This window comes from Camarhynchus parvulus, chromosome 24, assembly GCF_901933205.1.
Source record: "Camarhynchus parvulus chromosome 24, STF_HiC, whole genome shotgun sequence".
NCBI lineage: Eukaryota > Metazoa > Chordata > Aves > Passeriformes > Thraupidae > Camarhynchus > Camarhynchus parvulus.
The window spans coordinates 1,492,447-1,553,394 of record NC_044594.1 but is presented as its reverse complement, the minus strand read 5'-3'; the positions used below and the strand labels follow the sequence as shown (position 1 = coordinate 1,553,394).

The 60,948-nt window shown below is 49.0% G+C and overlaps 2 protein-coding genes across 2 annotated transcripts; both read left to right on the top strand.

The window, feature by feature from the left end:
- Positions 1-2,991: 2,991 nt before the first annotated feature.
- Positions 2,992-18,075, top strand: BCO2 (beta-carotene oxygenase 2). The gene is given in 13 exon segments (XM_030964877.1): positions 2,992-3,185; positions 7,477-7,681; positions 8,659-8,870; positions 9,798-9,913; positions 11,424-11,526; positions 12,577-12,705; positions 12,824-12,984; positions 14,126-14,293; positions 16,143-16,280; positions 16,451-16,633; positions 16,993-17,103; positions 17,401-17,433; positions 17,435-18,075. Coding segments are annotated over 13 exon segments (1,749 nt in total). The 5' UTR covers positions 2,992-3,076; the 3' UTR covers positions 17,516-18,075.
- Positions 18,076-19,450: 1,375 nt separating this feature from the next.
- PTS (6-pyruvoyltetrahydropterin synthase) lies at positions 19,451-23,160 on the top strand. The gene is made up of 6 exons (XM_030964878.1): positions 19,451-19,578; positions 20,520-20,599; positions 21,251-21,273; positions 21,680-21,736; positions 22,034-22,104; positions 22,677-23,160. The coding sequence occupies exons 1-6, from the start codon at positions 19,505-19,507 to the stop codon at positions 22,813-22,815; spliced, it is 444 nt and encodes a 147-aa protein (XP_030820738.1). The 5' UTR covers positions 19,451-19,504; the 3' UTR covers positions 22,816-23,160.
- Positions 23,161-60,948: the final 37,788 nt, after the last annotated feature.

The following is a 60,948-nucleotide window of genomic DNA, read 5'->3' as shown; positions in this document are numbered from 1 at the left end:
GACTAAAGTTCCACTTTTAAAACAATGAAGGACTCCTTAGTGCAGTTCAATCCAAGATATATTTTTAGAATCATGACTCTAGGTTTTTTACAGTGATTTCTTATACAGTTGGTTGTCATTCCAATTAATAACCTTTAGTAGAGTGGGATCTCTGGGATAATAAGAGGAATTTAGAATCTGAGGAGTAAAGTCAGTGAGTATGCCCATAGTAACCTAGGTCAGCTTATGTGTGGTTATAATTATTAAATTTTTTAATTACTAAGAGCAACAAAGCTACTGGTTTTGCTGCACGAATATAGGTGACAAGATATATATATATATATATTCAATATATATATATTCATTTTACTTACTATATATATATCTAGTAAGTAAAATTAATTCAATATCTATTTTAGAGAGTTTAGGCTTGAAATAGTGAGTTCAGAAATTTTAAAACATCCATTGAAAATAAGTCAGCCTCTCCTCTTGTGAAGTTAAATAATATTTCAGTAATGGAAATAATTCCTACATTGGAAATTGTAATTGAAAATGAAAATGGAAATCAATCATACATTTATCTCTCCCTGTTTAAAGGGAACTTTCTATAATTGTTGTGCTGGTCAGAAATACAGAGCACTTTTCTGCTGGCTGCTCTTTAGTGTTCCACTCAGTATCTTGATGTATAAACACACTCATTACACACTATTTTCCTTCTAAACCATTAAAAATAAAAATTTATTGCTTTCCTATTTGACTAAAACTCATCCACCCTGCTGATTGCCCCCCTTATGGATTTCAGTGTTTATTGGGAGAAACAAAAGAACGTTTCTCTTCTGATCTGACACTAAGGGCTCCTTCCTGCTCTGCCTTGCAAAACCCACCTAGCACCCATCCCATCCCTGTCTGCTTTCCAGTTTTACTGCAGGAGGTTTGGACAGAAAATTAATTGGCTTTGAAGCTGCTAAACCTGATCAGCAAAGCTCAGCTGGTAACTACGTTTTCTTTTAAGCTTCTCCCCTCCTTGTTTAAGCTCCAGCCTATAAATTAACAAGAACGTCTAAGATGACAGATCAGTAACAGAATATAAATGGATTTTTTTTTTTAATCTGGAAGCATTTTAGATGAAGTTCTGACCCCTCTTGGAGTCAAGGGGATCTTGACACTGAGCCTTTGCATTTCTGAGCTTGCTGTGAATTTCTTCACAGGCTGGAAAGTGTAAGTGATGAAAAACTCAATTTCTCTCATTGCTCTTCTATTATCTAAAAGTTAAAAATGGGAAATAACAGATAATGCAGAGAGTTTAGATAATCAGTGATGCGAATTCTTTCCTGAGAAAAGGCTAATCTTGATTGTTTACTTAAAATGAAACTGCCTTTTAGCATAAATATGGATCAGAATAGAAAAAAACCCCCAAATCTAGTGGGGACTAGAGGTGTTTTAGACTCAGGACATTCTGTCCAGAACTAATCAAAATTCAGTTTTGCTAATGGTAGAATGCTTGACCTTTGAATTGTCTTTGAAGGTGGCACTGGAAAAGAACGAAGTGGGCATTTTGCATCAACAGGGGAACAGCCAGGAAAAAAGGAGGGCAAAGATCCATAGCTCAGTCAGCCTAAATCCCATCCTGGAGAGAGGCTGGAGGAAACTTCTTAACTATGACTTGGATAACAATAAACTAAAAATAAAAATTCCTTTATGAGAATAGCTGGCTTAATATGGAAAAATTACCAGTGGGTACAGCTTGGTGTAAGGTCATTGACAACATCGTGTATGATGATCTAGAAAATAAGAGCAATCAGTTAGTCAGGGCAAACAAATGAGTTTAAAAGTAAACGAATACTCTTCTTCGTTTTCATCATAGATCAGCCTATGTGGTATTGCATAGTGATCTGCTTCCAGCTTTGCTAATTCCACATTATCCCAAATGATTTAGAAAAAAAACCCCCAGAATTAATATAAAGATAGAAATAAAAATAATATAAAAACAGAAAAAACAGAATTAATATAATTAATTTTTTTTAAAGAGCAGCAAACTAGAAGTCACAAATGCATCACTAACATACATTAAAAATTCGTGGTCATCTCAAAAACATGAAAGGTTGAGTGGAAATCAAGATTTCCAGAAACCAGAAATAATAAGGAGCTGAGAAAAGATGATCTGTGGGAAAAGGTTGAAGCAGATGGATTTGTTGAGAGAAAGCAGAACTCAAGGGAGGGAGTAATAAGAGAGGAGTTTTAAAAGTGCAGGAAGGACAGGAAGAAATCAGCTTAATTCTCAGCAGGTTTTGGATGAGATTTAATCTGTCTGTGGAATGGGGTCCCTGGCGTGCTGTGCCTGCTGCCCAGCTCCCTCTCCAGGCACAGCACAGCCTTTAAGAGCAGATTAATGACATGAAACCAATGTTCCATCACAAATCCAAAGCCCTGGCAGCTCGCTCCTGGCATCCCCAAGGGAAGGCTCTGTCCCAGGTGCAGCTCAGCAGAGCACAGCCCATCCTGCTGGGTTTGGTGGGGGAATCTGGCGTGGCAACCAATATTCCCAAAGAGATTCATTAAGGTGCAAAATGGCTCCTCAGGTTTTGAAACAAAACTATTTTGCATCCCAAGTATTTCTGGGAAGCTGAACACGAAAGCGAGGTGGGGGGAATTTCCTGGAATTACCTAGAAGCCTGGCTGCTCTGATACACAGATCCACGTCCTGTTCTTGCCTGTCTTTCCATCTCTCCGGCTGGCACACAGCGCTGGTGCATTTTTCCCAGGTGCCACAGTGCCCTGGCAGCGGCAGCAATGCCCTGGCAGTGGTCGCAGTACCCTGGCAGTGCTTGCAGTGCCCTGGCAGCGGCGGCAATGCCCTGGCAGCGGCATCAGTGCCCGGGCAGTCGCAGCTCACCTGGCCCAGGTGCACGGAGCGCTCGGGGCCGGCGAGCGCCGCGCTGGCGGCAGGACCCGCCCCGGCCCGCGGGACGCGGCGCTGCTGCGGGCACGGCTCTTATTGTGAAAGGATGATGAGAGGCAGCGCTCGCCTCTCCCGACCATCACTGCCTCCCTGCTCGCTGCCCTGGCACCGCTACCTCCGCCCGGCCGCTCCGAGCCGATGCCTTCTGCCCGCCGGAATATGTTCGCCAAAATCCTTTTGTCCGCCGCCAGCCTCCTGCTCGCTCACCTGCTGCATGTCCTCTGCTCTTTGATGCAATTCGTTCCAGGTAAAACGCGTTAAAACCCCTTTCATCCCCTGCCCTCGGAAAGGGGCTGCTGCTGCTGACACGGGTCGGGAGAACAATTCCTATTGTCAGGCATTCGCGACGGAGCGATTTGAAGTCTTTGTTAGATGGCAGAAAATGCCTGTTATTTGTTGAATGGATAAAGGGCAGAGGCAAGGATTACAGCAGATACAGATGGTCTGGAGCTGGAAAAGCAGCGCACCGCAGATTCTCTGTGCGAGGGAGCCAGCTGGAAGTGGGCAGGAGAGGGTTCTTTGGAGCCGCATCGTTGCCGAGGCTTTAACCCGAACGTGCAAACGGTGAACTGCCCCAAAGGATTTTGTATCAGAGCCCGACTCTGTGCTTTGTGTCATCATTGCAACGCTTGAGCTGCTTTTCTTTGTTTTTCTTTTTTTTTTCCCCGTTTTATTTTGTTTATTTGTTTACTCGTTTTCAGAAATTAGGAACAAATAAAAATCATGGCCAACCTCACGGAAATTTCTGCTTTTTGAGGGTAGTGGTGGTTTTGTGCCCTTTAAATTCAAATCATTGCTTCCGAGGTGTCCAAAGAGCTGAAATAAATCTCAAATCTGCCTTGTTGTGCCACCAGAAGACTCTGAATTGTAAACTCTAATTTTTCTGGGAAATCAACAGCTATTTCACTGTTGCCCTCCTCCTTTCCTTCCTTTCAGCCTTCCCCTGCCCTCCTCCTTTCCTTCCTTTCAGCCTTCCCCTGCTCTTTTTCTCCATTTATTTTTTCCCTGTGTTTTCTGTCGTTTCTTTTCCGTTTTCCTTTGCTCCTCGGGCTGTTAGAGAGGAAGTCGGTGCCTCAGCCCCTGGCCATGGGGAGCCAAGCAGCTGCATGGAACAAGGAGCCCAGCACGGGCACATCCCGGCACTCACAAGGCAAGTGCTGCACCTTCCCTTCAGAAATCCCACTGGGAGCTCAGGGCTCCAACCCTGGGGGGAGTCCAGAGGGCACAAATCCACGGCTCTGGTTCGGGCTGGGGTCGGGGAGAACTGCTTTGCTTCCATGTTGTGCCAGTGTTTTATATGGAACAAAACACAGCCTGTGCCAGAGGAAAATTCCCAGTTTGAATGATCCTCGGGGAAAACAGAATTCTTGCCTCATTCTCCCTACTTGAAGAATATAACGAGCATTCTATTTGCTAAATTTGGCCCTTAATTCTGGAGTCAAACAATTAGACTGTGCGTGGAGAGGTGGACCCTGAGCCTTGGCTTTGAACGTGTAGATTAAAATCAAAATGACATTGCCCTCTCCCATGTGATCCCATGTAGCAAATGGCTCCCATGCTTCTATCATCCACCGTTACAGATACAGATTTCATGTCCCACCCACTGCTGTTGAAATACAATTTAATGTCTGATTCATGGTGGCTGCACCCACAGCAGCTTTCTCTTCAAGAGCCTGGTCCTTCATCCCACCATATCTGCGTATAAGCAATCAATAGATAATCAATGCTGGGCTGTCAGTTTGTATGGGTCAGTGAAATCATGGCACACTGTGCAGGGAAACAGGAGCTGAACAAAGGATAACTCTGCTGTGGTTGCCTGCTATGTTAAGAAAATTTTGGAGGAAAGTTACACCTCTGTGTCTGGCACTGCTTGTGCTTGGATATGCCAAAGACCTTAAGCGTGTTTTTAAAAGTCTGAGGTAGGATGGAAAGAAACTACAGTGGAGAAATGAGGGTTCTGTGGTCTTGTGCTGATTTTCAAGTGTTCCAGCACACACAGAGCCCCACTGGGACTGTAGGGTTTTAATTGTGGATTCAAGTTCGTCCATCTTGGAGCGTGGCCCGAACTGAAGGAATAATTTTATTTACGCATTCTTTAATATTAAAAACCAGCCTATCTTCTACCTTCCTCAGAGAGAGTTTGGTCCATTCTTGGGGAGCTGGATGTTTAAAAAGGGTTTTTTTATGAGTGAGTTTTCCCCTGAAACTGAAATGGCATTTTTGAAATTACTCAGGAACATTGTTGACCAGGAGTTTTCTGTGTTCTGTGCATTCAAAGTTCAGTTAAAGTTAACAGTTATTACTCATATCTCTTTTTGTTTAATACGGAAGATACGTTGGTTTGGTTTTTTTCTTCTTGCGTGCCTTCCCTCCCACTAGCTATTCAGAATTGTCTGCAATGACTTGTCTTGTTTCTGGAAGTTTCTGCTTTGGCTCATTTTGGTGTTGGGATTTGCTCCCATTTTGCCAGGGAGCAAATTTCTGCCAGGATCTTCAGCTCACTTGAGTGATGGCCAGAAGAAAAAAACCAATCCATTCTCTTGCTGTGCCTCTTTCTCCCTTTCTGGCCTGGGTTTGGGGCATTCCCTTAAATATTCTTGCTGTTTATAGTCCATTCTATTGAACTCCAGTTTGTAGGGGATGCCTTGGAATGAATTCTAATGAGATGAGTTCTAACTAGATCAGATTTCAAGGATTACTGAGATGATCACGTGAATGGTTATCACAGGACAGGAAAAACAAAAAGAACTTGGCTTACTTAGCTTAGGAAGTGATATGATTCTTCACCCTAAATACAAGACAAGGAAGGGAAAACTACCTAAACCACACACCAGAGCTGCCAGAAAAACAAGAATAATGTCCTTTGGTAAATTGAAAGCATTTTCCTAATCATCTGGACAAGGAGCAGTTATCCAAAGAGGGAATAAGTACCTGTAGACATAATAATTTTAAAGACAGAATTCTTATATAAGAATTTCTGGGGCAGCAGTTGGGAGGGGTGGACTCAGGAGGTCTTTTTCCAACCCTGGTCAGGCTCTTTTGTGGAATGTATCTTTGCAAAATTTCCATTTACAGTGCTCTCCAGGAACTTTCAATGTAGTGCTGTCCTGAGTCGTGCCAGCTTTGTTTCTGCTTGGATGTGAAATATCTCCTTAGGGATGTGTTCCTCTCATTCTTTAATGCACATTTTGCACCTTTTCAAACGAAATCTTCAAAATATCTCCTTGTGGATGTGTTCCTCTCATTCTTTAATGCACATTTTGCACCTTTTCAAACGAAATGTTCAAAATATCTCCTTGTGGATGTGTTCCTCTCATTCTTTAATGCATATTTTGTATCTTTGCAATTCTCATCTGCATTTCTGCAAACACTTCAGAGATCTAAAGGAGGATTTGGGGATTGGCAGATTGGAGAGCTAGATTGGAACCTTGCATTTTTTCTTTCTTGCCATCCTAACATGCAACCTGTGGGTGTTTTTGTGTAGAGAAACAAGCTCAGCAGAATTCTGCCTGCCAGCTCAGCTCTTTTGCAGATAGTCCAGCTGAAATATCAGATTTCCTCTGGAGATGTTGAGCAAAGGGTTTCAGAGGAGGGAAATTGGGCAGCAGCTACACTTGGTCACCTGGATTAAAGGATGTAGGCCAGAAGCAGCTGTGGTGAAAGAACAGAAAATCAGAGTGAATTCAGTAACAGCCTGGACTCCCTGCAGAGTGTGGTGCCTGAGCAGCCCTGGGTGATGGAGCTCTGCCTGCCATGTGCCCTTTTTGGTCAGTATCTCAGCCCACCTCAGTGCTCAGCAGTTCAGGCTGGCTCCGTGGTCTTGGGGAGAGCACAGAGCAGCTGCACTGAGGGCAGGATGGGCAGGTGCCAACCTGGGCAGGGAGGCACCCCCGGCTAAATCCACCTCTGCAGCTAAATGGATTGCTAAAACAATCCTTGTGTTGATGAGGCTTTGCAAACCAGGCTGTGGGAGCCAATCACTGACATCACTGGTAGCTCACAGCGTTCCAATCACTTCATGCTCTCCTGGAGCTTTTGTTCTCCAGAAGGGGTGGTTGCAGCCAAACCAGAGGCTCCATCAGAAATTATCCTACTGTGCTTATTTCCCTGCCAAATAAAACTCGTAAATCTGTTTTGTGCTGTAAATAGGCTTGGGCTCAGTTTCATTGGTGTTCTTCCATTTTTTGCAGCCTTTTTTTCTTCTCTTAATTATTCATGAAATTAAATCCAAATATGCATTTTTTTGATTAAAAGAAAAGTCATCATCTTTTCTGTCATCCTATATTCTGTTACCTCCTTTGGGTGCAGAACTAGTGTCTCTTGTGGATTAACTAGAGCAGAGTAGAATCCACAGGATTTCCAGCTCCCTGTGGATATGTTGGGTTTTGTGGCTTTACCTTGAGTATCCACCACAACTTGGCTGCTTGCAGATGCTGAATGCTCTTCTCCCTGATATCCAATCTCAAGATCTAGCATTTTTCACTTTAATCCAGTGAAAATCTCAATTCCCTTTGTTTTGTTCTCCCTGCTCTTTGCAGGTTTCAAGAATTACCTGCCCAGCCCATCCAAGGAGCAAATCCCCTGCCACAGACCCCGGGGGCTGCAATGCATCTCCCCCTTGGTGCAGAGTGTGGAGGAGACCCCCGAGCCCATCCCAGCCAAGATCAAAGGACACATTCCCAAGTGGATTAATGGAAATCTGCTGAGGAACGGCCCTGGCAAGTTCGAGTTTGGTAATGACAAGTAAGTCTCCTTCAAATGAATTTTTAAATGGTTCTGACCAGAACTCTGCCTAAACCTAAAGGGGACTCCCCTCATTACTATTTAGAGCATCTCTTAGTTTCTTTTTACGTAAGGGAATGGAGAAATATCGATGTCACTCTTTTCAGAGCAGTTACCCCCTCATTTGGGAACTCCCATTTTCTGCAATGAGGAGCTGGATGGTGAAGTCACCGAGGCTGGGGAAGCTGAGTCACGGAGAGGCTCTCACCCACTCACCGTGGTGGGGTGGGGAATAAAACATGCCCAGCTTTGTCCTCTGTCCTGAACAAAAATCCACCCCTGAGCACTCTGAAATAAATTCAGGGCAGGGATTTGGAGAGTTGGTTGCACCAAATGGTGTGAACTGATTTCGAAGCAAATCCACCCAGTTGTAAGAATAATATATTAAAATATCCCCAGAAGGCACTTACTCCCTGTGGCTTGGAATGTGCCATTCTAGTAACTGGCAGCTCAGCTGATGGCAGTAACTGGCCAAAGCTGATCTCCTCCTTATATTCCTAGAATGAGACCATCAGGTATTCTGGGAGTCTCACAAATCCCTTGGTTTGGAGACAGTAACATCCTGCAAGAAGCTGAGAGCTAAAGGCCTCTGGGTTTGCAGTAATAATTTATATTGTTGTACAGTACAGCACAAACTCCATACCCTCTGCAGAAGTGGGTGGTTTATCTGTATAGGTTATTCCCAAAAAACCTTACAGCATTTGCAAACATCACATCCCACAGCTGTGAATATACTTGTTTCAATTTGTTTCAATTTGTTTTCATTTGTTTGGTTTGATTTGTTTGATTTAGGGGTTTTCCCAAACAAAGCAGTGGTTAATAATTCAGGGGATCTGGGAATCAGCTTTTACAAACATCACTAAACCTAGAAAGAGGGTACTACAGAGCATCATATAATGCCCAACTCTTCTTCATCTCTTTTTTCTCTCTCCTGGAAGGTTTAACCACTGGTTTGATGGCATGGCCCTGCTGCACCAGTTCCAGCTGGCCCATGGCACGGTGACCTACAGGAGCAGGTTCCTGCAGAGCAGCTCCTACCTGAGGAACAGCCAGCACAGCCGCATTGTGGCCTCGGAGTTTGGCACCTTGGCCATGCCAGACCCGTGCAAGAGCCTCTTTGGGCGCTTCCTGTCCCGCTTCGAGCTGCCACGTAAGGATGCTTCTGTAAAACCTGAGGGGCTTCTGAGATTTCCTTGGAGGAACTTGTGGTTAGGTGGAAAGGGAGGGGTGAGGAAGTCTGACAGACTTTCTGTGAGCTCGTGTTTTTCTTAGAATATGGCCCAAATGCCAAAATTATGCAAATTGGTGTCAACCTCAGCGGCGGGAGGCAGAGTTTAATGTTTTGATGCTGCTTCAGCTTGCTCAATCCTGGATCTTTTTGCAAATTTCCCAAAGAAAGCTCTCCCCGAGAGAATATCCTGTGCAGTGCTGATAATGAGCATTACACCCTGATGTTCTACCTGAGACACAGCTTTGCCCTTAGAACACCTTGCCTTGCTAAGCTTGTAGGGTAAGTGGGCTAATCCCTCCCTTCCTGGACTAAGGGGCAGGAGATTATTGAGTAGGGTGAGGGATGGTGCTGCACAGGAATGGAAGTCCCAGTACCTTTAGGATTCTGTGTACGTCAGGGAAGAAAGAGGCTTAAATGCAGGCAAAGTATTCCCCACTAAAACCAGCGCGGGGCTGAAGTTTGCAGCTTGTTGCTGATGCTGTGACCATCTTCCTTTTCTCCTTTCCCCTCCTGCCTCATCATCTGTCCTTCCCCGAGGTGCTCACGCCTTCACTCGTGGTGACACCCCCCAAATCCCCACCCCAGCTCCCTCAAGACATTCCAGACCTCTCCACATCCCTCACCTGCCTTTGCCCAGCTGCCACAGTGATTTCCATCCCTGTCCTTGTCCTTTTAACCCAGCTCCACCTGCACAGTTTCCCTTTGTAGATTAGCAAGATACTTCCAATCAATCTCACAGGGATTAATGTCACTGCAAATGGGTTTATTTGTTTAAACATGCCTAACTTGCCATAATTCAACATGAGCTGCACAGAGCTGTGCACAATGCCAAGATTTCTGTTTCAGAACCCAGTGACAACTGCAATGTGAACTACGTGCTGTACAAAGGGGATTATTATGTCAGCAGCGAGAACATCTGCATGCACAAACTGGACCCAGAGACACTGGAAACAAAGGAGAAGGTATGGACAGGTGGGATGAGGGAGCTGGGGTATGGTGGTACAGAACCACACCTTGCTGGCCTGAGGGGAATTCTACCTCCAAAGGAATTTGTCTGTGTCTGCAGCATCTCCCAGCTGAGTCCCTGGGCAGCTCTCAGGGGTGGAGGTGCAGTCACTGCCTGGCTGGGCACAGCTATCACTTCTCCTCTTCTCTCCTGGCTTGCCTGGGCTTGTCTGCGCCTCTTAGCAGAACAGGAAACAGCTTTTTTCTGTGTACAAGAAAAAGTGAACATTGCTGATCCCACATCTGCCTTTTCCCTGGTGCTTTGCTTTCATATCAATTCTCTTGATCTGCTTCTTACGCCTCAAGCTTTGCACACTCCAAAGCTGCCCTTGATCAAACCCTCCATTGTAAAGGGGTGGTTCAGCTGCCACTTGATTTTCTCCCCCCTACTAGGAAATGACCAAAACATCAGAGAAGTTTTTCCCTGTGGCTGGATGTGACAGAAGAAGGTGACCTGTGACAGGACAGCACAAGCTATGTAGTGCTGTCCTGAGTCATGCCAGCTTTGCTTCTGCTTGGATGTGAAATATTTCCTTATGGATGTGTTCCTCTCATTCTTTAATGCATATTTTGCACCTTTGCAAACGAAATCTTCAAAGTATCTCCTTAGGGATGTGTTCCTCTCATTCTTTAATGCATATTTTGCACCTTTGCAAATGAAATCCCCCCTGCCTGCACCCTTAGAGGGGATTTGGGCTGGACAGCTGTAGGAAGGGCTGAATGAGGATTCTGCCCTTCCTAAGTCAGTATTTACTGCTGGGCCTGTTTGACACCAAAACATGCCAGCTCAGAGCATCCCTCAGGTCGTGAGGGAGCCACTCCAGGAATCCCGGTCTGCAGGATCAGTAGTGAGTCATGAATATGCTGTGTGTAAAGCACAGCCACCAAGCTGGAGCTGTCCTGGGTGGTTTGCCAGCTGATCTGGTTGTAAACCAGACTGCAGTCATGAAAAGACACGTGGGGGTTTTCAGGTTCAGCTCTGTTGAGCCACCTTGTTGTAAAATGAAAAGAATCCCCCTCAAGCATTATTTTTTTAGATGCAGACTGTTATCTTTTTGGCTAAGTGAAGAAATGGAAGGGATGATTTCACATTTAAACTCTCCAGTTTGAGATGCCTTAATGGGACCTGGTTTTCTGAGCTTGCAGTGACAAAACTCTTGGGGATTTTTTGGGGCACTGACCATCTCTTCACACATCTGCCTGTGCTTATTATGGGCATCATTCCCACTGTGCCAGCACTTGTACCATAAGGAACATCTGTGTCTTCCAAGGAATCTCTACTGCTATTAGTCCTGCTTTACTGATAGACAAATATCCTCATTTTCAAGGATTTGCAGGCAGAATGAAGGCTGGAGTCCAGATCCCACATTATTAATAATGAATAAAATCTGCTCTTCTTCCTCAGACTTCCACAAAAGCGACCCTTGGGGAAGTTCTGCACTGACTGAAAATCTCTGGCATTTGCAGGTGGACTGGAGCAAGTTTATTGCAGTGAATGGGGCCACAGCTCATCCCCACTACGAGTCTGATGGGACAACTTACAACATGGGCAATTCCTATGGGAAGCACGGTGAGGAGGGCATGGCCAGGCTGGTTTTTTGGGCGGGGGGTACAGGATTCCTCCTGGTGCTGCTGCAAGGAGCAGCTGCTGAAGAAACACCCAAAGAGACCTGGAAATTGCTGTTCCTCAGTGAAAATGTCAGTGTCAGTCTGTCCCATAAAACTGGCTCCTCTCAGGATTTACTTTCAGATGCTTCTGACTTTGGCCTGTGAATATCCAGCAAATTCTCCTCTTCCTCTCCCAAGCTTTGCTGGAAAACAGGAGAATTATTTTTTTAAAGTCCCCTCCACTGTTGAAGCCTCATCTGAAGAAATTTAGCAATTCATGTTTTTCACTTAGAGTGAATTGGCTTTTGATGAGCACCATAAGGGTTTTTGCAGGAGGGAAGATAGAATTTATTCTGGTCACATGGCTGTCTTCCAGCAAAGCTGAGTTTTGTGGGATATTTTTCTTCTTCTCAGAACTCTGAGCATCTTGATAGGATCCTGTTCCATCCACATGGCTGCTCTGAGCAATCAGTCCCTGTCAGCTGTGTGAAATCCTTCTTTTCCAGAGGCCTCTGAAAACAGCCACTGCCCTTTTTTGTGATCCCTTAGGCAGCTCCACATTTCCCCAGTTTTGGCCATTTTTCATTCTTGCTGCTTTCATTTCCTTTTGGCCTCAGCAAAACCCAGCTCTGTGCCACGTGCTTTTTCCAGCTGGACATACCAAGCTCTAGATCATTATTATTCAGAAGTGCCATCCTTTCCTGCTCATATGCTCAGGTTTATTGAATGAGCATTACTAAGGCTCAGAGTTTTCATTTCCTGTGAGCTCGGTTTTCATCCTGCCCCTGTTATCACAGGAGAGCGCTTCAGGCAGAGCTGCTGTTCTCCCAGACTAAGATCCCTCTGCTTCCTTTCAAGTTTCCTCTTTTTGTTTTTCTTTTGGTAGATAAATCCTCTGTAGAATGCTTTGCTGCCTGTTGGGAGAGGTTTAGGAGACGTTGCTCCAAGTATTCCTGGAGAACAGGAAGGAGCAGAGCCTGAGTTTGGTTTGAACACCTTCTCCCCTTTGCAGGATCCAGCTACAACATCATCAGGGTCCCCCCACAGGAGTCAGGCCACGGGGACACCTTGGAGGGAGCCAAAGTGCTGTGCTCCATCCCTCCCAGGGACAGGGCAAAGCCATCCTACTACCACAGCTTTGGTAAGAGTCCACCCCAAACTCGGGGAATTTGGGAAAATGCGATGCAGAAAGGGCTGGCCAGATCTCTCTGCCCTTGAGATGTTTCAGTTTGGGTGATATTCCTCCCTTCTCTCCTCAGGGATGACTGAAAACTACATCATTTTCATCGAGCAGCCCCTCAAGCTGAACCTGTTGAAGATCATCACCTCCAAGCTCCGTGGGAAGCCCATCTTTGATGGGATCAGCTGGGAGCCTCAGCACAACACCTACTTCCATGTGGTGAACAAGCACACTGGGGAGGTGAGGGGGTCTTTGGCCCCTGCAGCAGCTAATCTGGAACTTCAGTTCCAAATTTCCAATTTTTTTTCCAATTTTTTGGGAACTTTCATTCTACATAGCAGCCATGGGGAGTTTAAGAACCAATCCAGAAGTTACTGCAATAAATATTTTAAAGTTTATTGTAGTGTAGATTTACACTACAGTGCTTATTTGTAGATTTGTTAAAAAATGGGATTTCTTCATGCATTTTCCTCTTTATTCATTCATTTCTTTGCCAGCCCTAAAAGGACAGGCAGAAAGAAGCAGTTTGGAGGGACAGGGACTGAAATGCAGGTCCCAGGTACTACAGGGTATAAAAAGGTCAGAACCTGGGAAAGATGCACAGTAAGGGGCTAATTGATATTTTAGGATTTTCCTTCCAGTTTTGCTGCTTAGTGGCTTAAAGCAGCCCTTTCGAGGTGACACAAGGACAGAAGGCAAAGCCCAAGGAATGAGAGGGGTTACAATGGGAGGCAGAGTGTAGTATTTGCAGGGATCCTCAACAAGGGGAGAGAAAATGCATCTGACTCCATCTTATCAGAAGGCCAGTTGATTATTCTATTATACTATATTGTTCTATACTATATTACACTATGTTACATTGCATCTAAACTGAATCTGCCAAGCACCCAACTCTGCACACAATCTCGTGACTGTCGTGACTCAGACACACACACTTGGCCCTGACAGGCCAAGGAAACAAAACCCCATCACTTTGGGTGAATAATCTCCATATTGCATTCTTCTTTTGCACAAACACAGGCACAGCAAATGATAAGAATATTCTTAGGAAGAATTGTGCCTTGTTTTCTCTGTGAAGGGAAATGTGGGGCTGCACACTTGGCCCTGACAGGCCAAGGAAACAAAACACCATCACTCTGGGTAAACAGTCTCCACATTGCATTCTACTTTTGCACAAACACGGGCACAGCAGATGAGATAAGAGTTGTTTTGATCATTCTCTGAGGTTCAGAGAATGTGAAACCCAGAAATATTCTTGGGAAGAATTGTGCCTTGCTTTTCTCTGAGAAAAGAGAAACGTGGGGCTACAGGAGAGATGAGAAGGAGGAGGTGAGGCAGGGAGCTGTGCACAGGAGCTGCAGCTGTGCCCTGCTCCCTGCAGGTGCTGCCAGGCTCGTGGTGCTCCCGGCCCTTCGTCGCCTTCCACCAGATCAACGCCTTCGAGGAGCGGGGCTGCGTGGTGCTGGACCTGTGCTGCCAGGACGAGGGCACCAGCCTGGCCCTGTACACGCTGCAGAACCTCAGGAGGAGCGGGGAAGGGCTGGACCAGGTGAGATCTCTGCCTCTGCTCCCCCAGCATCTGCTGCAGGAGTTGATTTTCTGCAGCAAAGCTCAGGCTGGGAGAACGGAGAACACCATGGGGACAGCACAAGCACAGTGCCATGAAAACTGAAATGATCATCTCTTGATGCTTTCTCTCCTTTTAAATCTCTCTCCATGGGGCATGCCTATGAAGCTCTTCAAGCCCTATGTGTGACACAGAGCTCCATAGCCTGGCAGAATTTATTTCTGTTTTAAAACCTTGGTTTTAATGACATTCATTTTCCTTATCCTTGTGTAATGCAATTTTCCCCCAAGAAATGATGCAAAATAAGTTGTAGCATAACTTCTAAATGGAAAAAGAAAAAGGAATCCTGTTTTTTAAGACATTACTTCATAAAAGGAGCAGTTTTTATGAAAATCACAGAAACACAAATATCACAGAAACCCCTGCACTGTTCCCCACAGACACCTCACATTCAAATAAATTATTTATTGTGTCCAGCTCTGTGAAAAGCCCCATTTCAGGCTGTGAGAGGGGCATTGTTTTGCATAGGTCACACATGGGAAAAGTGGGGGTACTTTCAGTTTCTCGCCCTGCAGGTGTGTTTGTTGGAAATCCAGCATGCTGGGCGGGCTGCTGCAGGTCCAGACAGGGCTGAACTTCCTCTGTCTGTCCTGAGCTGTCTAGAACCAGCTCAGCTCCGACCTGAAAGGAGCACAGCTGTGTCCCACCAGGTTCTGCTTTCTCTTGCCATTTATTCTGGGGGCTTTTCCAGCATTTTTTGAGCATATTCAAGTACAGCACAGTGTTAATCCCAGCTGTTTTTTTTTTTTTTGTCCTTCTCTGAGGACAGCCCAGGTGGAGTTTGATGTGGCTGAAGGTGTCCTGGTGTCAGCACCGGGCCTGTTTCCAGCAGGCACATTCTTCAGGTGACAAGTGACATCACCAGCACACTTCACCCACCCACACACAGAGGAGTCATTTCAGAACAGAATCTCAAACCTCACTGCATCAAAAGCCTCAGGAGTGTCTGGGCATGGCTTGTCTCTTTTCCCCAAATTTGCTGGCTCACTAACCTTGGCAGAGTATTCTGTCTGGCAGAGTTCCTCAGCCAAATTACATGAACCAGAAAAGTTTTGAAAACAGGGTTAACATGTTATTAAAGTGAAGTTTCACAACTGAACCAGTGAGTTGTGGATTGAAGTAACTGAGAGACACCAGAACAGGGTCCTTATCTATTTTACTTAAATGGGAATGTGATGGGTTGTGAACTTGGCTTGAGCAGAGCTTTAGCGGCAGTGGTGGAATTATCCTCTCCATGTGCTGAGTGTCTGTCACGCTGGGGGCTGCACTTTGCTGCCCAGGTAAATCCACCATCATTCCCCTGGACTTCCAACCATGAATCCACGGGTACCTGAGCATGGAGGAGGGAATCCTGCAGGGGAGCTTCAGGCACTGAAGGCACAGTGCTCTCCTGCTTCTCCTCAGGGTGATGTAAAGCAACATTAGCCTGTTCTAACTAAATAAAACACAGTGTCTGTCCCGCTGCTGAATTTGGAGATAATGGATTTTTATTGGGCTGATTTGCATACCCAGCTCAGCATTAATTACTGTGAGAGCAGTGCTGACCCTTTTAATTCATGTGGTTTTGGTTTCTGCTGTATATTACTGGAACACGCAGGAACTTCTTCTTTCCATTATGTGTTTTACCTTACCAGAACTTGGTCAAACACATAGGAAAAAGAAGAAGAATAATTCAGGGGTGTCTAAAACTTCAGAATTGTTCCCCAAAAGTGCATTTAGGCTGAAATGTCTGTTCTCTCTCCATCACCATCACTCTCTGTCTCTCTAACAGGTTTATGCCTCCGTCCCCAGAGCTTTCCCTCGCCGCTTTGTTCTCCCTCTGGACGTGGATTCAGACACACCCGTGGGGAAAAACCTGAACCCACTGCCTTACACGCAGGCAAAGGCTGTGAAAGGTGCAGATGGCAAGGTGTGTACCAAACCATAAATGCATTTATGCAGCACCTGTACCTCAGAGCTTTAACCACCTTTGGTTGTGCAGTGGTTGGTGGGACCAGCCAGTGCTCCTGCCCTGCCCAAGCTGAACCAACCCTGCACGTTTTCTGTAGAAATTACTCTGTGATTTTCTTTTTCTCCCAGGTCTGGTGCACACACGAAAATCTCCACCCTGAGGGCTTTGAGAAAGTCGGGGGCCTGGAGTTCCCCCAGATCAATTACTCTGGGTACAACGGCCGCAGGTACCGCTACTTCTACGGCTGCGGCTTCGGGCACCTGCTCGGAGACTCCTTGGTCAAGGTTGATGTGGAGACCAAGAATTTCAAGGTGAGGTGAAGTCACCTCATCGGTTCCTTCCCCTGAGCTGGATTTGAAGGTGTGACATTTACTGGGGGTTTTAGGGTTTTGCACAGATGGGTCTGGGATGAGATTCCCAATTTCATGCCTCACCTGGCACCTTATGACGTGGCACAGTCACCAAACAGGAGAGGATGGCACCAGCACACTCCTGGAATGAAAAAAAGTTAACAAAAAGTTGAACTCTTAAGTTTCTTGCAGCACAGAGTATTTCCAGATGCCTTTGTGGGGAGCATTGTAACTCTGCTCACTGTAGCAGACAAGTATGAATGCAATGAAACTCATCCATAGGTCCCTGAGGCTCATCCATATGTTCCTGTGCTTGCTAGGTTTGGCAGGAGGAGGGATGCTACCCGTCAGAGCCCGTGTTTGTGCCAGTGCCTAATGCCACGGCAGAGGACAGCGGAGTCATCTTGTCTGTGGTGGTCTCCCCTGCTGAGGTAACTTGCTGGCAGTAGTTTGTCAAAGTCACACGGCATTAATTCACTTTTTAAGCCTCAGAGCCGAGCTGGAGGCTCCCTGGCAGGTAGCTCTTGCTCCCCAGAGTGCCCTGCCAAGCACAGGCAGTGCAGGCAGGAGTTTTCCCCAGGGTGTTGGTGTGTCCCCAGTGGAAGCCGTGAGGCTCAGAGCTCCTGCCCTGTAGGTTTGGTCTCCATGGTTTGCTCCGTGCCTTTGTGCGCAAACAGTGCAAGAAGTTCAGCCTGGCCACTCACTCTGCCTTTCTGTTCCTCCTGCAGAGCCAGAGTGCTTTCCTGCTCGTCCTGGATGCAGGAGACCTTCCGGGAACTGGGGCGAGCCGAAGTCGGGGTGCCAATGCCTTACGGGTTCCACGGCATCTTCAGTGCCCACTGAGGAACTCCTGGGCACCTCCTGGGACTCAGGGCTGAGCCAGCCCCACAAAGAACCTCTGCTGCCTTCACCTCCCACCTTTCCATCACGTCTGGGATGAAGGAGCTGCTTTTTCTCCACCACAACCTCCTGTATAACTAACAAAACACAGCCAAGGAAGGCAGGAACCCCTTTGCTCCCACAGCCCACTGCTTTATGTACTTTTTTTTACTATCTTGCTAGACCAGCTATAGCAGCAGTTCACAAAGGATGCGAGGGTGAGGCTTGCTTGGCAGAAAATGGAAACTGAGGTGATAAACCCCTTCCTTTGGTGCTCTGAGGGGAAGAGAACATCAACACTCAGGGCTGTGACTTTGGCTGAAATATTTAGAGCAGAAGAAAGGAGCAAAACCCAGCAGGTGACAGGTGGGCCCAGTGAAGGGGAGTAAATCCCCCCTTGCATCCAGGTTGCCTTCAGTGGACTCCGGGGGGTGGATGCAGACACTCACAGAAGCTGTGCTTGTGCTTTTTTCTGTACCATAGCAGCGCCCTCAAATAAAACCTTGGGAAGTTTTTCCTTTCTCTGCCTGCCCTCAGAGTCTTGTAGATGTTGGGGGCACATCTCCAGAGCAGGACACAGCTCTGCTGGCTGACAGCTCCTGCCTTCCTCCCAGTTCCACCAGTAGGAAACACCAGTAGGAAACACAGAGAGCTCCACTGGGGCCTTGGTGTCCCCTGAGGTTAAGCAGAGCAGAACAAACTCCAGCCCCCTGTGTCATCCCGGCTTCTCCAGCTCCCGGACTCTGGGTGGGTGAGCAATGAGGACTTCTAGTTGTACTTTTTCATTGTGAAGAATTATTTGAATAATTTCCTTGAGTAATTATAGAGCCCTTTCGCCCTTGGGACTTTTCCTCCTCTGAGCTTCCTTACAGGTCTGGGGAAAAGAAAAAGGATTTTACCTCAGGGCTGCTGCTCTGGGAGAGGCAGAGGAGGCTCAGCCAGAGCTGGTGGAAGCCACTAGATGGCAAACAGCTCCCGTTCCTGCCGTTAGCAGCCTCTGGCCATTGTCACATCCTGCCCTCCTCCTGGAGCCTGTCCCCGCAGGACCGGCCCCCAGCACGGGCAGCAGAATGGTGCCGAGGGGTGTTTGATGGAGTTCAGGCTTCATTGGTTCTCTTTTTTATTTTATTTTTTTTTATTTTCTCGTTGAGGTGGGAAACGAGAAGGGATCAGAGGCTCAGGTGGATTAGGGAAAAGCTGCCGTGTTTAAAGCTCCGCTTCCCCAGCACACAGCCCCGCCCGGGCTGCGCACACAGGCTGCGCTCCCCGCCCGAACAGCTCCTGCGGCTCCCGCTCCTCTCGCACAGACCCTGCCCCGCGGCTCGCGGATTTCCCACCCGGACAGATTCACTCCGTTATCGCCGGGATCTCCCAGGAATTGAGGGAATGCACATTCAAACCCTCGCAGCGCTGAGAAATCCAGTTACTCCCCGTTCTCCCAAAGCTTTCTGAAAATCACCTCTCCTTAAGGGTTCCTCTGCTTGAGCTCCATGAATGTTAGTGCCGGGGTGCGCTCCTTCAGGGATGTCCGTAACCAGCCCGGGGTCCAACGCTGACACTGGGGGGGACAAGGAGCATCCCGGAGCTGAACAAGGGGGATTGGAGCATCCTAAGGCCAAACACGGGGCATTGGAGCATCCTGGAGCTGAACAAGGGGGAATTGGAGCATCCCGGGGCTGAACACGGGGGGATTGGAGCATCCTGGGGCCGAACACGGGCACTGCTGAACAAGGGGTTGGGCACCTAAGGCCAAACACGGGGGGGCATTGGAGCATCCAAACAAGGGGGAGACCGGGCTGAACACGGGGGGCTGGAACACGGTGGAGCATTCCCCGGGTTCGGCGGGCGGATCCCGCGGGCCGGAGCCGCCCCGCGGCCGGGATGAGGCCGGGCCGGGGCCGCCCCCGGGGCCGGGCTGGAGCCGCCCCGCTCCGGCCCCGCTGCGTCCCCGCGATGTCGCCGCGCTCCGCCCGCCTGGCGCGGCTGTCGCGCTCCGTCACCTTCAGCGCCTGCCACCGCCTGCACAGGTGAGCAGCCCCGCACCGGGAGCCCCGCACAGGGAGCCCCGCACGGCCGAGCCCCACCGGGGGAGGCTCCCAGCCCCGCACCGGGGGAGGCTCCCGGCCCCGCTGCGTTTCCCGGCCGTGTCCCTGGCCCAGCCCCTTCCCGCGGCCAGCCCTCAGTGCCCGGCTGCAGTTCCATGTTGTGACAGAGCCGGCGGCGCTTTCGCTTTGTAGACATCGCCCCGCGCCCCTCGATCTGCTGGGTTTCCCGCCAAAAGTGATCCATTCCTTGACCTGCAGCTGCCTCAGTTTCAGGATCGGCCTCTTCTCCCAGGCTAGGAGCGGTAGGACGAGGGGAAACAGCCTCGAGCTGTGCCAGAGGAGGTTTAGGCTGGAGTTCAGGAGGATTTCTCCATGGAAACGGTGGCCAGGCCTTGGAAGGGGCTGCCCAGGGCGTCCCCATCCCTGGAGGTGCCCGAGGAACTCCTGGACGTGGCACTCAGTGCTCTGGGTCTGGTTGGGCTCCATAATCTCACAGTTCTTTTCCAACCTCAGTGATCCGGGCGTTCTCTGATGTTCCCAAAATGTGCCTTGACCTGAAGCACTCAGAGCAGGGCCCTGGATTGCTTCAAAGGGAAGATTGAGAGGGAAATCCTTTGTACTTCTTTGTTAATCAGTAATAAACCCGAATGTGCAGCTTGCTCCAGGCCGAAGTGATTTTGGGCCCAGATGTTGAACATTTATCCAGCAGTGGTGTCAGGCAGATGCTGTGAAACAGACACCAAACCAGAGCAAGGAAAGAGTCAGTGCTGTCAACAGCATCTTTTCATGGACCAGCCACTCTGTGTGTGTTTGTGCCTCCTGGGCTGGTTAAATGTGGGAGAGGGAAGAGATGGAGAGCTGGAAAGCAGAGCTGAGTGAATCCATGAAGATGTGGAACAGATCCATGCCTGCCTTCCCCACAGCAAATCCCTGAGTGATGAGGAGAACCTGAAGCTGTTTGGGAAGTGCAACAATCCAAATGGCCACGGGCACAACTACAAAGGTAGGGAGGGAGCTGATTTCCATCCCTGCTCAGGGTGGGGAGGGCTGGGCCACTCATTCTCAGCAGCCTGACACAGCTTTTAGTGGCTGGGTTTGTGTTTTTATTTAGAATTAGGAGGAAGTTTCAGCAGCAGGGGGTTGAACCATAGCATGGGTTTGCCATTTTTCAGCTGAATGGATAATAAATATTTATTTTCAAATGCCACTTTTTGAATCAAGTCTGCTTGTTTACATGCTGCAGAGCCATTGTGATTGGAATGGAGATTTTTCTAAGCAAAAGCCATGCAAATTGAACAGCCTGTAAACATTATTTGAATGGGTTTTTTTCACAAGTTCTCCCATTTGTACACCCCGAGCACACAGAATTAGATCTCTCCAGTTCCTGGAGTGGCTCCCTGTGTTGTTGGCACCCTGAAACCCCTGCTGAGGAGCTGCTTTATCAGGGAAGACAGGCTTATCTCCAACCTGCCTGTGGCACCAGCCCTTGGGGAGGGATCTTTGTGCCTCTGACTCGCTGTTTTTATGGAGCATCCCCTCACTGTCCCACTGAGTGCAGCCTGTGGCTGAGCAGGGTTGTGTGTCCCAGCAGCAGCAGCAGATCTGGTTTGGGGTCCATGGGCATCACAGTGACTTGATCTTTTCCTTTTTCCAGTGGTGGTCACCGTGCGTGGAGAGGTGAGTGCTGCCAGCATCTTTTCCTGTCCCTCAGTGTGGCAGAATCCCCACAGGTCTGGCCCCAAGCCTGGATTTCCCAGAGTATTTTGGAAACTCTGTGCACATCACTAGAGGAGGAGGTTTCCTGTGGCCACTGTCCTGTTCACAACAAGGATTTGCAGTTTAATGATGTTTTCATGCTTGAAGACTCTTCCAGTGAGTTCTTTCTGCCTGGTGTCAGCTTTTCGGAGAGAGTGGAACCTCTGGAATTGTTTCCAGGCTGTCTCAAGCCCTTGGGAACATCACAGGAGTGGAGCTGGAGCCCTTTGACAGTGGGAAGATAATTTCCTTGTGGCTCAGATGAGCTGAGCACAGATATTCCTGTCTGGTTTGTGCTGCCACCAATGTCCCTTGTGCTTCCCTGCAGATTGACCCAGTCTCGGGGATGGTGATGAACCTGACAGACCTGAAGGAATGCATGCAGGTAAAAATAGCCCAGTTTTCCTTCTAATCCCCTGGGAGACATGATTAGAGCTTGTCTGGTCCCAGCATGGGGATGTGGTGAGCTGCTGAAGGCAGGACATCAAAAGGAAATTAGGGAATAATTGAAGAATAAATGCCTTAGCTCTGTTCTGTGAGGCAGAGCCACGTCTCCAGCTGGGAATCTCACAGCTGGATCTGGGGCTCTTTCCCTTTTTTCCCACCCTGGCTGTGTGGGGTGACCTGGGCCTCAGGCCAGGCAGGGACAAGGAACAGGGCTGTCACTGTGCTCTCTCTGCAGGCAGCGATCATGGAGCCCCTGGACCACAAAAACCTGGACAGGGACGTGCCCTACTTCTCTGAGGTGGTGAGGTGGGTCAGGGGGGCTCCGGGAGGGGCTGATCCTCCCTGGGCAGCAGCAGCAGCAGCAGCAGCAGCAGCAGCAGCAGCAGCCTGTCCCTGTGTGCTGACCACACCTGTGTCCAGCCCTGCTGCCCCTGCTCACATCAGCCTGGACAGGCAGGACCTGCCCATCCCATCAATCCCATCAATCCCATCCCACCCATCCCATCCCATCCCATCCCATCCCATCCCACCCATCCCATCCCATCCCATCCCATCCCATCCCATCCCATCCCATCCCATCCCATCCCATCCCATCCCATCCCATCCCATCCCATCCCATCCCATCCATTCCATCAATCCCATCCCATCCCACCTACCATCCCCCCCTCCCTCTCTCCCCCCTCCCCCCCTCTCCCCCTCCCTATCTCTACCTTCCCCATCACCCCATCCCACCCCATGTGCTGGCAGTGCCACCATCCCCACTCAGGTAGCTCAGGTGTCACCAGCTGCCCCTCAGCATCCCCCCAGCCCAGCCTGGCTGCAGATTTTGGTGTCAGTTCTGCCATTTCAGCCCTGCCCCTGCTGCTGTTCCCCCTCAGCACCACGGAGAACGTGGCTGTGTTCATCTGGGACAGCCTCCAGAAGCTCCTGCCCCAGGGCATCCTTTACAAGGTGGAAGTGCACGAGACAGAGCAGAACGTGGTGGTTTACAAGGGAGAGGAAACAATTGTCAAGTGAAATCAGCCTGAGAAATCTCCATAATCAACTGTCAAGTGAATCAGGAGAAATCTCTGTAATCAGCTCCGTGGATCCCTGCTCAGCATTTCCTGCAGCCAGCCCTGGTTCTGTGCTCCAGCAGGACCAGGGCAGATGTTTCACAAGGACCCTCCCAGCAGTTTGCCCATCTGGCTTCTCAGAATGGGTTGGTTTCTCTGCTTTTCCTCAAGACCTTCCTGCTTTGCCAGCTGATGTGAAATTTAGAGTTGTGCCGTGGTAAATAAAGCAGCTCTGGGGAGAGGAGGTGGCCTGGCAAAAATTCCAAAAGTCTTTGATTTCTCTCTGATTAAATATTGAATTAATTTATTTGATAATGTGAGCTTTGGTGTTGCTTTGCTTCTTGATCAAACAGAGAAGCATTTCTGAGGGTGAGAACTATGTTATCTTTTTTTTTTTTTTGCTTCTTATCAGTTTATTTCCTGTGCTGCAGGCGCGTTTCTTCCCGTGGCCAGCAGATCTTTCTCTGTGTGTGGAACTGCTGTAGTGGGCAATAAAAAAAGCATTTCTGACCCAAACTGGAGAGCCAAAGGGAGCAGGGTGAGAATGGAAAACCGAGGAAACTGCAGTGGGAATGTCACAGCCGCAGTGGTGGCAGAGCCCTGGGGAAGGAGTGCAAGAATAAACCCTTAAATTCACCCTTAAATCAGCCCCAAAATTCAGTGGAGGCTGTTGCAGCAGGATGAGGCTGTGAGAGGCGTTTAAATGGACGCTACCCCAATTATCCTGGATATTCTGGAGCTGGGGGCACCCTGGGAAAGCTGAGGAAGGGCAGTGAGGGGATGGGTATTGCACAATTCCTGTGGTTGAAGGCCAGAGGCAGCAGTGGCAGTGCTCTGTGTGATTCCCTTTGTCACATCAGCAGTGTCCTGAGGAGTAATTAGGAATGGCCATCAAGAATAACTTAATGGATATAATTAAAAAACAACCTGATAAGTGGGGCAGCAATTCCCTTGCTTTCAAAGGAAACGGGGTATTTGAATAATGGGAGCAAACATCCCCTTTGGGGAGGTTTAATGAAGCTTGCCTAATTGTTCACCTTGGCCACACTCGGCTGCAGGCTCAGGAAAAGTGGGGTTGGCGCTGCCAAAAAATACCTGGGATGGTTTAAAACTTTAAATTCACAGGAGTCTGGGCTGCTCTGGAATGTAAAATGGGAACTGCTCTGCCTGGGGGCAGCTCTGTGCTGTCCCCTGCCCTGGTTCAGCACTGCTCAGCCTCCCTGGGAGAGCTTCAGAGGGGGAATTGGGAGAAAAATGAGGGATATTCCCTTTGGAAATTCCAAAAGGGAATTGGGAGAAAAATGAGGGATATTCCCTTTGGAAATTCCAAAAGGGAATTGGGAGAAAAATGAGGGATATTCCCTTTGGAGCTTCAGAGAGAGAATTGGGAGAAAAATGGAGGATATTCCATTTGGAGCTTCAAAGAGGGAACTGGGAGAAAAATGGAGGATATTCCCTTTGGAGCTTCAAAAGGGAACTGGGAGAAAAATGAGGGATGTTCCCTTTGGAGCTTCAAAAAGGGAATTGGGAAAAAAATGAGGGATGTTCCCTTTGGCAGGGCAAAACCTCTGCCCTGGGAGCTGCAGCTTTGGGGAATTTTTTCCTATTTAAAGATGGTGCTTTGGGGATATTTTGTGCTCATGGTTAACTGAGCATTTCAGAGATGTGGCCTGAGTTTGGCTCAGAGCTCATCTGGGACATCCTCAGAGCCCCTTCTCTGCCTCTCTAGGCAAAGTTCTGCCTGGTTCTTTTGTGAAATTTAAGTTTTTAGCGTTTTTTTCTTGTGAATTTAGTTTTGGCCGCAGGTTCCTTGCAGTGTGAGCCGGGCAGGGAGCGCTCAGTGAAGTGAACACTCAGCTGGCACCTTTGCCCCTTTTCCCTGCCTTTTTTCCCCTCCCCAAATGTGGAAGCAGCAGTTTTTATTCAGCCTGGGGGTTTGCAGCTGCTCTGACCCCTCCTGCTGCTCGGCAATGATGTAAATCCAGAGCTGGTGCTGCTGATTCACTGGGCACCCGTGGCTGCAGTGACTCACGGACACTCAAACACATCATGTGCTCTCTTTATCGGAGCAGGAATCCACTCAGCTGCTGGCAAAAGCCGAGCAAACAAATGTTACATCTGCCCAGCACAGCCCACTGCTTTTATTGGCATGGAGGCAGAAAAAACAGCCCAGACTGCTGAGGATTTCTGCAGCTCCACAGCCCTGACAAAGCCCCTGAGTATTTATTTTTATATATATCTATTTATTTGTATTTATTGCCGTGAAGGTTGATCTGTGTCAATTATTCCGATCTCTCGGATTTAAATGACTGCAGATCTGGGGAAATGGGAATAAATTGGGTGCCTGGGCAGGGGTTTGGGTGAAAGGGGCTGGGAACAGCAGGGCTGGGGTTGGAATTGGGATTTTGGTGGTGTGAAAATTGGGATTCCAGTGGGTGCTGTCCCCTCGTCCTGCTCAGAGGGGTCTGCAGCCCTGCAGGGAATTCTCTGTGGGATTCCAAATTCCCAGCTGAGGGAGGGAGGGAGGGAATGAACTCCCAGAATTAAACATTAAACATTAAGCTCTGCCTGAGTGATGAAATGCTTTGAGGACAGGTGACAGTGGGGACAGCCCTGAGAGGCCACAGCTGATGCCAGCAGAGGCTGCGGGACCAGGATTTCCAGCTTTGGTGCATGGAAATGTGAATGGCAGGGAAATAATGGCAGGAAATCTCACTTAAACAGCCCCCCAGTTGTGTTTAGTGGGACTGAAAGACCCAGCCCTGCCTTCCTGCCACACGCTGAAATCAAATCAGGTTTTTCACAGAGCTGGACACAATCAATAATTTATTTGAATGTGCTGCTGTGAGGTGTCTGTGGGGACAGTGCAGGGGTTGCTGTGATTTTCACAAAAACTGCTCCTTTTCTGAGCTGATGCCAGGCCAGGGGCTGGCTGTGCAAGAGCTGATGGAGTTTAACACCTGTGGCACCATCTGCTCCTGCCAACCAAAAGCAAAGGTTGGGGCAGCCCAGGAAATCTGTCCAACAGCAGCTTTCCTTTTTTATTTTAATTTATTTTCATTTTCATTTTTAGTTCGGGGAGGTTTTTCCCATTCTGCCTCACTGGAAGAGGAAAGATCTCCATTTTTTCTCCTGTGTTTGAAGCACAGTGGCCAAGGGAGGAACTGCTGCTCTGAAATGGAACTGATCCTGTGACACCTGGGGACATCAAGAGCCCAAAAGGAGCAGCAGGGAGAGAGGAAACTCCACCAAGTTCTGCCACTCAGGGGCCACTCCTCGGGCAGGTTTTTTACAGCCCATTGTAGCCCAAACAATGCAGGAGTTAATAAATAATCCACGTACTGAGGGACGAGGAGCTGCTCCCCTGAGCTCAGCTGCACCTCCCAGTTCCCCACTGGGATTTCCCTCCTTAAGGTGCTTTTATTTTCCTTCCTTAAGGTGCTTTTATTCCCCTTTTTAAGGTGCTTTTATTTTCCTTCCTTAAGGTGCTTTTATTCCCCTTTTTAAGGTGTTTTAATTTTCCTCCTTAAGATGTTTTTATTTCCCTGTTTAGGGTGTTTTTATTTCCCTTTTTAAGGTGTTTTTATTTCCCTCATTAAGGTTTATTTTTGGGATTGTGCCCTTGCTCACTTTGGGGCTGGGCTGGCAGTGCCAGCACAGGGAACTGAGTGAGGCCAACAAGGAGCAAAAAACTGGAGAAGGTCACTGAGAAAAGGAACTCTCTGTGCCCCAGAATTCCCCAAATTTCCTCATTTTCCAGAGCCCCAGACACAGCCCCCACCATGGGTAAAGCTCATTAGGGTGTTTTCTTGTGCCTGGCGTTAATTGGCACCAATTAATTACCCTGTGCAAGGGGGGGAGGCCAAGTGGAAACAGCGTGGAAGTCTGAAAAACAAGGAGAAAAACTGGGGCTGGGGCATTTCGTGGCTTTTCGCCTGAAATTGTTTGTACACTGGTGTGGAAAACTCGATTTCTGCTTGTAAATTTACCCAGAAATTCAGTGAATGTGGCAAAGGATTAAAAAACTCTGCTCCCATAGATTTACCCAGAAATTCAGTGCATGTGGAAAATGATTAAACAGCTCTGTCCCCATAGATTTACCCAGAAATTCAGTGAATGTGGCAAAGGATTAAAAAACTCTGTTCCCATAGATTTACCCAGAAATTCAGTGCATGTAGAAAATGATTAAACAGCTCTGTCCCCATAGATTTACCCAGAAATTCAGTGAATGTGACAAAGAATTAAAAAACTCTGTTCCCATAGATTTACCCAGAAATTCACAAAAATGAATGAAAATTAAGCCTGGTTGTTTTTGTGAAATTTAAGTTTTTAGCAATTTTTTTTTTTGTGAATTTAGTTTTTAGCACTTTAAAAAAAAAAAGTTTTTCCCCCAATATTTTAGGGATTTAGACAGGGTGTAAAAGGAAAGTTCATTTTTGCTGCTCAACAGAGTAAAAATGAATGAAAATGCCACTGATGAGGCTCATGGATGGGACAAAGCAGCTCGTGGGAATCATCTGGGACATGGGAGGTGCCACAGGGACGTTTAAATGCAATTTCATATTTATTATCCAAGGCTGTAATCTTAGCAGATAGATGGATCAACAAAGAGATGGGAGTCGAGCAGCAATTTCCAGCACTAATTAGGATTTTATTGTGTGTTGTGCACTGATAAAGAATGTCCCTATCTCTGCTAATTGCCCTGTCTGCTAAACGGGAGCCAAATTTAATGGCTGGCCACTAAAAAAATCATTTCCCTGAAATTCTTCGAGAACATTCCACGAATGGAGCCCTGCAGGCTCAAACTGCACCCGTGAAAATGTGAAATTGTGCTGGGGAATTCTGCCCTCGCAGCCCAACCCTCCACAGCCCAGCAGGAAACAGGGAAAGAAGTGGAAATCAGGGTGAAACAAGTGGAATTTACACTGAGGGCATGGGAGGGAGAATTGCCTTTATTTTTTGGGGCAAACCATGGTTTTTGTACGATTAACAAGCAGAAATTGAATAAAAGCTCAACCTGAAAGCCAAACCAGCCTCAGCAGGTGTTTAACCATAGCTGTCAACTTTCAGGGATAATATTTTGGACAATTCTGATGGAATTTTTAAAAAATTCCGTCTTAGACTTGATATCTGAGTGCCTGAGAAATATAAATGAGCAGGGACAATTTTTTTCTGAATTTCTGAGAAATAGAAATATAACAATTTTTTTTCTGAATTCCTGAGAAATAGAAATGGCCGGGCATAATTTCTTTCTGAATTCCTTAGAAATAGAAATATAACAAATTTTTTTCTGAATGCTTGAGAAATATAAATGGGCAGGCACAATTTCTTCTAAATTCCTGAGAAATATAAATTCAATATTTTTTTTCTGAATGCCTGAGAAATATAAATGAGCAGGCACAATTTTCTCCTGAATTCCTGAGAAACAGAAATGGGCAGGCACAATTTCTTTCTGAATTCCTGAGAAATACAACAAATCCTTTCTGAATTCCTGAGCAATAGAAATTATCAAGCACTTTTTTTTTTCTGAATTCCTGAGCAATGGAAATGGGCAGGCACAGTTTTTTCTCGTGGTGCTCAACTCCTTTGTTAGATCTTCAGGCTCCTTCCTTCCCAGGCTCCTCAATCCCTTGGGAATTAGGATTAGTTCAGCAGAAATGAGGGGAGCTCTGGGCTGGGAAGGGCAGTTTCAAGGCAGGGCTGTTTTTCAGATGTGAAATGTTGCTGAGGTTTGGGGCTCAGCCTCCTGAAGAGGAAGCACAGGAGGATTAAAGGGGCAGGATCTGCTCTGAGCCTTCCCCCAAAAATCCTCAGGGCCAGGATTGCAGAGCTCAGGCCTCACCTTTATTTATTTGTTCCTTCATCTGTGGGATCCAAGCCAAATATTTCAGAATCATTTCAAACCCTCCCGCCCCCAACAACATCGCCAGGAAATAATGGGAGGTGCAAGAACCAATTTTAATTCCTTATTTTGTTTAAGAAAAAAAAAATTGCTTCCCGCAAGTGTGAAAATTTCTAAATACAGGTTTTGCCCATATAAAAATACAAACAACAATAGAATCAAGACATCCATTGGTCCACACAACAATCTTGTCCTACAGCAAAAATCAGGTGTTGATTAAAAAAAATAAAAGAGGAACACAAAATGCCCACCTTGCCTTTCCAGAGGTAAAAAATAGAGGGAGAACAAAGAGAAACTTTGTCATCTGCGGGAAGAATGAAATTTAGGGGGTTTTGGAGCAGAAATTGCTGGGCTGGGTGGGGGCTGTGCAGCCTGTCCTGGGCTCAGCCTGGAGGGCTCTGAGCTGGATTTCCCTTCCAGGCTCAGCTCTGCTCCCTGAGCTCCGCGGCTCTGCCAGGAGGGGATGGAGAGGAGGAGGAGGAAGAGGAAGAGGGGGATGGAGAGGCGAAGGCAGAGCTCTCCTGGAGCTTCTTGGAGGAGGAGGAGGAGGAAGGAGAAAAGAGGAGGAAGAAGGAGAAGAAGATGAAGAAGAAGGAGAAGAAGATGAAGAAGAAGAAGACGAAGACGAAGATGAAGACGAAGAAGAAGGAGAAGATGAAGAAGAAGGAGAAGAAGATGAAGAAGAAGAAGGAGAAGAAGACGAAGAAGGAGAAGGAGAAGAAGATGATGAAGAAGACAAAGAAGAAGGAGAAGAAGATGGAGAAGGAGAAGAAGATGATGAAGAAGACAAAGAAGAAGAAGAAGAAAACGAAGAAGACGAAGACAAAGAAGAAGAAGATGAAGAGTTCTCCTCCCTTCAGGTGTCTTGTGCTTCACAGAATGCCTTCAGGCGATGAGGAGATCATGGGTTCACGAGTGCCCCGTGTTCCTTGGGCTCTGCTCTCCCATTTTTGGGGCAGAGAAGCACAGACAGGGCAGAGGGATCTCTGCGGAGGAAATTTCCTTTTGCTGAGGCTGTGGGCGAGGGCAGCAGGGGAGGATCAGCTGGGCATCACACAAACCTTTCTCACTTCCCGTGCAGGTGCATTTCCCACACATTTCTCACAGCTAGGAAGAGTTTTCCTGAGTAAATCAGCTCGGCCCCGTGTTCCTGAGCAGGGGAAGGGGCAGCAGAGCTGGGGCCCTCTAGGAGAGCAGGCTGGCAGTGAGCAGCAGCAGCAGGGCAGCCAGCAGCCAGGAGCTGCCCTGAGCCCTGCCCACCGCGTTGGGACTGGTGCTGGGGGCTGAGGTGCTGCTGGAGGGCACCGGGGTGGTTTCTGCAGCTGAAATGGGAAAAAAAAATTGATTAAAAATGTAAAGGGCCCGCTGAGAGCTTCTGCAGGAGGCTGGAACTGTGATTTCAGAGGAATGAGGGGTCACAACTTGTGTGGAGGAGAGGGGAGGCTGAGGACATCAGAGCAGATTAACCCTAACCCTGACCCTAACCCTGTCCCTGACCCTGACCCTGACCCTAATCACCAGAAACGCTCCCTGGCAGCAAAGCCACAGCTCCCAGCCCACTCCTGTGCCAGTCCCTGCAGAGAGAAACAAGCCTGGCCTCTGGTTTGCAGCTGTTTCACATCCCTTAATGCAAAAAGGAAGCTGGGACAGGTTTGTAAGTTGGAATTCTAACCTGAAAACCCTCTGTCTTTGCCTGGCTGTTGGAGAGAGGGAAAATCCTCAGCTCCAGGCACCCCAAATCCCTCCCTGCCCTCTCCCAGAGCCCAGAGCAGAGTGAAGCCCCTGCTCAGTGTGTCCTGTCCTTGCCCAGAGGCTGGAAATTAAGATTATTTATTTACCTCTATGCAGATTATTTACCTCTATGCAGATTATTTTCCTCTATGCAGATTATTTACCTCTATGCAGATTATTTATTTACCTCTATGGAGATTATTTATTTACCTCTATGGAGATTATTTATTTACCTCTGTTCAGCACCCAGGTCTTGAGCTCGGTGATGTTACCAGGGAGGCTGAGATAGACCCTGTGGGAAGAGGGAAGAGAGGGGAAAACAAGTTCAGGGCAGGGAAGCTGAGTGTCCCAGAGGGGATGGAAAGGGGACACTGCCAGCAGATGAAGGGACAGGAATTCCAGAGCCACCCTGAGAAGGAAAAGGAAAAAAGGAGAAGGCAAAAAGGAGGAGGAGGAGGAGGAGGAAAAAAGGAGAAGGAAAAGGAAAAAGGAGAAGGAGGAGGAGGAGGAGGAGCAGGAGAAGGAGAAGAAAAAAAGGAGAAGGAGAAGGAGAAGGAGAAGGAGAAGGAGAAGGAAAAGGAGAAGGAAAAGGAAAAGGAAAAGGAAAGGAAAGGAGAAGAAAGGAAAAGGAAAAGGAAAAGGAGAAAAAGGGAAGAAAGGAAAAGAGAGAAAAGGAAAAGGAAAAGGAAAAGGAAAAGGAGAAAAGGAAAAGGAGAAAAGGAGAAGGAGAAGGAAAAGGAAAAGGAGAATCCAGAGGGCTCTGGAGGATCTGCTCAGGCCCTGCTCTGGGGAGGGGGTGGCTGTGGGTTTGTCCCAGCTGCAGGCTCGGGGGATCAGCGCTCACCTGATCTGCACAGAGGACAGGTTCCCTGCAGGGGATGTCCAGTTGGCTGCTCTCGCAGTGATGTTCAGCACGGCTGTGGGCACGGAGCTGCACATCTCTGTGCGTGCATCCTTCCACTGCCCCAGCGAGGCGTTCTGGGGGGACAGGGCCTGCAGCAGGAACTGCCCCGAGCTGTTGCTGTGGTTCCTGTCGTCCTTTATGGTCACTGGGAGCAGAGCGAGAGGGACAAAGTGAGATTCCTGCCAACATGAGATTTCCACCAAAATGAGATTTACATTTCTGCCAAAGTGAGATTTACACGCCAAAATGAGATTTACATCTCTGCCAAAGTGAGATTTCCACCAAAATGAGATTTACATCTCTGCCGAAATGAGATTTACATTTCTGCCAACATGAGATTTCTGCCAAAATGAGATTTCCATTTCTGCCAAAGTGACATTTCTGCCAAAATGAGATTTACATCTCTGCCAAAGTGAGATTTACACCAAAATGAGATTTACATCTCTGCCGAAGTGAGATTTACACCAAAATGAGATTTACATTTCTGCCAAAACGAGATTTACATCTCTGCCAAAGTAAGATTTCTGCCAAAGTGAGATTTCCACCAAAATGAGATTTACATCTCTGCCAAAATGACATTTCTGCCAAAATGAGATTTACATTTCTACCAAAATGAGATTTCCACCAACATGAGATTTACATTTCTGCCATTATTACATTGCTGCCCAAACGACATTTCTGCCCTGCCAGGACCCCGAGCCCTCAGGGTTTGCCCACACCCTGTGTGGCACTCGTGGTCACAGCAGCCGGCACAGAGGGCGTTTTACCCCCCAAAAAATCCCCTTTATGTGTCCCTGAGCTGCTCACACGGGGCTCAGCCCCTGGTGCCTCACCCTCCCTGCCCTGCCCTGCCCTGCCCCGGGGCTCTCGGGGCTTTTCCCCTGAGCAGAAGCTGGACCCAGGCCGGGTGGGGCAGGGAGGAGCTGCTGCCCAGGTCCCTGTGAGTGCCCTGACACGTCCCCCCCAGCCTCCAGCCCCCCTCGGGCCAGCCCTGCTTCGAACCAAAGCTGCCAGAGCCTCCAGCAGCTGAGGTGAGTTAGGAGCTGCCATCCAAACCTCAATTCCCCACTCAAAAAAATTGAAGTAACACCCAGAGCCTCCAGCAGCTGAGGTGAGTTAGGAGCTGCCATCCAAACCTCAATTCCCCACTCAAAAAAATGGAAATAACACCCAGAACCTCCAGGAGCTGAGGTGAGTTAGGAGCTGCCATCCAAACCTCAATTCCCCGCTCAAAAAAATGGAAATAACACCCAGAACCTCCAGGAGCTGAGGTGAGTTAGGAGCTGCCATCCAAACCTCAATTCCCTGCTCAAAAAAAATTGAAATAATAGCCAGACCCTCCAGGAGCTGAGGTGAGTTAGGAGCTGCCATCCAAACCTCAATTCCCTGCTCAAAAAAAACGGGAATAACAGCAGTGAGCAAATGAAAGGAGCCCAGCTGAGTGCTGGGGGTGCTGCTTGGGGGGATCGGAGGGAACCCCTGTGTGTGGGTCACACCTCCTCCCCACAGGAAGGATCAGATAAAGCTCAGGATGTCTTTTCTCCACCGTTTTCTCAGTATTTGGGTTTTGCTGGGCCTCAGGGCACGGGGGGGTTTGTTGGCAGGCTCAGGCTGTGTTTGCCCCGTCCTTCTGCAGCCTGAAATCCATTTCCTCCTGTGGATGCTGAACGTTTGTCAGCACCAAATCACCTCTTCCCCTTTGTCTGTACAGAACGGCAAAGTCCGAGAGGAGGGGAGGGAACCAAACCACAAAACAGCTCCCCCAAGTTCTGTCTTTTCTTTGCTCCTTCTGTGCAAGTTCAGGCAAAAAGATAAAGGGAGGAAAAATCATCCTGAGGAGAGAAAGAGGACTTGGGATTGAGCTATGGAGGGGAAGATGAAATAGGAACAGAGAGGTAACAGCAGCACCATTTACCCATCTCCTGCCTGGAATTAGAAAGGATTCAAGCAGAAATAGGATGTTGCAGTTGAAGCAGATCTGGGAGCAGCACAGGCCAGGCACAGAGGGCAGTCTGTGAGCTCCAGGCAGGGCTGCCTTACCCACGTAGGTCGTGTTGGCCTGCAAAGTCCCAGGTGTTGTTTCCACAGAGAAATTCCCTTCGGTGGCGTTCCCGAGCCAAAGGCACCATTGTGTGTCTGCGTCTGCCTGGCCAGGCACTGTCCCCAGCAGGAGGAGGGGTGCCAGGAGCAGGAGAGCTGCCATGACCCCTCTGGTGCCTCCTCCTGCTCACCACCTGCCCTGGAACTGAGGGAGCCTCACCCCTCCCCAGCCCCTTTTATACCCGGGCTCTGATGAGGTAAATGCAAATATTTCCTCCTCCCCGTCCAGCTCACACGTCCACACCCCCCTGGAGGTTTCACTGATAGAGACACTTCCTCCTACCTGCCCAGAACTGGTGAAAAACAAGGGGTGAGCCCCGTTTGAGGGGTTCAAATGGACTCTGGGGACATCCCTGAGGAACCCCTGGGCTCAACAGCAAGGTCTGTGCACGTCCATGTCCCTTGGAGTGGTGATCAGCCCTGTGAGCTCTGGCAGAAACCCTGGAAAGGTGGAGGAGCCTCCAGTCTTGATGTCCAGGCTATTCTTGAAGTCCCAGAAAATGTGGAAAAGCCAGAGAAGGAAAACCCCTGTAAAAATGCTCGAATCCAGCTTCTGATCCTGCTTGGAAAGAGCTGGATCATGAAGGGCCAAGAGCTCCTGGAGGTTTCACTGATAGAGACACTTCCTCCTACCTGCCCAGAACTGGTGAAAAACAAGGGGTGAGCCCCGTTTGAGGGGTTCAGATGGGCACTGGGGACATCCCTGGGCTGCACACCAAGGTCTGTGCATTTCTGTGTCCCTTGGAATGGTGATCAGCCCTGTGAGCTCTGGCAGAAACCCTGGAAAGGTGGAGGAGCCTCCAGTCTTGATCTCCAGTCCAGAAAGTCCCAGAAAATGTGAAGAAGCCAGAGAGGGAACAGCCCTGTAAAAATGCTCAAATTCAGCTTCTGATCCTGCTTGGAATGACCTGGATCATGAAGGGCCAAGAGCCTGGGGAGGGCTGGTCTCTCCTGACCCCCTTGCACAGCCCCTCACTGTGGAGTTTTCATGCTGGGGACTCATCCCTGGTGTGATTCCTCTCCAGTAATTTTGGCTGAGCACCTCAAATCACATCACAGAGGAAAACAGCTCCAGTTTCTCTCTCCTCTCCCTCCTGGATTTTTCCTCATGTCCCCCTCAGGTCCTTGGCTGATTTTGAAGCTGATTTTGAAGTCTTTCAAGGTTGATTTTGAGGCTGATTTTGAAACTTTTGAAGCTGATTTTGAGGCTGATTTTGAACTATTTCAAGGCTGATTTCAAGGCTGGTTTTGAGGCTGATTTCAAAGGTGATTTTGCAGCTGTTGGGGCAGCACTGAGGGATCAGTGCTGGGGACAAGGACAGCACTTCCCTGTCCCTGAAACAAATGGGATTCCTCCTGCTCACCTTCCACCTCCTTGGGACAGGAGAAGGAATTGGGGCCAGAGCGAAACCCGGCTCTCTAATTACCCAGTAATTAGAGGTGATGATCCTGAATCAGCGTCCCTGCACGGCGATGGCTCCAGATCCTGCTCCAGGGAATAAAACAGATTAAACAAGTGCACAAGCACCTGCCTGGGAGCAGGGAAATGCCAACCACAGGGAAAGCAGCTTCCCAGGAGACAAAATCGTGGTGAAGGGATTTTTGAGACAATATCAGGGTGCCAGGTGACAGCTCCAGGCCGGGTTTGGAGCTCTGGGGAAGGGCAGCAGCCCCAGCTGTGATGCTCAGGGATTGTTTGGAAGGGCTCAGGGTGTTTCCCTGGTGCCACCCACGGGCAGTGTGTCAGCAGAGGGGATGATCAGGATCCTGGGCAGGATCTGCTCCCTCCTGGTTTGCAGGCAGGAGCTGTCACCAGGGCTGGGCTGCTCTGGGGGCTTTGCTGCTCACAGTGACCCCAGATGTGTCACAAAATCTCTTTTCCCATCCCGGTGGTCAAAGAAGGAGTCAGAGCTCTTCATTTCTCATTCTCAAGTTTGTTTATTGTTTCTTATCTATAAAATTCTTTCTCCTGTCCAGCCAAGGTCTGCTCAGCAGGTCAGACAGAGGCACTCTGGTGTTTTCTTTTATTCTAAAAACTACGTGTACAATATTTACAATTACTTTCCAATGCCTATCACCTGTGTTAGACAGTGAGCTTCTACTCTAAACCAATCCCAAAGTGCCAACATCACAGCAGAAGATGGAGGCCAAGAAGAAGAAGGAGAAAGGCTGGACACACCCAGATTCCTCCATTTTGCCCCCTGAACCCCCATTCTAAAAAAACCCAAAAAATCTATTTTCACCCTGTGATAAATTCACTGTCATTCTACTTAAACTGTCGTGGCTTGTGATTCTTTATATAAAGGTTGGTAATTGTTTTTTCCAAGGGCTGAATCAAAGGCACGGGGGTCTGGGGCTCTGTGCCAAGGTCTCTGAGCCCCCTGGGCAAGGGCTGGAGCCCTCCAGGGCAGCCAGAGGAATTCCCTGTGCCCCCTCCTGCTGGATCTGAGCCCAGTGAACATCCCTGGGGCAAACAGCAGCACCTGGAGCTGGGGCTGTGCTGCAGGAGTGCAGCTGGAACCTTCCAGCACGCAAAAAAGCCAAGATGTGTTCCCTTGATAAGGAATCTGCAGCTGTATCCCAGGCTGGAGTAACCCAGGGGAGGGCAGATCCAGGAAAGCCAAACCTCCTCCCACCTGTGCCTCACCTGGAGGGGATGGCAAGGGAGGGGGGGAGGAAATGCAGCTTTTGAAGCTGATTTTGGGGCTGATATTGAGATATTTCAAGGCTGATTTCAAAGCTGATTTCAAGGCTGATTTCAAGGCTGGTTTTGAGGCTGATTTCAAAGGTGATTTTGCAGCTGTTGGGGCAGCACTGAGGGATCAGTGCTGGGGACAAGGACAGCACTTCCCTGTCCCTGAAACAAATGGGATTCCTCCTGCTCACCTTCCACCTCCTTGGGACAGGAGAAGGAATTGGGGCCAGAGCGAAACCCGGCTCTCTAATTACCCAGTAATTAGAGGTGATGATCCTGAATCAGCGTCCCTGCACGGCGATGGCTCCAGATCCTGCTCCAGGGAATAAAACAGATTAAACAAGTGCACAAGCACCTGCCTGGGAGCAGGGAAATGCCAACCACAGGGAAAGCAGCTCAGGCTGTGCCTGGGTCAGGCAGAGGTGATGGGGAAGGTGAGGCCAGGGAGATCTCTGTGTTCCATTTCCTGGTGCTGGAACTGCTCTGGGCAGGGCTGAAACCACCCTGCACATCGGGGCATCCTCTCCTCTCCCCTTCCCAGGGCTGCTGGCCCTGCCTGGCACAGGGTGGACTCTGCCCAGCCCATCAAGCAGGGCTGTGTTTGCTCTCAGCTCCTCGCCAGCCTTTATGGGGCTGTTTGCTCCGGGTGAAGAGCAGTTGAGGTTTACTGGCCTGTTTTGCAAATATTGTGTTCTGTAAATGTGGCCATGGAGGGGAGGGTTTTACCGCTTGAAAGGATTCCTTGTGCTGCTGGAGGTGTGGGGTGAGTTCCCGGTGCTGGGATGGGCTCAGGGCTTGGCAGTCTGTCCCTGCAGCGTCCTCAGCTCCACAAATCCACCCCATCCCTGCCTCCACAGGGCAGGCAGAGCCCTGTGGCTCTGGGGCTGTAAATGACGAGTGGGACGAGGATGGATTTTGCATCCGGAGGAGACAGGAGGCTGCAAGCGCCCCGCACCTGAGCACGGCTCCCCTGCCTGCTCTGCAGGGCATTTCCCACCTGCAGCAGGAGGAATCCGCAGCTCTGAGGGCCGATCCCGGCCTGGCAGGGCTCTGTCCGGGCTGCAAGGACAAAATGTGGATTGTTCTCTGCAGGGGTGAGCCCTGAAACCCCCTCGTAACCCACAGGGAGGGGAGGGCAGGGGGAGGCAGGAAGGACAAACATTTTGCCAGAAGGATCTTCCCCAAAGTGAGCAGCTCAACAAGGGAACTCTGCTGCTCCTTTGGACTCCTCCAGAAGCTCCAGAAGGAGGAGAAACAGCAGCCAGGAGCTCCTTCTGGCCAGCTAGGAGGTCTGGGCTCTGCTCCTGCTCTCTCACATGCAGGCAGTTGTCCCTGCAGGAGCAGAGCTCTGCTCTCCTTGTGTCTGCAGAGCCTTCCTGGGACAAACCCCAGGCTGTGCTGGTGTCCTTGCTGCCCTGTCCGAGCCCTGGCATGGATCCCTGGTGTCCCCAGTTCCATCCCCGGTGTCCCCAGCCCTGGCATGGATTCTTAGTGTGCCCAGCTCCATCCCTGGTGTCCCATGTGCATCCCTGGTGTGCCTAGCTCTGGGATGGATCCCTGGTGTCCCCAACCCTGGGATGGATCCCTGGTGTCCCAGCTCCATCCCTGGTGTCCCCTGCCCCGGTGTCTCGGTGCCACCTGCAGCAGCGCTGCTGTGATGGGTGCCCAGGTGATCCATTCCCAGGTGATCCATTCCCAGGTGATTCCCGGGTGATTCCCGGGGCTCAGATCCTGCAGGCACTGCCGGGCGGGGCAGGAAGGAGCAGCAGCCCCCGGCAAAGGCAGCCGGAGGGGCAGAGGGTGCCCAGCGCTGCCCAGGAGGTGGCAGCAGGCTCCCACTGTGCCAGGGCTGCTGTCCCCACCGCTGGGGACGGGCTCGGCACCCCCAGCACGCCTGGAGAGGCGTTTCCTGCGCTGATTTCCATTCGTACATTTACATCGCAGCCTGATACCCCGGAGCGGGCGGGAACTCTGATCCCAGCCCTCCGGAGGGGATGGAATTTTCCCGGCTGCTCCTCCTGCCGCCCCATCGCCAGCTGGGGACACGAGTGTCCCTGCTGCCACCCCATGATCGTGGCATAGCAGCGACTGGGCGTGGCCTCAAATGGAAGGGGCGTGGCCTAGCAGCAAGGGCGTGGCCTCGACGGGGAGGGGGCGTGGCCTAGGAGTGCATGGGCGGGGCTTGGGACACACCCTGGACAGCTCCCTGGGGCTGCTCTCAGCCGGGCAGGGCGGCTGGACGGGAACAGAATGTTATTGAGATTAGAATTGGGGGTGTTATTGAGATTAGAATTGGGGATGTTATTGAGATTAGAATTGGGAATCTTATTGAGATGAGGGTTAGTGGGATTCCTAGGAAGGATGGGCTTGAAAACTGGTAGAAGAAGCTTGAGTTCATGGTCAGGTTCAGGGGGTAGTGCTTGGAGCGATGGGTGGTTTGCCAGACGGGGGATTTATTGATACAAACAATTCCAGCACCACCCCCTGATCCCGCTCGTGTCCCCTTGCTCTGGGTGAGCAAACCCTGCCTTGTCCTCAGGGTCTGTCCCCCTGACCTGAGCCCCCTCCCAGCTCCAGCTTGCCCTCCTGGCCACAGCAATTTCCAGAACCTGGGAGGTTTCCCTGTCTCCTCCCCTTTCCTGGCAGCCCTGGCTGGGGCAGATGGGCTGAGCCCAGAGCTGGCAGCACAGCCTGATGCTGCTGCCACAGCTGCCCACTCCAAGGTGCAAAATGAGCATTTTGTTGGCTGCAGAGCCAAGATGTGTGCTCCTGGATAAGGAACCTGCAGCTTGATCCCAGGGAGGGGTTCCCAGCTCCTTGCTGAGACCATTTATTCACCTGCTAGGACCCATTTATAGGACCCATTTGTCCCCCTGAACCTGAGCTCCACGAAGGTGACTTCCAGCCATGCTGGGAGGACGATGGATCCGTGTTCAATCATCCTTTCCTAATGGCATTTGGGGATTTCCCATTTAATCAGTAATTAATGGGCCTGGCAATTAATTCTGCAGGACTCTCGGTGCCCTGAGCACTGCAGGGTGGATTCTGAGCAGCCCCTTTCTCACTTTGGGGGAGCTCTGAGCAGTGATGAATTTGCTGTGATGAATTGCAAGAGATATCAATTTCTTCCCTGATTCCTTCTAATTAGTGTGAATTTTTAATTATTTTTTTTAAACCAGGACATGAGCATTTCACTTTTTGGAGGACAAGGACCAGGCAGGCAAAGGAAGGAAAGGAAAGAAAAAAAACCTCTTGGATTAAAAAAAAAAAGGGAAAATTGGGAAAAGTTGCTATGAGCGGATTTTGCCTTGCATCTCTCAGCTGTGAGACCCCCCACATCCTCGAGGCGCTTTAAAAAGAGAATTTCCACCCTGATTTCCCACCCTAAGCCCCTGTGAGGGGTGCAAGGTGTGGCCTGTGCTGTCTGGGTGGGATTGAGCTGCTGGTCCCTGCTCTGACCCTGCAGGAGCTGAGCTTGGCTGTTCCTGGACAGCTCCTCCAGAGCCACCCGAGCGCCCAGCTTCAGCTCCAGGAGCCTTTGGCAGCGAGTGGTGAGCAGGCCCTGAGGAAAGGGCTGTGGAAGAGGCACAAGAGCAGGAAAACGCTGCAGAACTGGGCTGCTTTAGCCAGGCTTTGCTAAAACCCTTCCCCCTGCCTCCGAGCACCTTGACCTGATCGTTTGTGTTCGTGCCTGGCAGCTCTGCACTTGCTGGGGAGAGGGAGAAAAAATACAGGAGGAAAAGCATTAAAAATGCTTCACTTGAGCTGGAGATTCAGCCCTGCCTTGGCTTTCTGCCTGCTTCAAGCACAGCAGCAGAACCTCTTGTGTTTAGCCCCAAAGGAGTCCCTAATTAGTGGAGAAACTGCAGAGCTCTGAACTTGTTTGGGAATGCTTTAGCGCGGTGGCCCCCTGAGGTTCATTAAACAAATGAATTCAAAGCCCTCAAATAGCTGGGATCTTCAAAGTGACAAGGACCTCAGCCCCTGGGCCCAAGGCAGGCTGGCGCTGCAAATGGAATATTTCCTGCAGTGCTGGAGCTGCTCACAGAGATTGCAGGGAAGGGAAGCCATGGACAGCACAGCCTGCCCAGGGAAGGGGCAGCAGCAGCTCCAGCCCTGCTCTGCACCCTCTGGGGCTCTGGGGACACAGGACAAGCCAGGTCAGTGCAGGGACAGGGGACAGGGGACCTGCCAGGGTGATGGGGCAGATGGGTGGGACAGGGCTGGGGGGAGCAGGAGATGGACAGAGGTGTGGGGAGCAGGAGCTCCTCAGGAAGAGGACAGAGGTGTGGGGAGCAGGAAGCATTCAGGAGAAGGAGAGAGATGTGGAGAGATGGAGATCCCCAGAAGAAGGACAGAGATGTGAGGAGCAGGAGAAGCATAGGGCTGAGGGGAGCAGGAGTTCCCCAGGAGGAGGACAGATGTGCAGGGGAGCAGGAGTTCCCCAGGAGGAGGACAGATGTGCAGGGGAGCAGGAAATCCCCAGGAGGAGGACAGATGTGCAGGGGAGCAGGAGTTCCTCAGGAGGAGGACAGATGTGCAGGGGAGCAGGAGTTCCTCAGGAGGAGGACAGATGTGCAGGGGAGCAGGAAATCCCCAGGAGGAGGACAGATGTGCAGGGGAGCAGGAGTTCCCCAGGAGGAGGACAGATGTGCAGGGGAGCAGGAGTTCCCCAGGAGGAGGACAGATGTGCAGGGGAGCAGGAGTTCCTCAGGAGGAGGACAGATGTGCAGGGGAGCAGGAGTTCCTCAGGAGGAGGACAGATGTGCAGGGGAGCAGGAAATCCCCAGGAGGAGGACAGATGTGCAGGGGAGCAGGAACTCGCCGCCCTCTCCCAACCACAGCCATTCCCGGTCACTCCCCCATGCAGGGATGCCCATCCTGGGGATGCAGCCCCAGGAGCACAGAGCTGGCTCTGCCCAGCCTGGAATCCTGGCTGGGGATTTTTGGCCAGGATTTGACTGAATTGCCCATCCCTGGCAGTGCCCAGAGCAGGCACTGGTGGTGCCAGGGCGTTTAAAACTTTTATTTCAGCACTTTCTGCTGCAGGAGGGGCTGCCAGGGAGGGGTGGGATCCAGCCTTGGGGAGTTCTCTCTGGGTTTTCAGCTGTGCTGGTGGCAAAAAGCTGCTCTGCCACCAGCACAGCGGGAAATCCAGGGAGAACACAGCTCCAGGGAAGGAGAAGAGCACGTGCAGAGAGCTCCTGACGCCCTCTGCAGGGAGATCAGCCACAAATCTGCCTCTGCTGGGTTTGCTCGAGTTAATAAATTCTGCTGGAGAATAAATAGATCCTAAATTACACCCTGGCCTGGCCAGAACTTTTATCTTGCCTGTCAGGACTGTGTAATATTAATTATAGCCTGCTCCAGCTGCCCTCAGGGAGAGCTGGCACATGGCTGCAGCACTCAGCTGTGACTCTTATTTGATTTTTTTTTTTTTCATTTAATCAATGCCCAATAAATCTGTAATCTCCTGAATCTGGACGTCTGTGCTTAATGTATCCGGGGAGTGACCTAATTAAATTCCAGTTTAGACCATCTCAGGCCGGGGCTGGACCCTTGGATTCCTGCTCTGGTGGGGGAATATCCCCTGTTGGATTTGTGGGGTGCCCCAATGAAGGAAGGAATGATGAATCTGACTCCATGTTCTCAGAAGGCTCATTAATTATTTTATGATACTAAATAAATATACTAATACACTAATATAAAATGTTATATATTAAATAGAACATATAAAAATAAATAATATATAAATAAAATAAAAATATATACATATAAAATAAATATATATATAAATAAATATATAAATATATAATATATATATAAGATATACTAATATGAAAATACTAATTATATTATATTAAACTCACAGGCTGTGAGTTTGGTTATGCACATTTCTTGTGCAATTAAAGCCACCAAGTGCAGCAGGATCTGCATTAAAAACATCCTGCCCATTAAAGCTGCCTGAAATTTCCTCCATGATCCACAGCTCTGATCCTCCCAGACCAGTTAAAAAGAGAGCATTTTCTGTCTGGGAGCCCCAGAAATGATCAGCAGAAGGAAATTGTTGCTCTTAAGAGCCTTATTGCTTATTAATGGAGGTAATTAAATGGCTCTGGGCTGGGGCTGAGAGTGCAGGCACATGTTCCTGGCCAGAGTGCTGCACTCAAATTAACAAAAGAATTGATGGAGACAGTGGCTGATGGCTGGGAATTGCTCTTGAGACTGTAATGAACACAGTTGCGTCCTTTCAGCTTCCTTTCACTGAAATAAAGCTAAAAATAGCCCAGGTTGACACTGGCAGCAGAGCAGCTGCTGTGCAACAGCATTAGATGGCACAGCACACCCAGAAGAGATGGAGGGCTGGAGGATCCAGGCTGCTCCTGCTGCTGGGAGCCCGAGGGAAGCAAAGGGCTGGGGCAGGGCAGGAGCTGAGGACCTTGCAGCCCTGTGCCTGGTCAGGCGGGCTTTGGGCTTGGACCCAGCCAAACTCAGCAATTTCTGTGCTTGGACCCAGCCAAACTCTGCAATGTCTGTGTTCAGCTGGTGCCGTAAAGCGCGACTGACGCAAAAGGTGCAGTAAAGCGCGACTGTCGCAAAACTGCCGTAAAGCGCGACTGTCGCAAAAGGTGCAGTAAAGCGTGACTGTCGCAAAACTGCCGTAAAGCGCGACTGTCGTAACAGATGTCGTAAATCGCTACTGTAGTAAAAGGTGCCGTAAAGCGCGACTGTCACGAAACTGCCGTGAATCGCGACTGTCATAAAAGGTGCTGTAAAGCGCGACTGTCGTAAAACTGTCATAAAGCGGGACTGTCGTAAAAGGTGTCATAATTTTCCAGCTGAAATTCGGAAAATTGTCTGGGATAATGCAATTGATTTTGAAAGGAAGTTTCAATCCTGGTGGACCATGGTAAATTTCACCTGTGATCCTGCTTCTAATGTGGCCACTGGCTTTGTGCTTAAAAGAGAAAAAAGATAAAAGAAATAAGAAGAAGGACTGGACTTCCCAGGGGTTGCGCATGCCCTTTTAAGGACAGCAATCTCCGCATGCGTCCAGCGCTGTAATAAACAACATACTGGCTTTACAACTTTCGCAAAGTTGTGGAGTTTTTTTTCTCTCTCTCCGCGGAACATTTGCTCTAGAAATGAGCTCTGAACCTTTCCCCACTAACGGGATTTAAGCCACGATTGTGCCAGGCTGCTCAGCCTGGATTCAGCCACAGCCCCCGGAGAAAACCAGCTCAGTTTTTGCCCCTTTTTTTGCCCTTTTCCTCTCCAATCTGCACCTGTGGTTGGTTTGCCTCACTCAAGTGGCTCTGCCTGGCTGGAGCCTGGAGATTTCCACTGGATCTGGCACATCCTGGGGCTCCCAGAGCCTTGTGAGGTGCTCAGAGCCCAGGCTGGTCTGTGCCATCAGCAGAGATCGGCACGTCTGCTCCCTCCTGGCCGGGATTTCACACTGAGATGGGGCTGGGAGCACTGAACAATAGCTGTGGGCTGGTTTTAATGCAGCTCAGCCCTCGAGGGTGGAAAATCACAGATAAACTCCTCATATTGGCAAGAACAACGCCGATCCCAGGAGATTTCCTTAGTTACAAATAAGAGTTTAAGGCAAGCGGTTCCCTTGCCACCTGTTAGTTGCATTGTAACAATTTGTTTTTATTGTTGTGGGGTTTTTTTTTGTGGTTTTTGTTTTTTAATCTGGAAGATGATCTGTCAGAGGAAGAACAATGCAAACGTTGTTGTCTCAGTTCCAGTTGAAATTTGGAAAGTGGTTCTACGTGTTCTGGGTGCCAGAAGCAATGGAATTCCCTTAATTAAAAAAGAATTTACGATGCCAAAGGCTCACCTGCCAAGGAAAGGTTTGGCTTTAAATATCACCTTGGCACAGTGGGGAGTCCTGAAGTGCAGTCTTTGCTCTCCCAGTGATGCCAAACCAGAGTTTTATGGGAAATCCTGCCCTCTGGGAACCAGACACCCCTAAATTTCAGCTTCCCAGGTGCTGTAATGGGGTTTTTCTGAGAAGGAGGGTGGTGGGGATGGTTTGAGGAGGGCACAGCCTCCCTTTTGTGTCACGGCCTGATCTGTGCCAGCCACCACCCAGCCATGGGGCTCTTGCTGGCCTGGGTCACACAGCCAAGTGACAGCTCCCAGATGGTGCCAAAACGAGCCCCGAGCCTCTGCTGGGGGGAGAAGTTGAGTGGCAGCTGCAGGCAGGGGAAGTGTCAGGAGTTGTTTAAAACAAAAGCACAGACAGAGCTGATGCTGCAGAGAAAATCAGCCTGGATATCCCAAATCACCCTGAAAAGGGAATTCTTGTGAAACCCACGCAGAGCTTGTAGTCACAGCTCATTCTGCTGCCTGGAAGTGCTTTTTGGACCAATCCGGAATCACAGAATGACCAGGTTGGAAGAGGAGGAGGAGGAGGAGAGGACACACCCAGATTCCTCCATCTTGCCCCCTGAACCCCCATTCTAAATCCTCAAAATTCTACTTTTTTTCACCCTATGACAAATTAACTATTATTCTACTCAAACCCCTGTGGCTTGTAAATCTTCACACAAAGTTGGCAATTGTTTCCATGGGCTAAAATCGAAGGCACAGGTGTCTTTGACTCCGTGCCAAGGTCTCTGAGCCTCCTGCCAGGGTCTCGAGTCACCCAGGGCAGCCAGAGGAATGTCCTGGGTCCCAACAGGCTCAGTGCTCCCCAGGGCTGGGGTGCTCCGAGCTCTGCTGGTCCTGGGGTGTTTCCTGTGAGCTCAGGGTGAGGCTGAAATCCCTGAATCCTTCACTTCTGAAGCCACCAGTGCTCATCAAACACAAAATCTGCCTTTGTTCTGCTCTCAGTGGGGTCCCTCAGCCCTGCCGCTCCTGGTTTGTGTTTCTCCTTTCTGATGTTTTCATTCTTTTGTCATTTTTGGGCAGCTGAACCCGAGGTATCCTGCAAAAACCTTTCTGGTGTCTGTCTGTGCTGCACTGAGCAGGTGCCAAGTGCCCCAAGAGCTCAAATTTTATATAAAAACTTCTTTTAGAGATCCAGGGAGGTATCCAAAGCTCACAGCCCCCTTCAGGGACTTCCACCCAGCCTCAGTTCTGTGCTTGATAAGAAAAAAGGGAAAAGTTTCACTTCTGTGGTCGAAGCAAAACATGGAGAAGCTGAGGCTTCTCATCTTCCCAGCAGAAGAAATCCTGGCAAAGGGATTTTTCAGAAAACATGCCAGGGACACACCCCCACGGAATTCCCATCCCCATCCCCACGGAATTCCCATCCCGTGCCCCGGGGCTGCGCCAGCCCATCCCAGCCGGGGCACAGCCCTGGATGCCGGGGCAGCTCCGGCTCCTGCCGCCTGCCCCCGGCTCCGGGATCCACCGGGGGCTGCTCCCGCTGCGGGTTTGTGCCGGGGCTGCGCATCAACCCCGCTCACCCGGCTGCGCCCGCCAGGGCAAGGAGCTGAGCAGAGGCAGAAGCGCCTCGGTGATGCTCGGCTCAGCGCGTTGCTACGCGACACCGTGCGGTAACCATGGCAACGCCCAGCAGCCGGGTACGGCCCTTTCCTGGGGCAGAAATCGGGAATTGGGGTCCTGGGAGCTTCTCCACACCGCCCAGCTCAAATGTGTCCCAGTGCCCCGTGGGTTTGTCCTGCAGCTACAACTGGTTTGGTTTTGTTTTGCAGTTATTCCTTCAAAAAAAAAAAGGCATTTTCCTGATTTTCAGCCTTTGGATGAAGAAACCCTGGCCAGAAGAGCAGTAAAACTGCAGGGGAGCCGAGCAGGCAGTGGTTACACGAGCCGTGGTGTCCTGAAAGCAAAGCAGCAGATTTGTTCTGGGCTTTTCCTGGGGAAGAGAAGGGAACGGTGTCCTTGTTCCTGCAGGGTCAAAGCCCCTGGAACTGCCACAAATAAACACTCCCTGCTCTGGCCAGCACCAGGTCCTTATTGCTTCTCCAAGGGAATGGCCCCAAGAGCAAGGAAAAGTGGGAAATGGGGGTGGGAATTCTCAGAATCTCTGCTGCTCAGGGTGACTCTGAGATACGTGCAAGTCTCTTTTTCGCAGCCTGGTGGTTGAAGAAGGACTCGGGATTCTTCTGATCTCATTCTCAAGGTTGTTTATTGTTTCTGAGTGATAAAATTCTTTCTCTGACCTGCTGAGGTCTGTCTGTTTCTCGGAATTGGTGAATAATTGCTGAAAATCCTGTCCGGTGAAAATCTTCTGGGATAAACTTCTGGCATCAACTGTTATCTTATTGATGATGCCTATCAAATGCTTCCTGCTGGGGTCTTGTCAGATGAAAAAATCCCTTGAAATACACATCTCTGGAGACAGTGTCCTCCTGGTGTTTGAATCTCCATCCTTATCACTTAGCCTGTTACTGCTTGTTGCCCAACACTGGCTTTAGTACACAAAATGCTGTGGTTTTTAATTTCCTTTAGCACGAACTATAATATATTTTATTTTATAATGTAATTTTATAATATAATTTAATTTTGTAATATATTTTATATTTTATTATATATTTTTTAAAATAATATATATTACACCTTCCTCCCTGCAGCAGCCCAGGGACAGCTCCTGCTCCGGAGGGAGGCACAGCACAGCTCAGCAGGGCTGGAGGGACCAGCTGGAGCCGCTGCTGCAGAGCAGATCACGAAAGAGATTGGGAAGAAAAAGCGGCTTTTGGGAAGAAGGAGCACGCACGGGAGGAGGAGGCTGGGAGTAAAAGATGATAAATGTTTGGGATTAAGCACTAAAGCCAGAAGGGGAGAGTAATCTGGATCGCTGCTGAGGAGGGGGAGTGGCTGTGTGTCCATCTGGGGTGTGTCAGGGCTGGCTGGGGGGAGCCTGGTGCTGTCAGCAGTGCAGATGTGCCGGGACAGGGCTGGAATAGGGATGGGGATCCCAAAACCTGCCAAAAGCCGGGAGCAGGGGGGACAGGGCTGGCTTAACCACTCGGATCTGGGCTCAGAGCAGCTTGTGGGTTTTACTCTGCTTTGCTTTCCAAGCCATGGTGCAGGTGTTTTGCAGAGATAATCAAAACTCCACAACTTTTGTGGAAGTTGTGAAGCCGGTATGTTTATTACAGCGCTGGATGCATGTGGGAATCATTTCCCTAAAATGACATGTGGGAATTGGGAACTTCAGGTTCCTTTTTATCCCCCTCTCAGATACATACACATACAATTTCACAACAGGTTCATACACATTCATTTTTATGAATTTCGTGTGATATTTGCCACTAGTTCTTCTTTACCAGGAGGAATTCCTAGGTCAGGTTGACCTGCTCTCACAGCAGTCTCTGTCTCTCTCTATCACCCTCTGTCTCCCCCCTCTTATCTCTGTCCTTCACCGAAGCAACTTCACTGAGCCTAGGTTCTGCAGTCAGGCTGAATAGCCATGTTTTCTGACCACAGACTCAACCCATAAATGTACATTTCACCTAAATCAAAACGGATTTCCACCCTGGAAAATTTCCACTTTGCCTCACAGGGGAGCTCCGAGCTGAGAGCGGATCTGCCCTGCGGGGGAAACCCAAACCTGGCGGGGAGCAGGGAGGAGCAGCCCTGGGTGTGGGGACTGGGGCTGGGGGAGCCCAATTCGGGCAGCCCTGGGCTGTGCAGCTGCTGGCACAGCCAGGACAGCGCTGCCCGGTCACTGGTGGTCACTCAGGGCCAGCAGCGACCGCTCCAGCCCCAGCGAGGCTCCGGCGCATCCCGAGCCAGGAGATGCGGGGTTGCCGAGCAACAGCGCGATCCTGCAGCAGCATCCCTGCCCTCGCTGCCTCCCCTCGCCCAGGAGTCTCTCCTGGGAAGCTGGGAAGCCTCGGAGAAAAAGGAAAACAATAATTACCTGGTTTGCTTCTCCCGTGTTTTGCTGCTTTGGAATGTGGTTGGAGGTTGTTTATCCAACAGGTGATTGTTTTGACTTCATGACAAATCATGGTCCAGCTGTGTTGGGACTCTGGAGAGAGTCACGTTTTTTCATTAGTATTTTGTTAAACCTTCTGTCTGTATCCTTTCTCTATTCTTTAGTACAGCATAATAAATATATCATATAATAATGATATGATATGATATGATATGATATGATATGATATGATATGATATGATATGATATGATATGATATGATATGATATGATATGATACAATATAATATAATATAATATAATATAATATAATATAATATAATATAATATAATATAATATAATATAATATAATATAATATAATATAATATAATATAATATAATATAATATAATATAATATAATATAATATAACATAAAATAATATAATAGAACATAAAATAATGTAACATAATATATAATACAATAATAAATTAGCCTTCTAAGAACATAGAGTCAGATTCTCAATTCCTCCTCTGGCTGGGGGACCCCGAAAAGACCAGAGTTCAAGGGTGAGGAATGGTGCACATCCCACAAACAGGGGAGTTTCTGTTTCTGGGGGTGTGGTATCCTCCAGAAAATATTCCCAAAGGGAAGCAACGCCAGGAAATACTGCAAGCGGTCACAAAACCACTTCCACCACCGCAACAAGAGCAATTCCAGCAGAGGAGAGCTGGCTGTGGTATTTAAATGATGGAATTGTCTCTGAGTGGGCAGCTGGGCACTGATTTCAGCACTAATGCTGCTTTTCTCCTCTCTTTTGTTTGCAGTTCCAGGTTGGGAAGACATTTGTGGGCTCTCCTTCGTGGCCACATTACACAGGGTCCTCCCCTGGGTGTTTGTGCCCCAGTACCACTCCCTGTTAATTTGGGGTTTGTGCTGAATAAATAGTGCCTGGCAATTTGATTTTTTTTTTTTTCCCTAAACACATTTGTGATGACAATAAATTTAATTGCTTTCTGATGTTTGACAAATATAATTTTCAGGGTGGGTTTTTTTTTTCATCTTTTTTTTTTTACTGACAATGATTGCAAATAAAATAAAAAAAAATCCAACCCAACCAGCCATCAACTCCAGAAAGCAAGAAAGTGCATTTTATCAACAGAGTGAAATTAGATACCTGTCAAAATACATTTGTCCTGAAAATAACTATTCATACACTTCATTTTCCTGCATAAACAGATACTCATCTGCTCTCCTCTGCCTGTCATTTGCTACTCAGAGCCAGCACTGGCTGTGGGAGGGAAATATTTAAAGCTGCTTCCAAAGCAATGGGCAGGCTGGCTTTATAATTTCTGCCTCTGGCTTCCTTCACTTCATTATGAACGGGGAGGGAAACATCTATTTAAAGTCAATCAAATCAAACTGTCTTCCAAAACATGAATTCCTGGCTGCAGCCCCTGCCTGGGCTCTCTCAGATGTGCAGCTCTGGGGGTTTTGATTTCCCAGGCAGGGCAGAGCTCCTTGGGGTGCCCAGGATGATCCAAAGGGGGTTTGGGGCTGTGGGATGGGAGCATTTAAACTCCTTTCCATAAGGAAAAGTCTCCCCAAGTGTCCTTGTGGTGGTCACAGAGATCCAAAGGGGTTTAGGGTTCAGGGATGGGAGCATTTAAAGTCCTTTCCACAAGGGATGGACACTCCTGATTCTCCTTGTGGTGGTCACAGAGATCCAAAGGGGTTTAGGGCTCTGGGATGGGAGCATTTGAAGTCCTGTCCACAAGGGATGGACACTCCTGATTCTCCTTGTGGTGGTCACAGAGATCCAAAGGGGTTTAGGGCTCTGGGATGGGAGCATTTGAAGTCCTGTCCACAAGGGCTGGATGCTCCCAGGTCTGTTCCACTGGATTTCTTCAGAAGGCTTTGGTGAAAAACCAAATTAATCAGGCCCCAGGGCTGCAGGGAAGGTCAGGCATCCCCTTCCTGTGAGTATCCTGCTCCCTTAAAACACTGAAGCTGAAAATTCCCACTGGAAAGGAGGTGGAAGGTGCCTGAGCCAGTGCAGCTGGGCAGGGAGAGCTCTGGGGATACGGTGGGGAAATATCAAAGGAAAAAGCTGTGGTGGTGTTTCTACCTAGATCAAAACCCCAAAAATACCACATGAAAAACAACTTTGCTGCACAACCTTGAGGCCAGTGGGATTTAGAATTCGATGTGGTTTGGATCCAGCCTTTATAAAGATAAAAAATGGTTTAAAATCCCTGCCCTGCTGCTGAAATGTGGGAGCTTCCCCCTCTCCCTTACTTGGTATGGCAGAGGCAGCTCTGGCAGGCAGCTCCTGGAGGGGAGGGAGCAGATCACTGCCAGGTTTGTCTGAAGTGTGTGGATTGGGTTTTAATTTGCCAGTCCCAGCCCTCCATGAGGAGCTGCTAATAAAATTCCTCTCTTGTTAAGTCTTCCAGCACGAGCAGAGCACATCTGAAAACGCTGCGGATAAAAGAACTCGCTTTGACTGAAGGAGAAAGCACGGATTTGAAAGCCTGCAGAACCAACAACACTCATTAGCATCTGCCTTTCTTCTGGCAGGGCTCTGGGGGGGACGTGAGCACATTTAACACCGGGTGCATCAAAGGAAACCACTCACAGCTCAGCGGAACATCCCTGGTGACAACACACCTGTGGTGGCAAAGGGTCCCACTCTGCCCAGCAGCACCCCAGGTTCTGCTCCCAAACCTCCCAACTTCCTCCTCCCAGCTGAGCTGGGAATTCAGGCACAGCTTTTCATCCTCTGGCCTCGTTCCAGTTTCATTTCTTTGCTGCAAAAAGGGGAAAGGGGTGGATGAGGAGCTGAGGGAGGGATGATCCCTCAGTCTGGTGCATCCCTGAGCCTCCCCCTGCTCTGGGGGCTCCCCCTGCCCAGGTCCCTGTACTGATGTGCTCCAGGCACCAGCAAGGACTGGTTTTCTGTCTGGATCTCCCTCCCTTCTCCCCACAACAGTTCCATGCCTGAATTTGCTTTCAAATTAACTGGGAAAAGCAGAGGTGGGAAGGGAATCCACCCCTGGCACAGCAGCAGCCCACACCTGGCAGGGCTGTCCCTGTCCCCAGCAGCTCAGACACATCCATGCCAAAATTGCCAAGGTGAGCCTGGATTAGCTCTGGGAGCTTCAAATCTGGGCAGCCAGAGTGTGAAAAATATCCCAGTGGTTTTCCTCAGCTCCAGAGGGTGCTGAGCCTCCCCAGCCCCTTTTGGGGACAGGGCCCACCCCAGCCCCAAACCCCAAACTGCTCCAGCCCCCCTTGTCCTGCAGAGGTGGGGGAGCAGAGCAGAGGAAGCCTCGTTAAATGTGCAATTTGGAGCTGAAATATCCTTTATCAGAAATTTATAACCCATTTAAAATGAATCCATTCAGGGCCCAGCGAGGGTCCTGGCTGAGGGAGGAGATAATTCCCCAGGTTTATTTATATAGTTTGATAGCTTTTATGCCGGGTTAGTAAAAAAGAGTCTGTGCCAATAAAATACTTTTTCTGCTTGTAAAACTCGGGAGGGTTTTATCTGTGGTGCTGAATGGCGCTGCCTTTTATCTTTCTGTGGGATCTGAGGAGAGAAGAGGGGTTCAGCCTCTCTTCCCAGCACCCCAAACCATCCCTTGGCATCCGGACCATCCTTGAACTGCTCATCTGGGGTGTAAAGAGAGCTTGGACTCACTGATGGAATTAAAACCCATCAAGGTCTAATCAAAAATCCCCTCAGCTTTCCATCACAGGCATGTAATTGTTAGAAATTACACAAAGTTTAAACTTTTTAAATGTAACTTTAGTCCTCAGCAGGGAATAAAGGAGATGCTAAACCCTGGGTGAGATTTGCTCTAATCTGAGGCTCTTTCTCAGCTCCTCAGCTCCAGGGATTGTTGGTTTGGACTGAAATTCCCAGGTTTTTTCCTCACTCATCCATTTCACTGCCCAGCTGGATGAGGCTCTGGTTTTGATACCCATTAAACGGTGCCAAGCAGCACCAGTGGGTTCCATGTCCTTGTTAAAAAAAGAAGAAAACCAAGTGGAAGAGGAAGAACCCCACACTCCAAGCCCCTCAGGGCCGTTTTAGTCTTGGTTTTCTGTGCTAAGCTGTCTCCAGGCTGAGTTTAGTGTTTGTGTAGTGATGGTGGGGTAATAACAGCAGCTCTGATTCGATTGGAATGTGATTCCTGCTGCAAAAAATGTCATTATTGTGGAATTTACAGTGACTGGGGAAACACTGGCTAATCCTCTGCAAAGTGGAGCATGGGGAAGAGGCAGCAGAGGTGATGCTGCTGCTGCTGCTGCTTAATTCTGTGCCCCACACCTGCCAGGTTGTGCTGTGGCACCCAGGAATGGTGCAGGAAACTCCCATTTTTTGGGAAAACATCAGGGAAAACACTCCCCTGGGAATTTCACCTGGCAGGGAATGTCCTGCTCGTGCATTTTCTGTCCCTGGAAGAGAGCTCAGAGGAAGAATTCTCTGGTGATGGAGGCTGTGGGTGTGTGAGCAGCAGCAGGGAGGATGGGTTACAGGGAATTTGGAATTTTGTCATGGCAGGGGCTCTGTTCACTCCTCAGCATTAATGGCAGCGTTTGTCGTGCACACAGAGGAAAAGAAGGGATCAAATCAGAGTTTTCCCCTTCCTCAGAGACACGGGAGCAATGTCAGGACAGCGGAATCCCAGAGCGCCCTTTGTGCGCTCACAATGGAGAGAAAAAAGGGGATTCCGAGGGGAAAAGAGCAGCTGGAGGGAGACAGGGAAAGGAGCAGGAGCGGCGGCGTTATCTGTGACAGCGACACAGTGTCACCTGGCAGCGACACAGCCACACAATGTCACCTGGCAGCGACACAGCGACAACACCGGGAACTGCGGCTGCTGATAAGGGAGAGCAGCACCGGGGTGGAGCAATGAACCCAGGGAAATGGAATTAGGGAGAGCAGTGGCACTGGGATGGAGGAATGAACCCAGGGACATAAGGGACAGCAATGCACGGAGATGGAGGAATGAACGCAGGGAAATGAAATTAGGGAGAGAAGCAGCACCAGGAATGAATCCACGGCATGAAATTAGGGAGAGCAGTGGCACTGGGATGGAGCAAATGAATCCAGGAAAATTAGGGAGAGGAGCAGCACCGGGGTGGAGGAATGAACCCAGGGACATAAGGGACAGCAGTGGCATCAGGATGGAGGAATGAACCCAGGGAATTTAGGGAGAGAAGTGCATGGAGATGGAGGAATGAACTCAGGGAAAAGGAATTAGGAAGAGCAGCGGCACTGGGATGGAGAAGTGAATCCAGGGAAATGGAATTAGGGAGAGGAGCAGCACCGGGATGGAGGAGTGAACCCAAGGAAATGGGGATGAGCACTTGTGGAGGATGAAGTGCTGCCACAGGGATGGGAAGGCTCTGGGCACCGGAATTCCCAATTTCTGTGATTTTTCTGTGGCTTGGACCTCACAGGTGGTGTTTCTCCTGGAGAGGCCAAAGCTGAAAGTGGCTCGTGGAGACAAAAGGGATGAATTGCCACTGGCCACCTGTTTTATTTAGAGTTTCCTACCCTTCCTATATTGCTTTTGCCCCCGATTAAAATCCTCTGGCACCTTCAATGGAGTCAATTGATCAAGGTCTGAGACGTTCATGGCACTGAGCACCTGGCACTGCTTGGGAGGACAGGATCTGCTGCCTTCCCAAACGTGCACAAATTTCTGAATCCTCCCTTTTTCCCATTCCAGGCACTTGGTTTCCTGCTAAATCCTGAATTCACTGTAATCGAGATGATTAAGAAAAATTCACAGGCAGTACAATGGGAGTGAAAGTTAAAATATAATGAGCTCCAACACTGCTTTTCTGCTGTTGTTGTTTTGCAAACCAGTCCATGCACCCTGCAAAGAATCCAGGGAAGTGCAGCTGGTATAATGAGCTGCAATCTTTAACCATGGACAGCAGGCAACCACAAAGCTAAACCTAAAAAACTGCAGCTTATTTTCACCACCTCCAACGTGGAATTGTGAAATAAAAGCATGAGGGTGATGAAAATATTCAAGCAAGTCCCAAAAGGGAAACAGGGAGAAGCTGTTGATAGTGGGGACTTGTGTTTTACTACAAAATAAATCAGGATTTGGGTTGGCATTGACCTGGCTGCTCGTGGATCTCCAGGAGGATGGAATTCCAGAGGGGGAATGTGGTGCATTGCTTTGGAGCTGTCCCAGGGAAAAATTCCCCTTGGATACTGATTGAAAAGAGAGGGAAATGAGCCTGAGGAGATCTGCAGTGCCTGTGCGGTGCCAGCTCTGCAGGCACTGATAATAAAGGGGAAATTCAGTGTACAGAGAGATCAGCTCCCCTCCAAAGGTATTTAGGGAAGCAGTGACATTTCACAGGCTCTGTGGTGCCAGCAGAGCCATTAAAAGTTGTTTATCACACAGGCTCATCCCTGTTCTGGGGATTTGGGGCAGCCATTTGGTGTCCAGGACAATTTAATTTCAAGGTGCCGAGTTCCCCTCGTGGTCTTGTGCTGATTTACCTGGGCTGGTTGAGTGTCTTGTAATGGATCTGAGAGAAATTACCACTGTTGTGTTGATGGAATTTGAGAGAATTCCCAACTAGATTAGAAAAAATTCATGCCTGGACTACATCAGCCTTACTCATTTATACTTTAAATCAAGTGAAATCGCTGAAAAATAAATGTTATTTATGACTGTATTAACATGTTGCAATCTTGCATCTTTTTCCTGCCCTGTTCTCATTATCTCCTGCAGGTGAGTGGAGGCCACAGGTAAATTCTGCCACTTTAGGGAGCACAGTGAATCCCTTAACACAGCTCTGGGGGCTAAATTCCCCCAATGAATGCACATTTGTAATGCCTGGGAGTGAAAACAAGGGCAAGCCAGCCTGCAGTGTCTGAAACTCCTTTTTCCCAACTATGGAAATAATCACTATAATCAATGTCCCCCTTGCCAAAGCAGGAGGATCCTTGTAAAACCAACTCTGAGAAGTGGGTGCAGAAGAAGTGGAGAAATATTGCTGGGATGGCTGAGGATGGGGATGAGTAATGGCAATTATCCCCACGCTCAGAGGTGTTTATACTGATGTGTGTCGCGGTGTGAGGTGTGCAGGAACAGCTTCAGATGGGATTTTGGGAAGGAATCCTTCCCTGGGGGTGGGCAGGGACTGGGATGGAATTGCCGGAGGAGCTGTGGCTGCCCCTGGATCCCTGGTAGAGCCCAGGGTTGGAGCAGCCTGGGACAGTGGAAGATGTCACCCATGGCAGGGGTGGCACTGGGTGGGATTTAAGGTCCTTCCATCCCAAACCATGCCAGGATTTTGTGTCCAAACCAAGGTCCTTCCACCCCAAACCATCCCAGGATTCTGTGTCCAACCACCACCCCACACCCTTACCACCAAGCTCCATCCCAAACCATCCCAGGATTTTATGTCCAAACCAAGGTCCTTCCACCCCAAACCATCCCAGGATTCCGTGTCCAAACCAAGGTCCTTCCATCCCAAACCATGCCAGGATTCTGTGTCCAAACCAAGGTCCTTCCACCCCAAACCATCCCAGGATTCTGTCTCTGGAGCAGAGGAGCAGAGGAGAGCCCTGTGCTCTGAGGAAGGAGGGTGGCCATGGGGCACATGGCTCACCCTGATGTCCCCAAAGCCATCTGGGCTCTGCTGGGGTTTCACTGGGGGAACAGCGAATCAGTGGGGTTCTGTGGCAGATTTAAAAGGAACAGGAATAAATTCCCTCCATCCAACAGGAAGCAAACCCATCAAATGTGCCAGCTGGGGCCAACCAGAGAGGAGAGGGGCAGAGAGGGAACACCCCAGGCTGATCCCCTCCAAGTGACACACCAGGGTGTCCTGGTGGCAGCAGGAGTGACATTTCAGTCCCTGCCCAGGGCTGCCCGCCTTGTTTACATCCCAAATTAGCGCTGAAATGAGGGAACACGATGCTGACAATCCCCGGGCAATTAAATCCCAGCGAGATGAGGCTCAGGGAGGCGCAGCTCAGCCCTGCTGTCCCTGCCCTGCTCCTGTGTGACAAAAACCTGGCCCTGGGGATTAATGACCCTGTCGAATCGGCAAACCGAATCTGGAGGAGACAGAAAAAACCCCACTGATTTTTTTTTCCCCACCTTTTTTCCTTTCTTTTATTAGCCTCTAAATAATTAACAGGCGGATGGTGCTGTGCTCTGCAGCCCCGGAGCAGATGAAATAAATCCATGGGTTGCCATTGCCAGTTCCCTAGCAACGAGCCAAAGCAGGGCAAGGCGCTGGGCCTGAGCACAACAAGATGTTCCAGCAATTAATATTCCTCAGCCGTGGTGCAAAGAGCAGCCCTGCTGCAGGGATGGGCTCGGGGAGGGAGGGAATCCTGGCAGTCCCAAAAAAAGGGGCACAGGGGGAACATCTGAGAGTGGGGAATGGGAAAATGAGGAGCACACGGATTTGGGGGTTAAATTGTGGTTCCAATCCTGCCCAGCTGAAGGATTTCGTGCAGCTCAAACCAAGCTCAAAAATCAGATTTCTTCAGCTGGCTGCAGATCCCACACGTGGCTGGGCTGGGGATGGAGCTGTTCCACGCTGTGGCAGCAAATAAATGAAGTTTTGGGGACTTGTTTTTGAGCAGCCTGGGGTGGATGGAGAACTTTGGCTGTGGGAAACACAGCTGGGCTGGGGGAGGAGGGTGAGGCAGCACAGAACCAAGCCCTGGTTGCTTAAAACAGCAAAATTCAGAGAAATAATCACTGTGTGGTGAACAAACTGACTGTGACAGCAGCAAGGAAAGGGGAATAATTGTCCAAGTGGGGCAGGAATGCCAGGGAAGGAAGGGCTCTGTGTGTGGCACGGTGTCCCCAACATTCTACATGTGCTCATCCAAAATTGTTCTGGACAACGTGAATTATCCAAGAACTATCTTGGCTGCTGCAGGGAAATCTCCCTCCTTATCCTGCTCTGGATAACCCAACTGAGAGGTGCATTTATTTCCAAACTAAAGCTTGGAGGGGTTTTTCTTCACCAGAATAAGAAAACTGAGGTGCAACAATGCTAAAAACCAACCACACAACCCCTCAAGGATGTGCTTGAAACATTTTGGTTTCCTACAATTTTTTTGTGGATGAGAAGCAACTTCAGATTTCCAACCAATGCAATAAATTCTCTGCCAGGAGACCAGGTTAAAACACACTTAATTGACCCCTGACTCATTAATTGTTTAAGGGGGAAGATAGCGACAGCTTCAGAATATTTAATTAACCGCTGAAAATTCGGCGGCGACTTAATTACCACGTAACATTTGCCTCTCTAACAAACATTTCTTGAGACGAGGGGTAAGCAAGGCAACAATAATTGTAACAATTAATTAGAAATTAAACTGATAATGCCTACAGCTGCTAACAATTAGCGTCTAATTGTGTCAAGCACTTTAACCGTTTGGAAAAGGACTGGAGGCTGGTCGGAGAGGGATAAATTATGGGCTCCAGCCTTGCTGGAATTTGATACCAAGGAGATTTTTGGGTAGAAAGATCAGCCAGGTTCCAGGGAATGCTGGAAATTCTGAATGAGAAAGGACTGGGACAAGATTCATTAAAAAACACCCTGATTATCAATAATTATCCATGTTTAGAAGACTTTAAGCCTTCAAGTTTTAGGGCACCATGAGTATTTTTTACTTTATTTTAGTGGGAAAAGCATTTCCAAGAGGCTTCACAATGTGAAGCTGCCCTTTCCCAATATTTTATTTCTTCTTGGTTTAGAAAACAACAGTTTCATGTTTTAAACGCCTTGGGCCTCCATGATGTGAGCAGTGAGGAGCAGGAATTGGGTCTCACAAGGCTTGGGTTGATGTTTGAGGAGCCATTGGCTCTTACATCCCTCTAGAAATTCCCTATTTTGGCATCTCTTGGTACTTTTTGCCATAAAAATGTGTCTGTTGGATGTTGTGAGAGCTTGGAGCCCTTCATGTTGGTCTGGGCAGCTTTTCCCCATGTCCCCTTCCTGTTTCTTGCAATCCTGACCATATCCCAAGGCAGCCATTCCATGGAAATGGTTCCTACTTTGGTTCTCCTCAGCGGGGCAGGTGCCAGGAGCAAAAACAGGAGGTTTCCCCCCTGTGAGTAACATTACAATTCTCACTGCAGCATCTCTGGTAGGCAAAACATCAATTTTGGCTGATTTGGGCCCCAGAGGTGACTTTGGGGCATTGTCCCCTGCCTTGCCCCATACTGTGGTTGCCCATTTGCTTTTGTGGTTGCCCACTTGCTTTTCCCTCCCCAAATCCCAGCCTCCAGCAGCCCCTGGTTGTTTTTGGAGCACAATGAAGCCCGAACTTTGCCAGCGCAAGACAATGAAATGCAATAATTGGAGCTGTAAAACCCATCTGTTCCAGCACAGGGAGTTTTTTCTCCACCATGTGGAATTGCTCGTGCTGCCCATTTCAATTGAAATCCTGTGCCTGTGCAGGGCCCTGCCCCTGCCAAAGCTGCAGAGATGGCTCTGGGATGAGGGAAAGGCTGTGCCAGGGATTTTCAGGCTCAGGCTGTGCCCCCAGCTGGGGCTGCACCTTCAGCAGGCACAGAGCTGGCGCTGCTGGCATTCCTGAGGTGAAACCTGCTGCATTTGGGGCAATCTGGAGGCCAAATTTAGTGGTGTAGGTGGACATCAGTGACTGCATTCACAGGGGTCCGAGGATGAGGGAAGAGACGAGGATCTGACTCCATGTTTCAGAAGGCTGATTTATTATTTTATGATATATATTACATTAAAACTCTACTAAAAGAATAGAAGAAAGGATTTCATCAGAAGGCTGGCTAAGAATAGAAAAAGAAGGAATGATAACAAAGGCTTGTGGCTCGGACTCTGTCTGAGCCAGCTGGACTGTGATTGGCCATTAATTAGAAACAACCACATGAGACCAATCACAGATGCACCTGTTGCATTCCACAGCAGCAGATAACCATTGTTTACATTTTGTTCCTGAGGCCTCTCAGCTTCTCAGGAGGAAAAATCCTAAGGAAAGGATTTTTCACAATAGATGTCTGTGACAGAGATCAGCGATTGCTGCATCCCCACAAAGCTCCCTGCTGCACAGAGCCCATCACTGCAGGAACCATTCCTCCTCCTGCCCACACTCTCCATTAAGTGCAGTTTGTAGAATTTTAGGAGTTTTGGGAGCCCCAGTGAATGTTCAGTGTTACCCCCTTCAAATCAAGGCTCCCATCAGCATCTGCTGGGTCTCCTCAGGTGAGGGGGATCCTCTGTGTGTGTAAAACTTCCCTTTTTCCTCCTCTGCTCCCTCGCTTCTGCTGGCAAACACAACATCTGTGCCTTGCACCGTTGGTCTTTATGTGGCTATGAGCAGGCAGGGATTTTCTCTGCAATAAAAATCATCAGCAGAGCCGTGAAATGGGCTTGGCTCCCTGGCTCGGGCTGCACACGTCCAAACAGTAAAATCTGTAACCCAGAGGTGAACGTGCAGTAAAAAAAAAATATAAAAAATAGCGGCAGCAGTTTGCTTCAAGTGATTTTCTCTGCTTCTGAGGCTGGCAGTGCATTTAAGGATGTTTGTGGCCTTGTGCTTAATATTTCCTGGATAAATTTAGGTCAGGGATGGATTGCTGTAGGTATTTTAGTGCAGAGGAAGAAAATGTTTGTAGAACAGGAGCACAGGTATTGTATTCATTGTAGAACAGGTAGGGGGGTTGAGCAGTGGGAACCTGCACTGGTTATACTGGGATGGCCTTTTTTGGGGAGAATCCTGTGTAATTTCAGTTCTGGAGCAGTGGCTGTGCTCACAGGGAGCAGTTCCTCCCTTTGAGGATTCCTCACCCCCTGATGCTCAGTTTGGGCCCCTCCTGCAGGGCTCCTGGAGCCTCTTCCAGGCATGGATTCACGGATTTGTGGCTTCACAGCCCACGCTGATGCGCCAGGGTTTCTTTTCTTTAAAGCCAGGGATGTTTGCAATTACCCTAAGTGTGAACACATGCTTCCAATCCTGTGGGAAGAAAGCCCTGGCTCCTAATGAGATTTATTCCCCCAAGCCTGAAATAAATGGAACATGGCAGCAGGAGCTTTTCTTCCTGCAGCAATGCAGCGAGGCTGTAAATACTCCTCCAGTGATCTAATCCTTTTGTACTCCTCACCAGGCACAGGCACTTCCAAGTGATTCCCTTTTAAGGCTCCTTTTCCACCCAAATTCCTCTCCTGAGCAGTCACTGGGGTGGCTCTGAGCGAGGTCCAGGGTGGCTCCCCCTCAGAGCAGGAGGGTCAGGAGGGAGACATGATCCTTGCAACATCCTTCTGTTCCTGGTGCCTTTTCCATTCCCGTTCCAGGTGTTCTTTATCCTGCTGGGGGTTCAGCTGAGCTGGGTGAGCCCTCCCAGCCTGGTCCTGGCAATGTGGGATCCTGCTGGGCCAGGACCTCGGTCCCACACGGGGTTTGTCCCCCAGGCACCTCTGAGGTGGCTCCCACAGCTCCCCAGTTCTGAGATTGGGGCTGGGTTTTGGTTCAGTGGAACCAATCAGGGTTGCTCCTGCATTAAAAAGGTGTAATAGATAATAATAATAATAATAATAATAATAATAATAATAATAATAATAATAATAGAGAAATATATAATATACAATAAATATATATTATATATAATGTATATACTATATAATGATATTATATATAATAATACATAATATAATAATATATAATATAATATAATATAATATAATGTAATATATAATAATATAACATAATGTAATATAATATTATTATATTATATATTATTATATTATATATTATTATATTATATTATATTATATTATATTATATTATATTATATTATATTGCATTATGTTATATCATTATATATTATTATATATTCTATTATTATATATTATTATATATAATATGATTATAAT

Bases quoted from the DNA above. Each gene is read 5' to 3' on its own strand.
- PTS (XM_030964878.1), top strand. From the start codon at position 19,505: ATGTCGCCGCGCTCCGCCCGCCTGGCGCGGCTGTCGCGCTCCGTCACC. The intron at 19,579-20,519 runs GTGAGCAGCCCC...CCTTCCCCACAG, and splicing joins GCCTGCCACCGCCTGCACAG to CAAATCCCTGAGTGATGAGG. The intron at 22,105-22,676 runs GTGGGTCAGGGG...GTTCCCCCTCAG, and splicing joins TACTTCTCTGAGGTGGTGAG to CACCACGGAGAACGTGGCTG.